The sequence below is a fragment of the Triticum aestivum genome, chromosome 7A (assembly GCF_018294505.1).
Source record: "Triticum aestivum cultivar Chinese Spring chromosome 7A, IWGSC CS RefSeq v2.1, whole genome shotgun sequence".
NCBI lineage: Eukaryota > Viridiplantae > Streptophyta > Magnoliopsida > Poales > Poaceae > Triticum > Triticum aestivum.
In genome coordinates this window covers 368,685,199-368,757,287 of record NC_057812.1, presented here as the reverse complement: position 1 = coordinate 368,757,287, position 72,089 = coordinate 368,685,199, and the positions used below count along the sequence as shown (strand labels likewise).

At 44.6% G+C, this 72,089-nt stretch overlaps 1 protein-coding gene and 1 long non-coding RNA gene across 4 annotated transcripts; one reads left to right on the top strand and one right to left on the bottom strand.

Moving 5' to 3' along the window:
* Positions 1-26,962: 26,962 nt before the first annotated feature.
* LOC123151388 (uncharacterized) lies at positions 26,963-32,455 on the bottom strand. Its single transcript, XR_006475624.1, has 3 exons — positions 32,325-32,455; positions 28,232-32,242; positions 26,963-27,869 (listed from the first exon to the last, which is right to left on the bottom strand). It is a non-coding gene; the product is annotated as an uncharacterized lncRNA (long non-coding RNA).
* Positions 32,456-33,768: 1,313 nt separating this feature from the next.
* LOC123154930 (superoxide dismutase [Cu-Zn], chloroplastic) lies at positions 33,769-49,590 on the top strand. Of its 3 annotated transcripts, XM_044573538.1 has the most exons (9): positions 33,769-34,081; positions 34,573-34,637; positions 34,713-34,752; positions 38,586-38,681; positions 38,790-38,821; positions 38,926-39,001; positions 39,079-39,132; positions 49,289-49,321; positions 49,358-49,590. In XM_044573538.1, exons 1-8 carry the CDS (start codon positions 33,862-33,864, stop codon positions 49,312-49,314), a joined length of 609 nt encoding a protein of 202 aa, XP_044429473.1. In that variant the 5' UTR covers positions 33,769-33,861; the 3' UTR covers positions 49,315-49,321; positions 49,358-49,590. The 3 variants fall into 3 exon arrangements, with proteins under 3 accessions (XP_044429473.1, XP_044429472.1, XP_044429474.1); XM_044573537.1 differs by having other exon boundaries at positions 33,770-34,081; positions 49,289-49,590; XM_044573539.1 differs by having other exon boundaries at positions 33,774-34,081; positions 34,576-34,637; positions 49,289-49,590.
* Positions 49,591-72,089: the final 22,499 nt, after the last annotated feature.

The window sequence follows — 72,089 nt, the reverse complement described above, 5'->3', positions numbered from 1 at the left end:
TGTCATTTGATTAACGGGATCACATCATTAGAGAATGATGTGATTGACTTGACCCATTTCGTTAGCATAGCACTTGATCATTTAGTTTGTTGCTATTGCTTTCTTCATCACTTATACATGTTCCTATGACTATGAGATCATGCAACTCCCGAATACCGGAAGAACACTTTGTGTGCTACCAAACGTCACAACGTAACTGGGTGATTATAAAGGTGCTCTACAAGTGTCTCCGATGGTGTTTGTTGAGTTGGCATAGATCGAGATTAGGATTTGTCACTCCGATTGTCGGAGAGGTATCTCTGGGCCCTCTCGATAATGCACATCAATATAAGCCTTGCAAGCAATGTAGCTAATGAGTTAGTTAAGGGATGTAGCATTAATGTAACGATTAGAGACTTGCCGGTAATGAGATTGAAGTAGGTACTGATATACCGACGATCGAATCTCGGGCAAGTAACATACCGATGACAAAGGGAACAACGTATGTTGTTACGCGGTTTGACCGATAAAGATCTTCGTAGAATATGTGGGAACCAATATGAGCATCGAGGTTCCGCCATTGGTTATTGACCAGAGACGTGTCTCGGTCATGTCTACATAGTTCTCGAACCTGTAGGGTCCGCACGCTTAACGTTCGGTGACGATCGGTATTGTGAGTTTATGTGTTTTGATGAACTGAAGGTTGTTCAGAGTCCCGGGTGTGATCATGGGCATGATGAGGAGTCTTGAAATGGTTGAGACATAAAGATCGATATATTGGATGACTATGTTTGGACATCGGAATGGTACGGGTGAGTTCGGACATTAACTAGAGTACCGGGGGGTTACCGGAACCCCCGGGGGAGTATATGGGCCCTAATGGGCTTTAGGGGAGAGAGGGAGGGGCTGCCTAGGGCAGGCCGCGCGCCCCCAAGGCCTAGTCCGAATTGGACTAGGGGGGAGGGGCGGCGCCCCCTCCTTCCTTCTCTTCTCTCTTCCCTTTCCTACTCTCCTACTCCTACTACATGGAAAGGGGGGAATCCTACTCCCGGTGGGAGTAGGACTCCCCAGGGCGCGCCATAGTAGAGGGTCGGCCCTCCCCCTCCTCCACTCCTTTATATACGAGGAGGGGGGCACCCCATAGACATACAAGTTGGTCATTGATCTTTTAGCCGTGTGCGGTGCCCCCCTTCCACCATAATCGACCTCGGTCATATCGTAGCAGTGCTTAGGTGAAGCCCTGTTCCGGTAGCATCATCATTACCGTCATCACACTGTCGTGCTGACAAAGCTCTCCCTCGACAATCTGCTGGATTGTGAGTTCGTGGGACGTCACCGAGCCGAACGTGTGCAGATCGCGGAGGTGTCGTACCTTCAGTACTAGGATCGGTCGATCGTGAAGACGTACGACTACATCAACCGTGTTGTCATAAGGGAATTTTGACTAAGCCTCTCTCCGTGGAGATGCATCACCACGATCTTGAGTGTGTAGGAATTTTTTTGAAATTACTGCGTTCCCCAACAATTCCGACTCCTAGTAGGAGTAGGTTTCCCCCTTTCCTAGTCCATGTAGGATAAGAAGGAAGGAGAGGAGAGGGAGAAGGAAAGAGGGGGGTGCCGCCCCCTCCCTAGTCCAATTTGGACCAGCCCATGGGGGGCATGTGGCCACCCCTTGAGGCCCTTCTCTCCTTTCCCGTATGGCCCATTAAGGTCCACTACTTCCTCCGGCGAATTCCGGTAACTCTCCGGTACTCCGAAAAATACCTAAATCACTCGGAACCTTTCCGATGTCCGAATATAGCCTTCCAATATATCGATCTTTACTTCTCAACCAATTCAGGACTCCTCATCATGTCCGTGAACTCCTCCGGGACTCCGAACAACCTTCGATACATCAAATCACATAACTCATAATACAAATCGTCATCGAACGTTAAGCGTGCAAACTCTACGGGTTCGAGAACTATGTAGACATGACCGAGACACATCTCCAGTCAATAACCAATAGCGGAACCTGGATGCTCATATTGGCTCCTACATATTCTACGAAGATCTTTATCGGTCAAACCGCATAACAACATACGTTGTTCCCTTTGTCATCGGTATGTTACTTGACCGATATTCGATCGTCGGTATCCTCATACCTAGTTCAATCTCGTTACCGGCAAGTCTCTTTACTCGTTCTATAATGCATTATCCCGCAACTAACTCATTAGTCACATTGCTTGCAAGGCTTATAGTGATGTGCATTCCCAAGAGGGCCCAGAGATACCTCTCCGACAATCGGAGTGACAAATCCTAATCTTGATATATGCCAACTCAACAAATACCATCGGAGACACCTGTAGAGCATCTTTATAATCACCCAATTATGTTGTGACGTTTGATAGCAAACTAAGTGTTCCTCCGATATTCGAGAGTTGCATAATCTCATAGTCATAGGAACATGTATAAGTCATGAAGAAAGCAATAGCAATAAACTAAACAATCATAGTGCTAAGCTAACGGATGGGTCTAGTCCATCACATCATTCTCTAATGATGTGATCCCGTTCATCAAATGACAACACATGTCCATGGCTAGGAAACTTAACCATCTTTGGTTAACAGGCTAGTCAAGTAGAGGCATACTAGGGACACTCTGTTTGTCTATGTTGTCACACATGTACTAAGTTTCCGATTAATACAATTCTAGCATGAATAACAAACATTTATCATGATATAAGGAAATAAGTAATAACTTTATTATTGCCTCTAGGACATATTTCCTTCAGTCTCCCACTTGCACTAGAGTCAATAATCTAGTTCACATCGTCATGTGATTTAACACCAATAGTTCACATCTTTATGTGGTTAGTTCACATCTCCATGTGACTAATACCCAAAGGGTTTACTAGAGTCAATAATTTAGTTCACATCGCTATGTGATTAACACCCAAAGAGTGATCATGTTTTGCTTGTGAGAGAAGTTTAGTCTACGGGTCTGCAACATTCAAATCCGTATGTATTTTGCAAATTTCTATGTCTACAATACTCTGCACGGAGCTACTCTAGCTAATTGCTCCCACTTTCAATATGTATATTCATGCTTAATGCAAACACTAAATAACATTTATTTTATATTCAACACTAATCCCGAAGGTAAAAGGAGTGTGCGATGCTGATCTTATCAACCTTGGAATCATTTCCAACACACATCGTCACCTTGCCCTTAACTAGTCTCTGTTCATTTTGCAACTCCTGTTTCGAGTTACTAATCTTAGTAACCGAACCGATATCAAATATCCTGGGGTTACTATGAACACTAGTAAAGTACACATCAATAACATGTATATCAAATATAATTTTGTTCACTTTGCCATCCTTCTTATCCGCCAAGTATTTGGGGTAGTTCCGCTTCCAGTGACCATTCCCTTTGCAGTAGAAACACTCAGTTTCAGTCTTAGGTCTAGCTTTGGGCTTCTTCACGGGAGTGGCAACTTTCTTGCCATTCTTCTTGAAGTTCCCTTTCTTTCCCTTGCCCTTTTACTTGAAACTAGTGGTCTTGTCAACCATCAACACTTGATGCTTTTTCTTGATTTCTACCTTCGCCAATTTCAGCATCACGAAGAGCTTGGGAATCGTTTCCGTTATCCCTTGCATATTATAGTTCATCACGAAGTTCTAGTAACTTGGTGATAGTGACTAGAGAACTCTATCAATCACTATCTTATCTGGAAGATTAACTCCCACTTGATTCAAGTGATTGTAGTACTCGGGCATTCTGAGCACATGCTCACTAGCTGAGCTATTCTCCTCCATCTTGTAGGCAAAGTACTTGTCAGAGGTCTCATACCTCTCGACTCGAGCATGAGTTTGAAATACCAATTTTAGCTCTTGGAACATCTTATATGTTATGTGGCATTCAAAACGTCTTTGAAGTCCCGGTTCTAAGCCGTAAAGCATGGCACACTAAACTATCAAGTAGTCATCATACCGAGCTTGCCAAACATTCATAACATCTGCATCTGCTCCAGCAATAGGTCCGTCACCTAGCGGTGCATCAAGGACATAATTCTTCTGTGCAGCAATGAGGATAATCCTCAGATCACGGATCTAGTCCGCATCATTGCTACTAACATCTTTCAACATACTTTTCTCTAGGAACATATCATAAATAAAACGGGGAAGCTATACGCGAGCAATTGATCTACAACATAGATATGCAAATACTATCAGGACTAAGTTCATGATAAATTTAAGTTCAATTAATCATATTACTTAAGAACTCCCACTTAGATAGACATCCCTCTAATCATCTAAGTGATCATGTGATCCATAACAACTAAACCATGTCTGATCATCACGTCAAATGGAGTAGTTTTCAATGGTGAACATCACTATGTTGATCATATCTACTATATGATTCATGCTCGACCTTTCGGTCTTAGTGTTCCGAGGCCATATCTGCATATCCTAGGCTCGTCAAGTTTAACCCGAGTATTCTGCGTGTGCGAAATTGGCTTGCACCCGTTGTATGTGAATGTAGAGCTTATCACACCCGATCATCACATGGTGTCTCGGGACGACGAACTGTCGCAATGGTGCATACTCAGGGAGAACACTTGTACCTTGAAATTTAGTGAGAGATCATCTTATAATGCTACCGCCGTACTAAGCAAAATAAGATGCATAAAGGATAAACATCACATGCAATCAATATAAGTGATATGATATGGCCATCATCATCTTGTGCCTTTGATCTCCATCTCCAAAGCACCGTCATGATCACCATCGTCACCGGCTTGACACCTTGATCTCCATCGTAGCATCATTATCATCTCGCTAACTATTGCTTCTATGACTATCGCTACCGCTTAGTGATAAAGTAAAGCAATTACATGGTGATTGCATTTCATACAATAAAGCGACGACCATATGGCTCCTGCCAGTTGCCGATAACTGTGTTACAAAACATGATAATCTCATACAAAAATCTATATAATCATGTTTTGACCATATCACATCACAACATGCCCTGCAAAAACAAGTTAGACGTCCTCTACTTTGTTGTTGCAAGTTTTACGTGGCTGCTACGGGCTTCTAGCAAGAACCGTTCTTACATACGCATCAAAATCACAATGTGGTATAGTGATTGCTTTTTGATCTTCAGAAAGAACCCTGTCCATTGAATACGGTTCAACTAAAGTTGGAGAAACTGACACCCGCCAGCCACCTGTGTGCAAAGCACATTGGTAGAACCAGTCTCATGAACGTGGTCATGTAATGTCGGTCCGGGTCGCTTCATCCAACAATACCGCTGAATCAAGAAACAGCTAGTGACGGCAAGCAATATGTATATATCCACGCCCACAACTCCTTTGTGTTCTACTCGTGCATATAACATCTACGCATAGACCTGGCTCTGATGCCACTGTTGGGGAACGCAGTACTTCAAAAAAAATCTACGATCACACAAGATCTATCTAGGAGATGCATAGCAACGAGAGGGGGAGAGTATGTCTACATACCCTCGTAGACCGAAAGCGGAAGCGTTATGAAACGTGGTTGATGTAGTCGAACGTCTTCGCGATCCAAATGATCAAGTATCGAACGCACGGCGCCTCCATGATCTCCACACATTCAGCTTGGTGACGTCCCTCGAACACTAGATCCAGCTGAGGCCGAGGGAGAGTTTCGTCAGCACGACGGCGTGGTGATAGTGATGATGAAGTTACCGGCCTAAGCACTATGACAATATGACTGAGGTGGAAATCTGTAGAGGGGGGCACCACACACGGCTAAGAGATCAACTTGTCTGTCTATGGGGTGCCCCCTCCCCCGTATATAAAGGAGGGGAGGAGGAGGGCCAGCCTCAAGGGGCGCGCCCAAAGGGGGGATTCTTACTCCTAGCAGGAGTAGGTTTCCCCCTTTCCTAGTCCATGTAGGAGAAGAAGGAAGGAGAGGAGAGGGAGAAGGAAAGAGGGGCCACCGCCCCCTCCCTAGTACAATTCAGACCAGACCATGGGGGGGGGCGGCCACCCCTTGAGGCCCTTCTCTCCTTTCCCGTATGGCCCATTAAGGCCCGCTACTTCCTCCGGTGAATTCCGTAACTCTCCGATACTCCGAAAAATACCCGAGTCACTCGGAACCTTTCCGATGTCCGAATATAGCCTGCCAATATATCGATCTTTACATCTCGACCATTTCGAGACTCCTCGTCATGTCCGTGATCTCATCCGGGACTCTGAACAACCTTCGGTACATCAAATCACATAACTCATAATACAAATCGTCATCGAACGTTGTAGACATGACCGAGACACATCTCCGGTCAATAACCAATAGCGGAACCTCGATGCTCATATTGGCTCCTACATATTCTATGAAGTTCTTTATCGGTCAAACCGCATAACAACATACGTTGTTCCTTTTGTCATCAGTATGTTACTTGCCCGAGATTCGATCATCGGTATCCTCATACCTAGTTCAATCTCGTTACCGGAAAGTCTCTTTACTCGTTCCGTAATGCATTATCCCACAACTAACTCATTAGTTACATTGCTTGCAAGGCTTATAGTGATGTGCATTACCGAGAGGGCCCAGAGATACCTCTCTGACAATCGGAGTGACAAATCCTAATCTCGATCTATGCCAACTCAACAAATACCATCGGAGACACCTGTAGAGCATCTTTATAATCACCCAGTTATGTTGTGACGTTTGATAGCACAATAATTGTTCCTCCGGTATTCGGGAGTTGCATAATCTCATAGTCATAGGAACATGTATAAGTCATGAAGAAAGCAATATCAATAAACTAAACGATCATAGTGCTAAGCTAACGGATGGGTCTAGTCCATCACATCATTCTCTAATGATGTGATCTCGTTCATCAAATGACAACACATGTCCATGGCTAGGAAACTTAACCATCTTTTATTAACGAGCTAGTCAAGTAGAGGCATACTAGGGACACTCTGTTTGTCTATGTATTCACACATGTACTAAGTTTTCGGTTAATACAATTCTAGCATGAATAATAAACATTTATCATGATATAAGGAAATAAATAATAACTTTATTATTGCCTCTAGGGCATATTTCCTTCAATCTGATCATAAACTCAAAGTTCATCGGATCCCAACAAACACACCGCAAAAAGAGTTACATCAAATAGATCTCCAAGAGACCATTGTATTGAGAATCAAAAGAGAGAGAGAGGAAGCCATCTAGCTACTGCCTACGGACCCGTAGGTCTACATGGAACTACTCACGCATCATCTGAGAGGCACCAATGAGGATGACGAACCCCTCTGTGATGGTGTCTAGATTGGACCTCGTGGTTTTGGAACTTGCATCGGCTGGAATTGTGTTTCGACGTCTGCCCTAGGGTTTTTGCAATATTTGGGGATTTATAGGGTGAAGAGGCGGTGCGGGAGGCCACCGAGGTGGGCCCTAGTGGGTTGTGCTCCCCTCAGAGCCCCCTCCGGTACTTCTTTGGCCCATCTTGTGTCTTCTGGTCCAGAAAAGTTCTCCAAAAAGTTTCGATGCGTTTGGACTCCGTTTGGTATTGATTTTCCACGAAGTAAAAAACAAGCAAAAAAACAGCAACTAGCATTGGGCACTATGTCAATAGGTTAGTCCCAAAATATGATATAAAATTGCTATAAAATGATTGTAAAACATCCAAGAATGATAATATAACAGCACGGAACAAGCAAAAAATATAGATATGTTGGAGACGTATCACTATGAGCCAAGCTCGGAATCAAGCTCCTATTCCCCTCGACACACCATCCACAAACCGACGACCAAACGAAGGTCATGAACCGGACGCTATCTACTCTCCTATGCGTGTTGATCAAGAAGAATATCAAGGAGTGGGAAGAGTGCTTACCCATCGCCGAGTACGCCTACAACCGCGCAAGACATTCAACTACCGACAAGTCCCCCTTCGAGGTCGTCTACGGTTTCAACCCATTGTCCCCATTGGACATTCTACCACTACCACTACAAGAGCGCATTAACATGGACGCGAGCGCACGAGCGAGCTATCTCAAGAAGGTCCACGAAGACACAAGGCACACCATCAAGCGCCCAGTACAATGCCTCGCGACCAAGATCAACATCAACAAGCAATTCATGATATTCAACATTGGATATCTCATGTGGATACACCTTCGCAAGGACCGCTTCCCCAACGAACGCAAGTCCAAGCTTCTACCTCGAGCCGGCGGACCCTTCAAGGTGCTAGCACGCTACAACAACAACAACGCCTACAAGATCGACATCCCACGTGACAAGTACTCCGTAGCGACATCTTCAACGTCAAGGATCTCTCTCCCTACCATGGTGATGAGGCTTTCAAGCCGAGGTCGGATCTTTCCCGGGGGGGAGATGATGCGGAGCATCCTATGGTCATCCCCATGGACCTACCTTCGTTTGCCACGACACCACGTGGACCAATGACAAGAGCTGGAGCAAGGGCTATCGAATCCAAGGTGAACTCTTTCCTCTCCAAACTACCACTTTGTACATGTGAGACATGGCTACTACCTTAAGCGGAGACCCTATGTGTGATCAGGTACTTAGAGGGAAGCCAGAGAGAGCATCTACATCAACAGACAAGACGACGAGGACACCAAGTACAAGGACCAAGAAGAAGAGCTGCCAAAAGCCTACAGCCACCGGACGACCGGACTGGACCGGACGTCCGATGCCTGGAGTCTCCACTAGCCTGAAGAGCCATCCCGCGAACGCTACAGCGTCCGGACGACCGACGCGGGCCAAACGTCTGACATCTCCCAGCGCCTGGACGACCGCTGCCACATCATAGAATGGAAAAAATGGAAGTATGAGCCCTCCAAACGCTCGACCGCCTTCGGATGTCCGATGCGGTCTGATCCGAGCCGAAATGCCGGAAGTCCGGACAACTGGACCCTCACGAGCCACCGGACGTCCGGTAGCTGCTGGACGACCGACGCCTGTTTGCACACAGCGTGTTGGGCCGAGGCCCATGTACCCCTTCACCCACTTAGACTATATATACTCCTCCTCCTCCCTCCCTCTTTCTAGGATTAGCATTGGTTTAGCTCATTTTAGAGATAGAGCTTTGCTCATCCACTTGATACATACTCCATTGGAGATCGAGGTCGAGGCCTTCACAAAGAAGATCCCAAGTGGATTCAAGACCTAGAAAGGGAAGATCCCCTAGTGGATCCAAGAGCTCCTTTTAGAGATGAACTAGCTACTTGTATCCTTCCTTTGTTGTCTTTGGATCTTTGTGACCTCTTTCTGTTCATGAATCTAGCGCATGTGTGATCGTGTCCCATTGATTTGAGTGTTTTCTCTCGTTTCCCCTCGTGTTTCCCCTCATGTGTTCGTCGTGTTCTTCGTGGGATCCCCTCCAAATCGTGAAAGATCGGCCCTAGGGTTCCACCCTACATCACTACATTTCGTTACTTAGCATTGCCACATAATGGATCAAATCAATATCTCTTTTCTTATTTTTGGATAGGATTAGGATTTGTGTTCCTTGTATATATACAGATTTACTATTACTACGAGGGTCTGGTTTGATCCTTCCTATATGTGATTGTGTTTGTCGTGACAGATAGAGATACCCTACGGCATTGCATTGCATTTGTTTGTAAGACAAATTTGAACTAGCTTAGTTCCTCTGGTAATTTTTTCTCACCTGATTTTTCTTGTTATTGTTTTGTCCAAGAGAGGAATATAGATTCCATTGTACTACTCCATCCATTAGTGTGTCATACTTGCATTATTGCGATAGAAGAGTTCTGTTGCAGACATATAGAGAAACGGAATGCCTGCAACATTCATGTTGGCAGATAATGCAGAGCATTTCATTTGGTATAGAAACAAGCCAACAACAAATTGATGATTCCTCTTACTCACAAATAAAATAAAAGCAAGTTTGGGAGAGAGGGTCAAGAGGTTTCCTTTCGTTCCCGCCAATCGCTCGGACTAATGGAATTAGGGTTTCCGGGTGTGGGCACCTTGGTGGCGACGACATTCACGTTGTGATCATTTAGGGGCTGTTTGGTTTGTGACTAAGGGACCGTTTGGTTCTAGGACTATCATTGCCACACTTTGCCACACATTTTTGGCAAACTTGCCTAAGATTAGTTCATCAAAATGAGAGCCACAAGTTTGCAAGCCTAAGGGAATCTTGCCACACTTTTTGTGTGTATGCCATGTGGGGCCCAAGTGTGGCTTGAACAAAACACTCATCTAAGTTGGTCAAACTTGCCTAACCTTAGGTGTGGCAATTTTTGTCAAAGTTCCATGTGGGGCCCAATTGTGGTTGCCACACCTAAGGTTAGGCAAGTTTGGCCAACTTGGGTGAGTGTTTGGTTCAAGCCACACCATAGGCAAGCCACACTTGGGCACCTAAGGTTAGGCAAGTTTGGCCAACTTAGGTGAGTGTTTGGTTCAAACCACACCTTAGGCAAGCCACATTTGGGCTCCACATGGCATACACACAAAAAGTATGACAAGATTCTCTTAGGCTTGCCAACTTGTATCTCTCATTTTGATGAACTAACCTTAGGCAAGTTTGGCAAAAATGTGTGACAAAGTGTGACAATGCTAGTCCTAGAACCAAACAACCCCTTAGTCAACTTTTGCTAAAGATAATCTTAGAAAATTAATGTTTTCTAGATTTTTAAATTAGTAAATTATGATGTAAACATGGTTGCAATTCTTGTTGTTTTGATGCCCATTATTCAGGTCACATGCATGAACAGATGAGCTTGGGTTACAGGTACGGACCTACTAAATATGAATGTCAAAAATACCCTTGAAAAATATGTATCCCAAATTTACAATATTGGGAGTTTGAACCCACTCCACTGATGTAGGGTAGGAACCCTATAGCCCGATCTTTCACGAGAGGAGCGGATCCCGCGATGAACACGAAGAACACGAGGAGGGAAACGAGGGAAAACACGGGGGAAACACTAAACCAACAAGAACAAGCTACACATGTGCTAGATCCTCGAATACATAGGGTTCACACGGTACACAATCAACCAAGGACGATACAAAGGTAACGGTCTTCTCCGTGAGGAGGTCTTGATGTTCTTCTCCGTAAGGAGGTCTTGAATCCAAAGGGATCTTCTCCGAAGAGGCCGCGGTCTCTCATGAGGAGTAGATCCGATGTGGATGGGCGAAGCTCTATCTCTCAAAATGAGCTAAACCAACGCTAACCCTAGAAAGTTGGACGAGGTGGAGTATATATAGTCCTAGTGCAAAAGAGGGGGTGAAGGGGTACATGGGCTGCGGCCCAACATGAAACGGTGCACAGGCATCGGACGTCCGGGAGTCACCGGTCGTCCGGAGGCTCGCGAGGGTCCGAACGTCCGGTGCCTGTCGGACGTCCGTATATTCGGCTCGGGTGGTCTTCGGTCGGACGTCCGGTCAGGGTTGGTCGTCTGAGGAGCATCGGTCGTCCGGGTGGCGTCGGGTGTCCGTCTGTTTTGGCTCGGGTGTGGTAGTGCCGGTCGTCCGGAGGAGGCCGGACGTCCGGAGCCTGGAGGTCGTCGGACGTCCGGGGTTCGTCGATCGTCCGGAGCCTAGAGACTTTGAGCAGTTCTTCTTCTTTGTCTCCGTCTTCACGTCCATCTTCCTCCTCTTCTTCTCCATGATACCTGAGAATGCACAAAGTGTCCGTATGAGGTAGTAGCCATGTCTCATGTGCATCAAAGTGGAAATGTGAGACGAGAGATGTCACCTCGGTTTCAAGGGCTCTTGCATGTGCTTGTGTCATGGGTCCAAGAGGGATCGTAGGAGATGTAGTTGGGTCCATGGGGATGGCCTTGGGATGCTCCGCATCATCTCCCCTCCCTCGGGGAAGATCCGTCCTCGGATCAAATTCTTCATCACCATGGAAGGGAGAGAGATCTTTGACGTTGAAGATGTCACTCACGTTGTACTTGTCGCGTGGGAGGTCGATCTTGTAAGCGTTGCCGTTGTATCGTGCGAGCACCTTGAAGGGTCCATCCGCTCGTGGTCGAAGCTTGGACTTGCGTTCTTGTGGAAAGCGATCCTTGCGAAGGTGTAGCCACACGAGATCACCAATGTTGAAGACCATAGGTGTCTTGTTGAAGTTGAGCTTGGTCGCAAGGCGTTGAACTTGGCGCTCGATGGTCTTTCTTGTATCTTCATGCACGTTCTTGAGATGTGTCACACATGCACTTGCGTCCAAATTGATGCGCTCTTGGAGTGGTAGAGGGAGAATGTCCAATGGTGACAAAGGATTGAAGCCATAGACGACCTCGAAGGGGGACTTGCCGGTTGTTGAATGGCTTGCTCGGTTGTAGGCGAACTCGGCGATAGGTAGGCACTCCTCCCACTCCTTGATGTTCTTCTTGATGAGTACCCGAAGTAGAGCGGAGAGTGTGCGGTTCGTAACTTCCGTTTGGCCGTCGGTTTGTGGATGATATGCCATAGAGAAGAGTAGCTTGAGTCCTAGCTTGGCGCATAGGGTATTCCAAAAGTAGCTAAGGAACTTGACGTCGCGGTCCGAGACGATCGTCTTTGGAACTCCATGTAGACACAATATTTCCCTACAAAAGAGATTAGCAACATGTGAAGCATCGTCTATCTTGTTGCAAGGAATAAAATGTGCCATTTTTGAGAAACGGTCCACAACGGCAAATACCGAATCTTTCCCATTTCGAGTCCTAGGCAAACCAAGTACAAAGTCCATGCTAATGTCTTCCCATGGTTGATATGGAATTGGTAGAGGCATATAAAGGCCATGAGATTGAGCTTTGGACTTAGCTTTGCGACATGTAGAGCATCGGTTGGTGAAGCGATTGACGTCCCGAAACATCTTGGGCCAAAAGTAGTTCTTCGAGAGCGTAGCGAACGTCTTGTCGCATCTGAAATGTCCCATTAAGCCTCCTCCATGAGATTCCTGCAAAAGCAACAAACGAAGAGAAGACTCGGGGATGCAAAGTTTGTTAGCTCTCATAAGATATCCATCTTTGATGTAATAGCGTTCCCAAGAAGTATGCATCAAACACTTGGCATAAGGAGTAGCAAAGGTAGGGTCATGCTCATACAAGTATTTGATATGCTCAATGCCAATTACATATAGCTCAAGTTGAGTTACAAGCATGCATATGCGGGAGAGGGCATCCGCCACAATGTTTTCCTTACCCTTAATGTACTTGATGACATAAGGAAAAGACTCAATAAATTCACTCCATTTAGCATGACGCTTGTTCAACTTGGTTTGGCCCTTAAGATACTTGAGCGTTTCATGATCGGTATGAATGATAAACTCATGTGGGCGAAGATAGTGTTCTCATTCATGCAAAACACGGACTAAAGCATATAGCTCTTTGTCATAGATGGGGTAATTGAGTTGCGCGCCGGAGAGTTTCTCACTAAAGTAAGCTATGGGGCGCTTCTCCTGCGTTAACACACCTCCTATGCCATTACCACTAGCATCGCAATGAATCTCAAAAGGTTTGTCAAAGTTGGGTAAAGCAAGCACAGGAGCATGAGTAAGCAAATTCTTAAGTTCATTGAAAGCGGTATCTTGGGATGGTCCCCAAACAAAAGGCGCGTTCTTCTTGCTCAACGCATGCAAAGGTGAAGAAATGGTGCTAAAATCCTTCACAAAGCGACGATAGAAACCCGCAAGACCAAGAAAACTACGCACTTGTTGCAAATTGGTTGGTTGTGGCCAAGTCTTAATAGCATGGATCTTGGACTCATCAACATGAACACCCTTAGAAGAAACAACAAAACCCAAGAAAACGAGCTTGTCAATGCCAAAAAGGCATTTCTCCATATTAGCATAGAGGTGCTATTTTCGAAGAGTTTGTAAAATGGTTCGAACATGGATGACATGATCTTTAAGAGATTTGCTAAAAACAAGGATATCATCAAAGTAGACCACAACAAATATACCAATGTAAGGGCGAAAGACATGATTCATAAGACGCATAAAAGTACCCGGTGCTTCCGAGAGACCCATAGGCATGACTAATCACTCATACAAGCCAAACTTGGTTTTGAAAGCGGTTTTCCATTCATCACCCTCTTGTATGCGGATTTGATAGTAACCACTCTTAAGATCAATTTTCGAAAAGATAGTGGCACCACTAAGTTCATCAAGCATATCGTCAAGGCGTGGAATGGGATACCTATAGCGAACGGTGATAGCATTGATAGGTCTACAATCGGAGCACATGCGAAAGCTACCGTCTCGTTTTGGCACAAGAATGACCGAGACAGCACAAGGGCTCAAACTTTCACGCACATGTCCATGGTCTATGAGATGCTTTACTTGCCTTTGTATTTCTTTGGTTTCTTCGGGGATGACGCAGTAGGGAGCTTTGTTTGGAAGCGGTGCTCCGGGGATGAGGTTGATGCGGTGCTCAATGCCTCGTAGTGGAGGTAGTCCCGGAGGTAGCTCGTCGGGGAAAACATCGTGAAATTCCTGCAAAAGAGAAGACAACACTAGAGGAAGAGTGTGAGAAGTGTTAGTTTGTGGTGCATTGTCCTTGCACACAAGGACGTAGTGTAGGACACTAGATGGGTTCTCACACACTCCTCTTATCTCACTTTTGGTGGCAAATAGGACTAAGTTCTTCTTTTCGCTCATCGTGGAGGTGTTCGATTTGGGCTTGTGGCGATCACTCTCTTTTTGGTGGCTCACTCTCTCACTATGATCTCCATGATGGGTGGCTTGCTTATCGGCGACAACTTGACTTGAAGACATGGGATGAAGTACGTATTCCTTGCCCTTCATCTTGAAGATGTAGTGGTTCGTTCGGCCGTTGTGGATGACTCCTCTATCAAATTGCCATGGGCGTCCAAGGAGAAGATGGCAAACGGTCATTGGAACGACGTCGCACTCTAAGGTGTCTTCGTAGGCGCCAATTTTGAAGGAGACTTGTACTTGATGCTCGACTTGGATAGTGCCGGAGTCGCTAAGACATTGCACTTTGTATGGATGTGGGTGCTTCGTCTTGGGCAATTGGAGCTTGGAGCGAAGTTCTTCACTTGCTAGATTATGACAACTCCCTCCATCGATGATAACCTTGACGGATCGTCCATTGATGCCGGCCTTGGTGTGGAATATGTGGCATCGTTGGTCTTCTTCTTGGTGATGTTGGAGAGTCGAGACCTTGGAGACAACAAGAGCGGGACTTGAATCTTCATCGCAAACGACTTGTTCCTCTTCATCGTTCACTTGCCGGTGCATGGCTACTTGCTTGATGCCGTCCATTTCTTCTTCATTCATTGAGTCGTAAGTGTCGTCGTCGTTGAGGATCATGGTCCGCTTGTTGGTGCACTCATATGACTTGTGGCCTCCGCCTCCGCATGTGAAGCACTTGAAGGAACTTGTCTTGACGGTCTCATCGAATGGAGTGGATGATGATGAAGCTCTCGGCTTGAAGTTGCTTGTAGTAGGAGGATGACTTGGAGTTGACGAAGCTTTCTTGGAACTCGACTTGTCGATGTTGCTAGTAGAAGGCTTTGCAGTCGGAGTTGGAGTCGTTGAAGCTTGGTTGTTGGAGAAGACGTAGGACTTGGATGAGTACTTGGCATACCTGAAATCATCTTGCACTTGGCGTTCCGCTTTGGTAGCTTGATGCACTAGCTCGATGAGGTTCGAGTATGGTTGGAAGTCGGCGATCTTCTTGATAGGATGGTTGAGTCCATTCAAGAAACGTGCCATTGTTTGCTCATAGTCTTCCGTGACATTGGCTCTTATCATGGCAATCTCCATCTCCTTGTAGTACTCTTCAACGCTCTTGGTTTCTTACTTGAGTAGTTGGAGTTTCTTGAAGAGGTCGCGGTTGTAGTAGGTAGGCACGAAGCGTGCTCTCATGACATCCTTCATTTGCGCCCAAGTAGTGATGGGTGGTTCACCTCTTGCCTCTCAGCGCTCTATGACTTGTTCCCACCAAATGAGGACATAGTCTTGGAACTCAAGGGATGCCATCGCGATCTTCTTCTCTTCGTCGTAGTTGTGCAAACGGAAGATTTTGTTGACCTTCAATGCCCATGAAAGGTACTCTTCGGATTCGTTGCTTCCATTGAACTTGGGCATGGTGAACTTGAGCTTTCCGTAGCGTTGCTCTTCATTGTGTTGGGGTCGGGGATGATGACGCCCATGTTGTAGATGATTGTCAAGCTCGTGTCGCTCTTGGTGAGGAGGGTTGTCAACCTCATGATGGAATTATCATGGAGGATGTCCATTATCTTCATGCTCTTGATGAACTTGATGTTCTTGGCGAGCTTGTGGGGGAGCTTGTCGAGCTCGAGGAGGAACCTGAGGGACGTGACGGTGCACGCGAGCTTGATGTCGTCGTTCATGAAGTTCTTCGCGAAATGCTTCTTCTTGTTCTCGAGCTTGTCGGCCTCGGTTGGCTACGGCTCTACTTGAATCTTGGAGGGCTTGTTGTGTCGCAAGTGCTTGAGCTTCACGGAGTTGTTCTTATTGGCATTGTGCCTCGGCGTCTTGTGCAACTTGGTGTAGACGCACTCGCTCTTCCTCTTCATGTTGGCATTGTCATTGCCGTTCTCGTGCTAGCGCAAAGGCCTCTTGAGTTTGACGTTGTCGGCGCTCTTGAGAGTCGGTGTCGTGTAGGGGATTGAGGCTTGTTTGATGATCGTTGCGCGCGGCACGGCGAAGAGTGTTCGATGTCAGTGTACTTGAGCCGGAGAGGGTGAAGTCGGAGTGTCGGCTTGAGCGAGTCCTTCTTGATGAAGACGAAGTGGAAGAAGAGTAGTTGAGCAACAAAGCGCGAATCTCGTCCATCCTTGTGTCATTCTCTTGCTTGTGATCGTCGAGCTTGTGGTCGAAGTAGTCCCTTGTACGTTGCTCGGAGAGTCGCAAGTCGACGGTGAGGTTGTCGATGCGTTCACTCATGGCTTGTTGCTCTTGATGCAAAGCACGTTGTGCACCAAAGAGGCGACTCTTGGTGACGTAGGAGTTCATGTCGTCGTGCTCAATGAAGAGTGGGTTGGTAGAAGTACTTGGCCTATCCATCATTCCAAGATACACAATGTGAGTGGTAGAAAGAGAAGAACGAATACCAAATGTACCTTGATCGAAGTTGAAAGTGGATCGATGATCACTCCAATGTAGGACAAGGAAATAGCACAATTAGTACTAGCTCTTGTCGGTTTCTCACACCTACACAAGTAAAAGCTTATGGTGGAGCTTGGTTAGGATGGTGGCACAAAATTTGATGCAATCGTAAGTGAGCTTCAATAATGTTGGAAAAGATTCGCAAGATGCAATGTAACAAGTAGACCAAGCATATAAGGACACGGAAACACACACGCAAAAAGATAAGTGGGGTCATGCAACCAAGGATGAGCCAAAATGTGGAATCCACAAAAATGCTCGTGTTGCACAACACTAGAGAGACGCTAGCACGATTGCACAATCGGCGGATACAAGAACTTGTGCACAACCTACTTAGCAAAAATGCAACGACTTCTATCCCAAGTATGCTCTATGCAAGGTGTTTCTATGATATGATCTAAGATGATCGAGTATGACAATCTTAATGCTGTATGATGCTATGGTTCTTGCTTAAAAGCTCTTTGCTTATCTGTCCTCTTTGCTTAAAAGCTTGTTTGGCTCTTTGATGTTGGAGCTCTTTTCTTATGCGATGCTTGACGAACCAAGATAGCAAATGTGTATGCGATGACAACTTTGTGACATAAGAGATGATACCAATATATGCAACAATGATGTATGTATGCTATGGGAAGTATGATCACTAATGTGCACAAGTCTTGTTGCCAGCAATACTCAATGGCTAGTCTCGATGGGTAAGCAACACAAAGGAGTAAGGCTATGATGGCTATCAATGTAATTGATGAGGACATGACTACCTTGGATATGACCAAAAATATTGCATATATGCATATTTGTCAGGTGATTTCTAGTGCAAACTATTCAATAATCTATTTATGTTATCCAGAACAAAAATACTTCACACACTTTTGTGTTTTGTCTAATTGCAGGTGTATGGGACATTTGTACAATCCACATATGAAGATAAGGAAGAAAGAGATGTTTATTTGCTGTCCAAAAAGTTCTCTCACGTCATTTTTGGCCCAAGAGAAGATAGAGTCCAAGTCTCTCACGTTCTGGATTCAGTTTCGGACTGCACAGACACACCTGACTCAAAACGCACACAAGTTTTTCATACGGACTCCGAATTGGGTGATTCTTTTTTTGTTGGAAACTAGATTTCGTGCACTTTCCAACCCAATTGAAATCACCTTCAAATTCGTCCGGAGCGTTGAGTTGTGGACGAAACAATCTGATGCTGCAGCAGAATCCGAGTCAAACTACAAGTCCAAAGGTGTTACATCACCTCCACTTGGGCCCATTGGCCTTGTACGACCTAGATTTAGTTTTAGGCTGCCTTGGGACGTCCTCCCACCTCCTTGGCCGCCACCCCTTGCTCCTATATAAGTAGATCCATCTAGTAGCTTTTCCTTGGGTTTTGTTTAGATTAAAAGTTCGCCATAGCTGCAACTTCGCGTACTTCATTTGTGTTCAACAACCAGACAAAGGCGTCACAGAATCCCACCTTGATCAATAAAGCTTTCATCTTATATTCGCAATATCCAGATTGCAATCTCAGTTTCTTGCTTGTTCTTCATTTGCTCGCAGGAAACAGACCCTCGTGGTCAAGTTGATCGTGCTCCGGCGTGGTCAATAACCTCTCGGAGTTGGTTTAGCGATTGCTAAGGCGCGACGTCCTCGCACGTTCGTAGTCGGATCGTCAAAGTCGACTTCCACCAAAGCGAAATCCACCATCTCATCGAAAGACGGGACACCTTTGCCTCTATCAAGTGGTATCAGTTTTCAGGTTGCTCGGTGAGAATTTCCAGTTTTCCTAGATTAGATTTATTTTCTTACCTATTGTCCAAGAAAAAGCCACACAAAAAAAAGTTAGATCTGTTCATCCTTTATCCAAGCCAGTCTGAGCCTTTGCAATTTTCTATTCATTGCTTGCATAGTTGAATTATCGGTTGCATCGTCGTGTCAGTTGCTGGTCTTAGCGTCTAGTTCCTTTAGAGTTTCGAGTTCTGTTCACATTAGTCACGCCGCCGCTGCATCATTATCCCTTCCGCTGTCCACCATCCCATCTATTAATTTCCACCACGTGCTACGCACTGTTCATTGTCATAATCATAGTTGAGGTCATTCACATCTTCGCCTGATCCAATCTGCATCTTATCTAGTTTGTCTTGAAAAGAAAAAAAAAGATAGAGAAAAAAAAAGAGAAAAAAAAGGAAAGAAAAAAAAAGAAAAAGAGAGAGAAGAAAAAGAAAAAAAAGGGTGAGAAAAAAAAAGAGAGAAGAAAAAAAAATTGGATCTATCTAGAATCAATCTCGTACCTGAATTCGGATTGGAATCTGTTTTGCGCACTGTTCAGTAAAATAGGTGTATCTTCCTCATACGAAGTCCGTTTTGGCTCTGTGAGTACTCAAATTGAAGCTAGCAACGGGCCGCATCTAAATAGTTGCAGAAGCTAGTTCAATATTTGACACCTCAAAATCGGCTTCTAAATAGGTCTTTTTGCCCTCCGAAGTTCGTGAACACAGCTTGTTCCAATTTTTCAGGCCAGTTTTAGAATTCTTTGACTCCTCATACCAACTCGGAATTGAGTGATTCTTTTTGCATTGCAAAGCTTGAGTTAGTAGCATTCTTTGAAAGAATTTATCAGAAAATTGTCTCAAACTTTTCAAGAGGAAAGTTGGAGAGAGAGTTGTTGTATATCCTGCTTGGCAGTTGTTTTTCATCATTATCTTCACTGCCGTTGTGATCTTCACTTATATCTTGCTGTCAAGAGCTACTTAGTATCCTTCATTGATGCTAGTTGTGCTACGCCGTGACCTCATTAGTGTTCTAGGCTCGCGTCTCTAGTCCGGTCTAGCCTAGGACCAGCACAGTACCGTCGTTGAGCGTTTATTCAACATTGCATCTTTGAATTGATTATTGCTAATCTTTTGCTACCATATATAGCCAACCTAGCTCCACATATTTCTACACCGTGTATACGTACGCTCCCCTGGCAATCGCTTTACTCAATATTCGGAGTTACTTGACACCGCTGGTTGCCGATCACCGTCTGCTGCATGGTAAGAACTTGTAAGACATTGATATTTGCTTTACTGTGAGAGTTTTACCACCACATCCTAGTAGTTATAGGAACATTATTTTTGTCTTTTGTTTCTTGTTCTACTAATCATGACAGGATCCAGAGTCAATTCATGGGCTTTGTCAATCGCGGGAGACGTGCCACCACTTTTGCAAATACCACAACCGTCACGAGAGGTGCACAAACATCCAAATGCACATGATCAGGTTAATGTATCTATACCACCATTTAATGGCCGTTTTAAACCTGCTTTATATATTGAATGGGAGTTCGACATAAAAAATATATTTGCTTCCCATAATTTCGATAAACATAAAAAGGTTAAGGTTGCGGTTGGTTCTTTCACTGGTTATGCTTTGGTTTGGTGGAGTGAATATTGTCGGTTACACCCTGATTATATACCTACTACTTGGGATGATTTGAAACTTGCCATGCGACATACTTTCGTCCCTGCTTATTATACTCGTGACATGATTAAGAAGTTGCAACACTTAAAACAAGGTAGTGAAACTGTAACAAAATATTATGATGATTTACAAACTACCTTGTTGCATTCCTCTTTAGAAGAAAGTGAAAATGATTTTATGGATAGATTTTGGGGAGGATTAAACCATGATATTCAAGAGATACTAATTCATGAAGAGTGTTATTCTATGGACCATTTGTTTCATCTTGCTTGCAAAGCTGAACAGGAAATAAAACGACGTGTTGGCCACGAGGAGAACAAGCGCACGGTGCACATTCCAAGAGTTGATATGATTGTTCCTTCAACTACTAGGCATACTATGACAACCACATCCGTTGTTGTCAGGACTACATCACCTCCACCATGTGACACATCGCCCCCGAGAGTGGCTACATCATCTGAGTTGATCATAAGAGGTAATGACAAAGGTACTGATCTTCCATCTCTACATGAGAATGATGAATGCCTTGTCAATTTGAATGCACCATCTGATGAGCTACCCACTACTTTGATCACACCACCTATTTTAGAGGACTACGTTGATAATTTGACTTTGCCATGTGATCAAACAACTGAAATACCAACAATTTTGAGTGCACCCATTGAATTAACTATTGATGCAAAAGAACCAATGTTGAATCATTTTGATATGACCTCTAATCTTGGTGATGATTCTGTGTTGAATGACTTATTGCATGTTTGCTTATTTAAGCATGTTGTAGCATGTAAATTTGATGCAAGTAAGGTTTATTCACCAATGTTGGGATGATTTAATGATGAACATTGTCAATCTTTTGAAATGAATAAGAGCTTCACTTATATGTGCAAACTGAGTTGCAATATTTTCATGCCTTCTACTTCTTGTGCTAATTTTTTGGCTTTAGATTTTATGAACTATGCAAGTTACTCATCTATTCATGTGTCATATATGCAAAAATCAAGGGAAGTAAAAATGGATGACATATACATATACAACATGTACACCTTGTCTCTTTTGTTAGCCACATTTCAGATTAAGCAACGCCGAGGACGGCTTTATTTTCAAGAAGGGGAGGATGATGAGGACATGACTACCTTGGATATGACCAAAAATATTGCATATATGCATATTTGTCACGTGATTTCTAGTGCAAACTATTCAATAATCTATTTGTGTTATCCAGAACAAAAATACTTCACACACTTTTGTGTTTTGTCTAATTGCAGGTGTATGGGACATTTGTACAATCCACATATGAAGATAAGGAATAAAGAGATGTTTATTTGCTGGCCAAAAAGTTCTCTCACGTCACTTTTGGCCCAAGAGAAGATAGAGTCCAAGTCTCTCACGTTCTGGATTCAGATTCGGACTGCACAGACATACCAGACTCAAAACGCACACAAGTTTTTCATACGGACTCCGAATGATAGAGGCAGAGGTGTCCCGTCTTTCGATGAGATGATGGATTTCGCTTTGGTGGAAGTCGACTTTGACGATCCGACTACGAACGTGCGAGGACGTCGCGCCTTAGCAATCGCTAAACCAACTCCGAGAGGTTATTGACCACGCCGGAGCATGATCAACCTGACCACGAGGGTCTGTTTCCTGCGAGCAAACGAAGAACAAGCAAGAAACTGAGATTGCAATCTGGATATTGCGAATATAAGATGAAAGCTTTATTGATCAAGGTGGGGTTCTGTGACGCCTTTGTCTGGTCGTTGAACACAAACGAAGTACGCGAAGTTGCAGCTATGGCGAACTTTTAATCTAAACAAAACCCAAAGTCTAAACGATGCCCTAAGGGCTGTATATATGGAGGAAGAGGGGGGAATTTCGTGGCCCTTGGTGGAGGTGATGAGGACATGACTACCTTGGATATGACCAAAAATATTGCATATATGCATATTTGTCAGGTGATTTCTAGTGCAAACTATTCAATAATCTATTTATGTTATCCAGAACAAAAATACTTCACACACTTTTGTGTTTTGTCTAATTGCAGGTGTATGGGACATTTGTACAATCCACATATGAAGATAAGGAAGAAAGAGATGTTTATTTGCTGTCCAAAAAGTTCTCTCACGTCACTTTTGGCCCAAGAGAAGATAGAGTCCAAGTCTCTCACGTTCTGGATTCAGTTTCGGACTGCACAGACACACCTGACTCAAAACGCACACAAGTTTTTCATACGGACTCCGAATTGGGTGATTCTTTTTTTGTTGGAAACTAGATTTCGTGCACTTTCCAACCCAATTGAAATCACCTTCAAATTCGTCCGGAGCGTTGAGTTGTGGACGAAACAATCTGATGCTGCGGCAGAATCCGAGTCAAACTACAAGTCCAAAGGTGTTACATCACCTCCACTTGGGCCCATTGGCCTTGTACGACCTAGATTTAGTTTTAGGCTGCCTTGGGACGTCCTCCCACCTCCTTGGCCGCCACCCCTTGCTCCTATATAAGTAGATCCATCTAGTAGCTTTTCCTTGGGTTTTGTTTAGATTAAAAGTTCGCCATAGCTGCAACTTCGCGTACTTCGTTTGTGTTCAATGACCAGACAAAGGCGTCACAGAACCCCACCTTGATCAATAAAGCTTTCATCTTATATTCGCAATATCCAGATTGCAATCTCAGTTTCTTGCTTGTTCTTCGTTTGCTCGCAGGAAACAGACCCTCGTGGTCAGGTTGATCGTGCTCCGGCGTGGTCAATAACCTCTCGGAGTTGGTTTAGCGATTGCTAAGGCGCGACGTCCTCGCACGTTCGTAGTTGGATCGTCAAAGTCGACTTCCACCAAAGCGAAATCCACCATCTCATCGAAAGACGGGACACCTTTGCCTCTATCAGTAATGGCAAGAGTGGTATGTCCAACACCAAGACGAGGTTACCCTTCTTGCTTCCGGTATGGTGTCAAAATGGTGGCACGAATACTAATGTGTAGTCGAGGTGGTCGTTGTTGATGACGCGTCCGTGGCGAAAATGACCGCCGCTGATGTTGATGTTGAATCGTACCTAGATAGCCGAAACACAAAAGGATACGGAACCGCAACTCAAATTCTCAAAGCTCGAAGTGGCAACACGTGTCGAAGTGCAAAACGATCGAAATGGTGGTGGTATGCGGAAGTGGTGATGGTGTATCGGTGGTAGGAGTGCGTATGCGGAAATGTGGGGCGGTGGTGGTCACTATACTGAAAAAATTCAGTTTCATCAGGGTCGGTCAGACGTCCGGGCTGGGTCGGACGTCCGGTGCCTAGGCGAAAATCGGGCACGGGATGAACAACTAGGGTTCGAGGTGGAGATGGCAAAAATGGTCAAATCCGGAGGATTTTGTGGATGGAAAGGGGTGGGGAAAGGGAGGAAAATCTAGATCTACTCAAAACAAAGCAAAATCCATGGATCCAAACCAAAAAAATCTCAACACACTAACAAATCACAAAAAAAATGGGGGCTATTTTTGTGGGGAAATTTTCGAATTAGGACGAAAAACAACAAAACAAGGCTAGAAACACAACGGGGATGCTCCGAAATCGTGATCAACGTGGCTCATGATACCAAGATGATGTAGGGTAGGAACCCTATAACCCGATCTTTCACGAGAGGAGCGGATCCCGCGATGAACACGAAGAACACGAGGAGGGAAACGAGGGAAAACATGGGGGAAACACTAAACCAACAAGAACAAGTTACACATGTGCTAGATCCTCGAATACATAGGGTTCACACGGTACACAATCAACCAAGGACGATACAAAGGTAACGGTCTTCTCCGTGAGGAGGTCTTGATGTTCTTCTCCGTAAGGAGGTCTTGAATCCAAAGGGATCTTCTTCGAAGAGGCCGCGGTCTCTCACGAGGAGTAGATCCGACGTGGATGAGCGAAGCTCTATCTCTCAAAATGAGCTAAACCAACGCTAACCCTAGAAAGTTGGACGAGGTGGAGTATATATAGTCCTAGTGCAAAAGAGAGGGCGAAGGGGTACATGGGTTGCGGCCCAACACGAAACGGTGCACAGGCATCGGACGTCCGGGAGTCACCGGTCGTCCGGAGGCTCACGAGGGTCCGGATGTCCGGTGCCTGTCGGACGTCCGTAGATTCGGTTCGGGTGGTCTTCGGTCGGACGTCCGGTCGGGGTCGATCGTCCGGGTGGCGTCGGGTGTCCGTCTGTTTTGGCTCGAGTGTGGTAGTGTCGGTCGTCCGGAGGAGGCCGGACGTCCGGAGCCTGGAGGTCGTCGGACGTCCGGGGTTCGTCGGTCGTTCGGAGCCTGGAGACTTTGAGCAGTTCTTCTTCTTCGTCTCCGTCTTCATGTCCATTTTCCTCCTCTTCTTCTCCATGATACCTGAGAATGCACAAAGTGTCCGTATAAGATAGTAGCCATGTCTCATGTGCATCAAAGTGGAAATGTGAGAGGAGAGATGTCATCTCGGTTTCGAGGGCTCTTGCACGTGCTCGTGTCATGGGTCCAAGAGAGGTCGTAGGAGATGTAGTTGGGTCCATGGCGATGGCCTTGGGATGCTCCGCATCATCCACTATATTATAAACATGGCAAGTTTTGATTCCAACTGCAATGCATGGGCACTCGTGAGCGGGGATGAGCCACACGTGGCCTTTGGGTTCGTGAATCGGCAAATTGACAAATTTGATCTTAAACCGAAATTATTTTATACACTAAATTGTTCTTAAAATATTTCACACCGCCAACTTTTTTGTGCATCGTCTGACAGCAAGGCGCTGCACTATATTGTGCAACTTCTTACAGCTAGATGCTGCACAGATATGACGCTTTAGTGTTAGGTGCTACACAGTAGAGTGCAACGTCGTGTTGTCAAGCGATGCATATTAGGAATCAGTTGGGTGATTTTTTACGAAAACACTAACGCCCACACGTGTGGCAACATTGCAATTCGCCCACACGCCTGAATTATCGTCCAGTTAAGTTTGCACGAATCTTGACACACCGAGGCAGTTTTCACGTGCCACGTAGGACAAGGCCGATGTGGGCGTTGGAGAGGTCGCCCACACGCCCCACAACACGCGGTTTCCAGCTGCGTTGTGTGGGCGAACTAGTTTCTGCCCACACAACCATCACCTAGTCCACGCGCGTGTGGGCGAAGTGCTTTTTGCCTACATGACAGTCGTACGTTGTTGGATGGCAACTGCAGTTGCGCGTACATGGCAACTAGGTAAACACACATGGCAACTATGATTCGTTTGCTAGACGGCCACTGCAGTTGCGCGTACGTGGCAATCAGGTAAACATACATGGCAACTGTGATTAACCACACGTGGCAACTAGGTAAACACATATGACAACTATTGTTTGACCATATGTGGCAAGTAGTTAATCACGCACGACAACTATGGTTTGATTACACGCGGCAACTACCTTAAATTAGACATGGCAACTATAGTTAAACAAAACAGAGAAAATTGCCATGCTTTTACAACCATATTTGTCATCCCGGATAATTACATCTGTTATCCCGATGACAACTAAATCGTCATTTCGTGGGTACCTATTATAGCTGCGCCAGGACGTGTGTGCATATTTGCTTGTGCCACACGCGCGGGGTGGTGAGTACTTGTTGGGTGTGTGGCACGAAGTAGCGGCGCCCACACGTGTGGGCTATTCTACTGTTCGCCCCGCACAGTCCATGTGGGCTGCCCCCTGCTCATGCCACACAAGGTGTGTGAGCGAATACCTGCTAGATCGGCAGCGCGCCTTGGCGCGAGGGTGCCGGTCCTAACAATGTGGTCAAGCAAGTGTAATCATGGTTTAGCGTACATATTCAAATAGGACAACAAAATAAAAGAAAGAAGAAACATTCACTTCTAATAAAAGACATCGAGTCACGAGACCATGAAAGGTAACCACTTCCATTAAGTTCAGTACTAAGAGCGCGACATGAGAGAGCAATGTCCTAATCTGAAACAAAGTTTGCAGCACATCCAGGATCCGGCTTGCCTACTCCCTCCCCATGCTCCCATCCGTGCTCCCACTTCATCCTACGGTTGTTTTTTTCCCTCTTTTCTTTCTAATCTAATCATCTTCCCCCTGATTTTAAGGAGGTGGGGCCGGAGCCTTATTTTGTTCCAATCAAATCAAGCCACGTACGCGGGAGCACGGATGGGCACACGCCGGGGGAGCAGGCAAGTCTTGTCCGCACATCCATATATAAGCAAGGTAGCTACCCAACATAGGCTAAAGTTATACCAAAAACAACTTCACTACAAAGGTAACATTTAAAAAAGGAGGTTAGTAAACACTTAGTAATGATTCAGTACTAAACATCAAGGTTCATCACACGATATTGGCAAATTTCATACCAAAGCATACTTGTTGTAACAAATATACAAATATACTCAGAAACACTTCTCGGAGTGTTAGTGCATTTCATAAAACAATGCTATGAAGGGGGACATCCACGATACAACATACATGTTGGTCCTCAACTTTCACTTCTATCTATCTAAGTATATTGGAATTCCAAAGAGCGGTCTTAGGGCGTCGTGCCCTGTCCAGCACCATGGTCCAGTGCTCAGATCCAAACCATAGAGCAGGTTACAATGATACATGGTCCAGGTGGTGTTGAGTAGAAAAAACCACAATATATTACACGTGGAAGAACATGCCATTCTTGTACATAAGTGAACTCCTAACAAAGCAATGCCCTAGATCATCTTCACACACCTATGAGACTCCCGGTTGTAGCCTTAAAGATAAGTGTAGACAAACCCTGTCAATAGTAATACATGGGCTGCAAGAGTAGAGAACATTTATTGTACACGAAGCCATGCCATTCTGTCATAGAAGCAGGGAGGCAGAGCACTAAAACAAAGAAGAGTACAGTTTCCTTTCACCAATGGATGAACTTTGCAATTGACACTCAAAGGGGGATGAATGCAATGGGAAATTTTCTTCTAAGACTGCCGCAAATCATTATGAATCATGGGCATGTGTCCTGCACATACACATGATGCATTTTTTATTATTACCATGCACTACTGCCTACTCCTTTATATATCATTAAGAACAGGTCACTAACTCCTTTGTATGGTTGACACAAAGATAAAGTCACATGTTCAAATTCTATTAACCTAATAAGGCAGTAATTCAAACAGTCTGTCGAAGCCTTTCCAAAGAAGGCCCCTAAAAGATAATCAACCAAACTATATGTACTGAACATAAGAACTTATTCCAGAGATATGTTAACAACACATTATGAAAGATAATACCTCCACAAAGCAAATCAGGGACGGCAAATCCACGAATGTCCATCCCCACTTCCTACAATTACGCAAAATAAAATCTAAGGTGAGAACATCACTGAATTATAATTGAAAACTGAATTTTGCTTTGAACCATAGCATGCACTTGACAAAGTGAAATATAAATAAATGGAGTTATTATATGAACCATAGCATGCACTTGAAAAAGTAAAGAATGTGAACTGGAGTTAAACCTATATAATCATACAGTGGTATTTTCCTGAAAATTTAATCATAAAAAGGGAGAAAAGAAAAATCAGTGGATAAAAAGGCAATCAGCGTGTCGAATCACATCATTATATGAATAGGCACAAAGGTCAAACAGGAAGTCCGAGGAAGCCCGAGATGATGGTACCATATACATATTGTATATGAATATACCTTCATCGCCGGTGTATATTGGATCGCCGCTCCGTGCCCCTTTCATGATGTTATTATTTATCGGATCCTTAGTTGTTACTGCAGCTCTAGCATTATCGAAAGCTCGTTAGTATTCTTATACTCATACGGCATTATATTTTTAACTGAACTAAGCATCCAACAGTGTGCGAACAACTAACCATGGAGTCAATCAAACCAAAGTTACAGAACTAAAACTACACATGTACCCCAAAATCCAACTATCCATGTGAAATCGGAGAGAAGTAACCAACTGTCTTTTGTTATCTTATATTTCTCATGACAGAGCCTGGGTGATTTTGTAATCAGTACAGTAACTGTAACCACGCGCATGTCAATGAGCATGATATGTGTCATGCACCATTTTGACAAACATGACAGAAAAAAATCCTTTACATCTACTGTTAACTTGATTAAGTTTCAAATGTAATGCTGGTTCATACAACCAGAGAAGCCTTGCTTATTAGCCAATTTAAGCCTTGCTTCTTAGCCAATTTGAGAATCAGACTCCTATAAGGCTATAAGTACCAATGAAGCAGGAACAGACTAAAGGAGAAGACACCTAGGCATAGGAAAACCAGATCTGTGTGCTTGATGTTTCCATGTTCAGTTACACAGTGCTGGTGACAGCCTGGAGTAGACACTTTGCATTTAATGTTCCCTGAACATAATCTTCATCTAAGCAAAAGACCAAAGGATGCAACATGTAAATTTTAGTATTTGCTATAACACCTATGATTAAGTTACCCATTTTCTCCAAGGAAATGTTTCTACCGATGTGTTATATGCTCAAAAGCCCCTGTTAATTTATCATTCGAAAATTTCAAGTTACTTCATTTGATGTAACAGGATGTAAGACAATTTTCAGTCATTCTCTAAAGACCTAGATGACTCCAAGAGGAACGTATCACTAACAATATAGAAGCCTAGAAATCATAAGTACATCCAGCAAATCCCATTTCCATCAATTTGTTTTTGTGTGACCATTTCTACTGACATCCAGCAAGTAGAGCCAACAACAAAGGAAGGTTACTAAAAAGTAGTAGATAATAGAGTACTATGTTACTTAACTGTCTGGTAACTACAAACGAGGGCTGTCATGTTGCAAAATTAAATTAAAACATACAAGAATGTTCTAAAACTCCAGTCATTCAGTCAAGTATGCATACTACGTATCCATGTGCCCTTGCCGACTAAGATTACGAAAAAAAAGAGTATGCAACATGATTAACCACAATAAATAGGCGTTACCTTAACCAGGTTACCAGGCTGGCTGCTTATTTGGGCCTAAACTGAAACAAGCCCAAAGGCCCACCCATACTCCACTACAAGGTGGGGGTGACCAAGTGCATTCCAGCCACTGTGTTTTAGAACATTGAAACAAACCTTTATAGCATATTCAAGTAAACAGCAGCAAATGCAGTAAACCAAGAGAAGATCCAGAAATCTGAGAAAATAAAAGGGCTAATCTTTAATAGTCTATCATGTCACGAGTAAGTTTCTTATTTCAGCATGTGTTAAAAGGACAAGAGATGGACTATTATTTTGTTTTTGCACCTTCAGCCAGAACTGTAGGTACATATAGCGAAACATTACCTCCGGAGGTCTTCTAAGTGAATACAACATAGTCCTACAGGAGTGCAGAAATGTGGTCTTGTTGTACTCTATAGAATGTTGTTGTCCAGTTGCGGTATTCGCAGAGCCTGCATATCCCGGCTCATTGAAGTATGGCTTCTCATTCAAAATGAGAGCCTGAATGGACACAAGCACCTGCAGCATTGTTGAACTCCCTCCAAAATCTTAAGATTTTACAGAGATAATAAGCGAAGAGCATAAAGTAGAATGCTTCCTTTCAGAGCAAGCTTTAAACTGACAATTCTATACGTATCATAGTTACAGTGTGGATCACTTTATGGCGTAGATTTTTTATTTGCCTCTGCCTATTATACCTTGCGAGACAGAGAAAAAAATGAGACGCCTAACAAATCAAGCAAGGCAACAAAGACGTATATTGAAACCTAGCACATGTATCCTGAAGGGAACCACTAGCCAAACATATACTCATATATAGTGCTCTGTAAGCTCAAAAGTACTAATATTTCAGAGCGAACCATATACTTACGTCGCCACAAGCAAGCAAAAACAATCTATGTTGTTCAACTGCATCTGAACTACGGAAGCCAAATAATATAGAAAATAAACAATTCAAGGACTAGAATGAGGGTACTCTTCGATTCCTATTTTGCAGAAACTTGTTGCTGTATAGATACCTGCCTTGCTTAGGATTTTCTACAAAAGAAAAAGGCTTAAGAACGTACTTGATTTGCATTCAAAAAAATAGTGAAAGGTATGGTTGGCAGGTGGTTACAGGAGTAGATATGCGGGAAAATATTGTACAGCCGTGCATCCCATCTCAAATATCAATTGGGTTTATTCATGTGATGCTGGAAATATGTGTCATTACACGAACAAAACATTGGTGCAAATGTTGTTTGACCAAATGACGACTAACCTGCATATTGAGCTTTCTTGAAGAAGATTGCACTTGAAAATCTACAAATACAACATCACGTTAATTAAGTATGGACCCTAAAGCTAGCAAGAACTCAGTAACCTAAACAGGGTTTTACATAGACATGGATTTTCTGAATTTGCTGCACCTGTGGTGTTTAAATATGTGCAGTCCAATATCAATTGTGTGAAGCAATGACCAAGCTTTCCTCTAAGCTGACTATCCCAAGAGGAAATAAATTAATTAATCCTTTGCTGTTGTAACCAACTTTTTTTCATAATTTTGTAAGAGACAGGAAAACAAAACTACGGCCTAGGATCTTACTTCAGAGGTCCCTAACCCTGCCAATTAAACACATTTTTTCCTCCTGGTATGATGGCTTAATGAGATCAGGAATTTCAGGATGATTTCATTTAAATAATAGGTCAAAGAGTGCTCACATAACCAAGATTGGTGACTGGGAATATCTGGTGCATAATTTGAGCATAACCAAGATTGGTGGCTGGGAATATCCCGTGGGCAGCGGCTGGATGTATGGTTTTATTACATAGCGACAAGTACGTAGTATTTAGAAATGGTGAAAATCTTCAGATAAAAAGCTACTGGATGCTGCAGAGAGGCCAAATTAAGCCAGTAAAATAACTCAATAGCAGGTTCCTACTGTTAAAACGGCAAACACAACATAGGACAGGTCAGTATCTTTGAACCTAGTCACTGCCAAATGGTATATTTTGAACAGGAAGAAAAAAGGCAAAATCATTGCCAAAAAGTAGATATCTGAACCAAGCAACTTTAGAATGACAACTATCCATGACTAATTACCATCACCAAGGCAGCAACTCGCTGATTCATGGAAAAGAATTTAAACTACTGTTTTGAGGTTTCAAGAAACAAAAATATTTAAAAAGGATGTTCACCAGAACTGTAAAGCAGGAAAGTATGTTATAAATTCATAGGCCAATGATGATATTAATGTTCCTAAAATAAGTTGATTGTTATGCAAGGGGGAAATATGAGTAGGAACCGATCTGCACAAGAAATGCTGGAGATGCATCGTGCAGGAACTCACAAATTCCTTTCAGTAATCAGTATGCCATGGTCCTCTCTGAAAATTCAACAACATTTTCAAATATGTAAACTATACCACACAATCCACCACAATTTTGACATGCTGAACTACAAATCAAGTCGACAAACATTCAACTTTTAGCTCAAGCAATACCTAATTTGATCACATCCAAGTTTTAATTCCATCAACCGCAATTTCTGATCCAACAAAATTTGATTCCATCACTTGCAATTTTTGATCCAACAGATCTGGGAAGCCCGAGACAGTACCTTCCAGCTCCCGGGGAGAGGGAAGGGAGGCGCCGGTGCCACGCTGGCGACGACCCTTTGACTATAGCCACGTCCACACAACCACGACTTCGGCAGAGAGAACGGGAGGCACGAATGAAGGGCCGTACTCTGAAACGGACCAGCTGCAACACGGTTAACGAAATCAGTCACACACGCGTGCGCACACACACAAACAAAGAAAGAGGAGGGAGAGGGAAGCACGACCTCAAGGCGGACGACAGTGAGCTCGCCCACCAAACCTAGGCCATGATAAAAAAATATCAAATGTTTGTGGTGTCATGCAATCTTTTTGAACTCAGATCTTCTGCATAAAGTGATTCATATTAAAAAAGCACATATATACCAATCAATTAGATACCAGAATCACAAATTATCTTGAATCATCAACCCATTGATAGGCACACCAAACTGAACCGAGTAAGAAAAATGCAGACAACTAAATAGTATCTCTTCCATACATGGAAGAACCAGAGGCATCAAATCACATACACTTAGCAGCCAACCTTGCTCCATGAAAAGTAGGGCTCATAAGAGGCTAGGGACCCGATTCATACCTACGGAGCAGTGGCTACCTTGACGTTCGTCCCTCTGGAGCTGCTGCACACACACATACACTGACCTATATGTCGAGCTGCAGAAAAAAGGGATCAAAACAGAGAGAGAGGGAGGAAATGAGGGAAGTGGAGAGGGCACCCACCTCCACCTTCGCACGATGGATCTAAGGCGTCTCACCTCGAGCAGTCTTCTTCCTGGAGGTGCACAAACGCGAGGACGACAGTCCCGCGCTCCTCCAGTCAATGGCGACGCCTGGAACAGCGACCAGGAGGCGACGCAGTGCGCGAGGGTTCGGACGGGGTCGGGGAGGACCAACCGGAGGTGCAGGCGCAGCGCCGGCGTCGATGGCGACGCCGTGGACCGGCGACCGTGGCGCTAGGGTTAGCCGGGGCCACGCGTAAAGGGGCAGCGCGTCTGGTCAACGCGCTGGAGAAGGAGTAGCGTCATGAGATAAGCTCGTGGATGTGCTGTATGGCGACGGACCTCGCCGGAGCTGGCCTGGTGGTGGCGGCAGTGGGGAATCTACAGAGAGAGAGGGCGACCAGGAGGCGATGCAATGCGTGAGGGCGACTAGGAGGCGATGCAATGCGTGAGGACGACCAGAGGAGAGGGGGACGGGAGTGCGGGTGGGCTCGCCGTCGCGCGATGGGGGGCGGCGGCCACGGTGGAAGGGGAGGCGGCGGCAGCTAAACAGGAAGAGGAGAGGAAGCTGATTGGGGAGAAACGGATGGGCGTCGGGCTTATATAGCACGTAGCGAAATTACGAAAATACCCTCGACGGGGGACGAGAATAACGGCGGTGGCACGAGATATTTCCGGTGGTGAGCTAAACTGTTCATTGCTACAGGCGCACGGGGTCGATCCGACGGCCAGAATCCTTCACCGCATCGATCTAACGGTCGGAAACGCATCAAGCAAACAGATCGAACGGCCAGAATGCGCTGAACTGTGAGGAGGTCCGGGAGTGACTGGATCTCTTATTTCATGATTATGCCACAGGTGTGGTGGATATCGCCATCCTATTTTCAAAAATAATTTTTTTTGAGGGGTTCAAAAATAATTTTGTTTGTGAAATAGTTTTGCCCGAAGTCAAATCTGTGCCTTTTGCGCGGCCCGATCCCACCTTATCGTCAGTCACCACCTCCACCACCAACCCCCAAAAGTTCTTCCGCTCCCGACGACCGCCATGGCCGCTCAGAGCCTCCTCTTTGCCGCCGCCGCGCCTCTCTTCCAGGCTCCTGCCTCTGCCCGCCCTTTCCAGTCGCTCCGAATTGTCTGCACCCCAGAAGGCGCCACCGCCGCCGCCAGGGCGCTCGTCGTCGCCGACGCCACCAAGAAGGCAGTCGCGGTGCTCAAGGGCACCTCGCAGGTCGAGGGCGTCGTCACGCTCACCCAGGAAGACGACGGTGCGTGCGCTCCACTTTCTCTTCATTCTCTGTCCGCCTCTGTCTTATACTCTTATCATCTGTTTACCACCTGTTGACTGTCCAGAAGCTTCGCCAGTTGCCTTTGCCTGGACACACGGCGAATTTGCCTCTTCTTACAGCATACTCGTTCTTGCGAACTTAATTCTGAACTCTTCCATAGTATACATTTCAATAAAATATATCTGAACTGTTCTTTCGTTACAAGCATTGCATATGACTAAATCTAGCTGCAATCGAACGGAGTATTTTTGTAGCGAAAGTCCCTTGGTAACTTTTATTTTTCAGTTCAAATACCAAACAAAAAGTGTGCCGAGCTTAGATGATGGATTGCTAAGGCCGTTGCTGTACAAATCCTAACTGAAATATCCGTTAAATCTCAAGCATCAGCGTCACTGCAAATACATTTAAAAGGGTAATACGGTTGTATGTTACTTACTTCTCTATTTACTCTTCGAACTGCTTTCCTATAGCAGGTCCTACGACGGTGAACGTTCGTATCACTGGACTTGCTCCTGGACTTCATGGCTTCCACCTCGTGAGTCTTGTTCCTTGAGTACCTCTGTTTTGTATTTGTTGGTCCGTAAGAATGACATGATCATTCGTTTTGCAGCATGAGTTTGGTGACACGACTAATGGATGCATATCAACAGGTTAATTTTCCATTGGGCTTGGTTTCTGTGTGCAAATGTCACTGGTTTATAGCTGCACACAATTTAGTTTGTTTTACATCATCAGAAAGTCCTATATAAATGTGTTTCTCAACTTGTGCTACCGTTTCCTTTTCACTCTACTAGTAATCGTGTACGTGCAAATGCACGTATTGATGAGTACACATAATTTTTCAGTGAGATAAAATAGTACAATACTATCAAGCTTTTTGTTCCCTGTTTATTGCTTCGAAGGTTTTTTCTCGTTACAAGATCCCATCAAATACAAAAGATACTAACAGATGTTGGAAATATGAGCAAATTACTACGAGATTTAATCCGAATAAACAGAAGATAAATCATGACCACAATAGCAGAGATTAAACTAATCATGCGAACTAGCATAGCAGATGAACATATCACATCTAGGGCACATACTAGAAACATGAATTCTACCACGATCTCGAACAGGAAGGATAGAATCACATACGGTGCAGCGGGTGCAGCACCGCCGGCGTTGACGTTGTCGCCCATGTCGTCGAGGATGAGGTTGCCGAGGTCGGGGAAGAAGTCGTCGTTCGCGAAGTCGTCGCTGCCAGCAGTCGCACGAGTGCGCTCCCCAAAAACCCGATCGCCCCTCTCCCGTACATGATCACGAGAGGCGGGGTTCCGGAGGCCTGCTGTCCCTTCTCGCGGTGCACGCCGGAAGGAGGGATGGAGAAGACTTGCTTGGCGGCGCAATGATCTGGAACGGTGGTGGGAAACCATACGAAGCGACCGCCGCTAGGGTAGACGTCTGCCTGACTATATAGTGCGGGACGGGTAGGTCGTGGGAGTAAACTCCACGTCCGAGTCGTCACGATCCAAAAGAATCGGAAACGGTTCAGTAATTAACTCGTCCGTTAATTATTAATTAATAACTCATTAATTTTCCCATGCAGCAAAAATATAGACAACGTGCATAGCTCTGTCCTCGGCTCAATCCCGCAACCCGCGGCGCGTCGTGACGAGGCGAGGCGTGGCGTGGCGAGGCGAGCGAGGAGGAGGAGCGCGCGTGTAGGTCTCCTCTTCTCATGCTCATACAAGTGGTAGAAGAGCTCACCTTATAAAGAGGTGCAACTCTCTCTCAACTTCCGGGGTGGGACTAAACTTTAGCCTCACTCACTCCACTCACATGTGTGCATGAATGGGCCAAGAGAATTTCAGAATTTTAGTTGGGCTTTGGGCCAAAGGCCTACTAGCAAAATTCCAACAATAGACAAGCCGTCGGCTGTCAGAGGAAATTGCGTAGCTAAAAGTAACAATATATTGATAGAAGACACTGCATCCACAGGAAATGCTAGATTGTGATAATGTTCTGCATAACATTGAATCCACTGCATCTTTTTTTCAGCTTGAATCCTCTGTATCCGAATAATGCACAGAGAAACAAATCACACTTAACATGGATCGGTGATGGTAAAGCTATGCAATGGTAGAAAGAAATATCACTTCACTCTTCAGTTTCATTCATACCGTAAGCATAGTCAGTTTATTTCCCTTATCATAGACTCATTTTGGCTTATATACAACGATATCACAATTCTAAAACCTGAGAGGCCTTATAGATCATAGGAAGCTCAATCGAAACATGGAAATTGCAAAATATCATAGAAAACTGTTTTTGAGCAGAAAAATATTCATACTAATTTAGAAGATAATTCAACATTATTCAGTTATGGTCATATGCCAATATATATAATCAGTAAGTACAGAAACTCTACCTATTATTGAATCTTCCTTGAGTAACATCCCTCTAGTGTTGTCAACACAACAACATAAGCTAGAGTAAGAGAAAATGGTAATTACGGAAACTGCAAAAAATAATCACACCGCTACATGATCTTGGAGAGAACAGATGTAAATATAGGATTTCTCAACCATACAGCCCAGCCTCACTCAATCTATCGTTTTTAGGGATTACTAATTGCAACCATCTTGAAATTACACACAAGTCATCACTTCACTTAAATAATCTCGAAATTATCTGCAAACAAGAAATAGAACCAACTGAATCGAGATCGAGAAAGATAAAGGGGGATGGAACCTATGGACTGGAACATTATGATGTGGACCCTATATATGGAGTCTTACGTGCACCCGACACATGTTGGCCTGTATAGCGAAATAGATCTAGCACACAAATAAGAGGTTTAATATGATAGACCAGGCTACCATGTTGAGAAATCATGCAAAAAAGAAAAGCAGTGAAACCCCCACAAAAAGCATGATGCACAATGAAACTACGACTTGATATCTTTATCCACATCTCTTCAATGGCACTAAACAAAATAAATCATTTTCTCAAAAACTTTGAGACCAAGAGATAGGATGCTTAATAATTAATAGATCAGAAAGGAGTTAAAGAAGACTAACCTCATGTCATATAGATGCATTCTTTGTGCGAGAAATCATATGGATCAAAATTAACACCACGTAGTGAGGAAATTCTCTTGATGAATATAATACTTACTGTTTAATATTAAGATGTCTTCGACAGCGGCAACGGCTCGGGGTTAGTGAGCTATGGCATCGGGTGAATACATGACTCTCCCGGCTATACTTACATGTTCAGCAGCACTCACTGTCAAACATATATATATATATATATATATATATATATATATATATTCAGATTTCATGTCATCAACGCATACATGTAAATTCGAGAAAACAAACTCATGAATTAAATTGATAAAACGATGGTTAATATAAAATGTAGACAATTGCAGTTGTGAGGTAATCAGGAAAAGATGCAAGCAGGTCACATAGCAGGCCAGTGACTGTAGACAACCTCCCAGGCTTCTTGGCCTATCTTTTTTCCTCACAAGATCCACATAATTACTTCACTGAACCAAGAAATGAGATCACTTATTGATAGTTAAACATGATTTCCTGATCATCAGCTCACTTGCTAGGCAACGGAAGAAGCCTGAAAGGTAATCTAATCTTGATTAATTCTAAAATGGGAGCCCATGATGGATGCCGGTGAGCTGCCTAAACGAACGTAAACATTGTTCATCACAAAAATTCAGAAATTTGTCATTCACTAATGGAGCACACACATGCCAGCGATCCAGGCACAGAACCCGCACAAACTGAACACCCACGCAGAGCACGGACACACACAACGGAGGACACATGCGAAGAGGGGGAAGGGATCCATACCAGAAAGAACAAAAGCGACGCTCGTTCAGCTGGTTGGGGAGGCAGAGGTCGAGGCGGAGGTCCGCCGACGCGTCGAGCCGGAGGTCCGTCAGTCCGCCGTCGCGTTGGGAAACAGGTGAGGGCGGGAAACATGTTGGGGCGGAGGTCCGTCGGTGCCTCGAAGCAGAGGTCCGCCGGCGCGTAGAGAAGGTGGTCGCCAGTCAGCCGATGCGTCGGGAAAGAGGTGGTCTGGTGGAGGTCGTCCAGCGCGTGGAGGCGGAGGTCCGCCTGTCCGCCAACGTGTCAAGTCGTCGAGCCATGGGGCTCTGGCGGGCGGCAAACCGCCGAGGCATCGTGCGAGGTGCGTGGGGAGAGGATAACCGGAGGTGGCGTTTTTTTCCTTGTCACAGAGAGAGGTTAGCGGCTAATGGCATGCTGGGTAATTAAAGCGTCAAACATGTTTAGTATGTTGGAATGATGTAAGCCATCCGATCGCAAGATTTGATGGATAGGATGAATTGGTTCTCCGCCCTTTCGTGCTTTTATAGGGGTAGCAGATGATACTTGCAAAAATTAATTAAACCATCTTGTCGTTTAACATACTACATACCTATGTCCCATCACTTAAAATGCAAATTTTTATCTTACAGGTCCACATTTTAACCCAAACGGCCTGACACATGGTGCACCAGAAGATGAAGTCCGTCATGCGGGTGACCTGGGAAACATTGTTGCCAATGCTGAAGGTATAACCTGCAACAATCACGGACATATTTCTCATGTTTCTTTCAGAAGTTGTCTTGTTGGACCTTAACTTATTTTAGGGGTTCTGTCTTTTAATTGTGGTGGTTTAGGTGTGGCGGAGACAACCATTGTCGATAGCCAGGTAAAGATCAGACATCTTATTCTTACTCTTAGCATAAGTTGCAGTGTGGTAGGTTTAAGTTCCAACATTTGGTTTACCAACTTCTGAGAATTACTTCTACACAGATTCCTTTGACTGGCCCTAATGCAGTTGTTGGGAGAGCGTTTGTTGTTCATGAGCTTGAAGATGACTTGGGAAAAGGTATGCGTAGTTCTACTTGTTTTAAATCTTTGTCCCCTTCAGTTTCAGATGCTTCATTCTTTATTCTTTCATTATAGGTGGGCATGAGCTCAGCCTCAGTACTGGAAATGCTGGTGGAAGACTTGCATGTGGTATGTTCTCTGATACATTTCTTACATTTCTTTTCAAATGATTTTATAATAATTTTTCCTGATTATACATTGTAAATCTATAATCGATCTGATTATTTCGTATAGACTCCTCTTGCTGTTAATCAGAAAACATGAAAGTTAGTTGTAGTATCTAAATATTTTCTGTTCTGAATTTGTTGCATCTGTATGAGCCATCTAATTTTCAAATTGCAGCAAGGTGAATGAATATTAAAGTCCTTGTTGGATAAGCATAACTTACAAATTATTTGGTATATGTCGGACCCTGGGATCAAGACTATACTAATCTAGCACAGGAATCATACGGGAAGCCGAGATTAGCGCCTGAACCCAAACTGCACTGGCCAAGGGCCATCTCCTATCGGAAAGCCCGAAATCATTGGTTCAGCAATCCCCTCGGGAGCAATATTCGGACAGGAAACCAAGATTCCCACACAAGCCCTAGAGGAGATGGGTGATGCATTTCCATCTCATAGGCAAGTAGCTTCACCCCGTAATTTAGATAACCCGCTAGTAGAAGTATAGTGATTCCGAGAACCTATCCACAACGTGCACTTTATATCCATACACACCGTGGGATGGAAACAAACGGTACCAGTACCACAACACAACTCTATGACCAAAACACACACGCACACGCACACGCACGCACACGCATATATAGGCACGCTAAACTATGCTTGAGCGCATAGTACCTTATAATGTACTCCGCCCACGCCATGCGAACGAAGTAGTTAATTTAATCCACCGCGTGGAAATGCCTTCCTTGACCTAGTGGGCGGTAATAGAATCTATTAAATTTACTATGGAACACATATTGTATTACCATCAAGAATCAATCCAAAATTTAGTCGTAAGGAAGTCTACCATTTTACTATCAAAGCTTCTCCCTATAGTAGTGGGTGGTAAGACAATCCATTATATTTACCACCAAGCACTAAGCATATTACCATCAGAAGACAACCCAAAATTGAGTTATAACAGAGTGTGGCATCTTTACTACTACAAAACACAGTGGTTTACTATCAAACCTCATGCCTAGTTTGAGTGGTAAAATAGTATTTCTTTTACTAGTTTACAATGATATTACTACAAGTTCTTTTCTTACTATCAAATTAGGTTATGTAAGAGTTTATAACATTACTAGAAGGTGTTGGCCTTTTACGGGCAATCCTAAGGTTTACGAGAAGGTGTTTCTATCAGCGTTCTGGGAACAGGGGTATCCAAACTTGCCTGCCTGCGGCCCACGACGTGGCTTCATCGACGGCCCGGTATGACCCATTTCCAACATCAACAAACTCAAGATCCTTGCGAGGCGGACAACGCCAAGACCTCCAGAAGGAGCGGCCTCCTCAGACTGGTTCCTGAGGAGCGGAGATCTCTATGCAAACCCTCACCTCATGAGGCTTGGATGATGCAAGCCATGACGACCAAGGCCAGGCGGGCGCCAGCGGGCGTAGTACAACAGTTTCCTCTTTGGTGCTAAGGAGGCAAGCGCAGGCGCGGAGTCCCAAGAAATCAGTCAAAAGTTTCCATTTCCATGCAACAAGACCAAGACCGCCAGGATGGCAGGACGAAGGTCATCATCAAGCCCACTACAACGTCATGACTAGAAACTTTGCAGGCGAAGACCACCTTTCGTCAGGATAAGATGTACTAGTTGTATCCCTTCGAATTTGGCCGTTGTGGGATCCCTTCCCGCCTCCATTTTGGGGGAAGAGAACCAAGGCCACTATAAATATAGGCTAGCACCACCATAGGAGGGGAGATCGATTTGAACCCTCACCAGCTCACACCAACACAAGACACGCCTCCTGAGGTGGTTCTTGCACTGTATTAGTTTATCCTTAGCCCACTTCGAGGCTAATCCACCACAAAGCAGGAGTAGGGTTTTACACCGCAAGGTGGCCCAAACCTGGGTAAACTGCCTTGTCCCATTTCCTTCCTGTTCATCGAGCTAGGCCGTGAGATCGACGAGTAGGCAGACTGGGGAGATTGACTTCTTCGTACGCACCCCAAAGTTCGAATCTATCTAGGGTCTGCGGAGCCTGGAATCTGACATTTGGCGCCAGGTAGGGGTGCGTCGAAGATTCGCCTCTCCGTCCGCTGCACTCCACCCGTGCCGCTCGACTCTCATGGCAAGCGCCGCTCCACCGACCAGACCGACGGGTGCATTCGGAGGCGCCGCGGGCCTCCGAGCTTTCACCCTTGCCTTGCGGCGGGTGCAGTGGCTACCCAAGTTCAGGCCGGAGCTGCCGCCTCGATACGACGGCGCGGCGGACCCGGCGGGGTTTCTCCAGGCGTATGCGGAGGTTGTTTGGGCGGCCGCGGCAACGACAAGGCCATGGCAAACTGGCTATCCATGGCCCTCACGGGCGTGCCGCGCACCTGGCTCATGGGCTTGCCGGAGTCTTTAGTGGCCTCCTAGGAGAAGCTGCGCGGCCTCTTCATCGCGCGCTTCGCGGCGCCGGCACCCCACGCCGTCGCGGCCCTCCTCTGCGGCTCGCAGGCACCATCCCCGGACCGCCACGTCAAGCAGTTCTTTCACCGGGTGGGCGCTGCCCACATACAGAGGGGGGCACCATCGGGTTGGGTGGCGCCTAAGGCCGACCTCACCTTCGACTCCATTGACCACCCCGCGACCATGGCCGACGCCGGCGCGCTCCCGATGCTTTGCACCCACACCATCTGCAACGTAGCGGTCACCAGGACCCTCATCGACGGCGGCGCCGGCCTCAATGTCCTCTTCGTTGAAGCATTCGGCCTGCTTCATGTGCCTCACGGCCGGCTCCGCCCCACCAAGCCTTTCTCTGGAGTCGTCGACGGCTCCACCTGCCCCCTAGGGCAGATCCGCCTCTCTGTCACCTTCGGCACCCACGACAACTACCACACCGAGCTCATCGATTTCGACATCGCCCGTATCGGCCTGCCGTACAACACCATTCTCGGGTACTCGGCCTTGGCCAAGTTTATGGCGGCAACCCACCCGATCTACAATCTCATGAAGATGCCGGGGAGCAGCGGCGTCCTCATTGTGGCGGGGGACACCAAGGATGCACTCTTGGCCCTCAAGCATGCTTTTAGAGCCGCGGCGGCCGCGCGGCCAAGCAAGGAGGGGGCCCCGGAGGCCCCGGGGGTTGCACCAGCGAAGAAGAAGCAGTTGTTCTCTCAAGACCGGGCCGAGACAAAGCAGGTGCCAATCTACGAAGACGGGGCCTCGGGCTCCACCTTCACCATAGGCGCCGACCTTCCTCCAGACCAAGAAGCGGCACTGGTCAGCTTCCTACGTGCAAACAAGGATGTGTTTGCATGGGAGGCAGCGGATCTGGTCAGGGTTCCACGTGGAGTAATCGAGCACCACTTGATGGTGTGCCCCAACGCGCGACCAGTGAAGCAGAAGGCGCGACGACAAGTTGTGGAGAAGCAGTCGTTCATCACCCAGGAGACCCACAAGCTGTTGGAAGCTGGTGTCATTCAGGAAGTGTGGCACCTGGACTGGCTCGCGAACCCAGTCATCGTCCCCAAGAAGGGCGGAAATGAGCGCATGTGTGTTGATTTCACCAACCTCAACAAGGCCTGTCCTCAAGACCCATTCCCTCTCCTGCGCATCGACCAGATCGTTGACTCCATCGCCGAGTGCGATCTATTGTGCTTCCTGGACGTCTTCTCGGGCTATCACCAAATCAAGATGGCGGTGCAAGATGTCGAGAAGACCACCTTTCTAACCCCGTACGGGGTATACTGCTACACTTGCATGCCATTTGGGCTGCGCAACGCGGGGGCAACCTTCCAACAGTTGATGCATATCGCCCTAGGACGGCAGCTCGGGTGGAACGCCAAGGCGTACGTCGACGACATAGTGGTGAAATCTCTCGAGAAGCAAGAACTCTTATCAAGGACCTGGAGGAGTCATTCGCCAGCCCGCGCCAAGTGAAACTGTGGCTGAACCCGGAAAAATGTGTGTTTGGCGTCTCGTCTGGCAAGTTGCTTGGTTTCCTATTGTTGCACAGAGGGATCGAGGCTAACCCGAAGAAGGTCAAGGCCATAGAAAGGATGAGCCCACTGCAGACCCTCAAGGAGATGCAGAAGCTGGCGGGCTGCGTAACCTCGCTTGGGCGTTTATCTCCAAGCTGGGGGAGCGCGCCCTCCCATTCTTCAAGCTGATGAAGAAGAAAGGCCCGTTCGAGTGGACTCCGAAGGCTGACGTTGCCTTTCAAGACCTCAAGAGGTACCTCACCAGCCCATCGATGATGGTAGCACCACGCCCCCTCGAACCTTTGGTGCTGTACCTGTCCGCCACACCTCACTCTGCCAGCGCGGCGCTGGTGGCGGTTCGGGAGGAGCACCCGATCAAGGACTCGCGAGGAAGCACCTCGCGCCCAGCTTAGGCGTCGCGGCCTCAGGACGGCGCGCCTAAGGCTTCGACCGCCCCGCCAGTCAATGGCGCTCCTGAGGCTCCGACCAACCCTCCGAACAACGAGACTCCTGATGACAGGGTTCCTGAGGCCACAGCTGCCCTGACAGACGACAAGGCTCCTGAGGATCCTCAGCACCAGGAGGCGCAAGACTCCGCCAACGCCTTCACCCTCGTCGAGCACCTGGTATACTTCGTCAGCACGGTGCTACGTGATGCGCGGGCATGTTATCCCATGTTGCAAAAGCTCTTGCTCACACTTCTCGTCGCCTCCCAAAAGCCGCACCACTACTTCCAAGGCCGCCCCATCAAGGTCATCTTAGCTTACCCTTTGGAGAGAGTGCTTCGGAGCCCTAACGCCTCGCCGAATGGAACATCGAACTGCAGCGTTCCAGTTGGAGTTCAGCACCACCAGAATCATCAAGGGTGCGGCCCTTGCCGACTTTGTGGCGGAATGGACCGACGTTCCCGACCCAGAAGTGGGTGAGGACTGTTCCCTCTCGCCGAGAAGCGAAGCAGCAGATGGTTGGATCATGTACTTCGACGGGGCGTTCGCACGCCAGGGCGCGGGGGCTGGAGCCGTGCTCATCTCGCCCACCCAGGACAAGCTCTACTACGCCGTGCAGCTCTGCTTCCAGCAGGGCGAGAAGGTCTCCAACAACATCGCGGAATACGAAGGCCTGATCGTCGGCCTCAAGGCTGCGGCGGCTTTGGGAGTAAGGCGCCTCACCATCAGGGGCGACTCCCAGCTCCTCGTCAACTTCTCCAACAAAGCGTACAAGCCGAAGGACGAGCACATGGAGGCATACTTCGAGGAGGTATGCAAAATCAAGAAATGATTCTTGGGCCTGGAATTGCAGCATGTGCCGCGCGACACGAACAAGGAGGCGGACGACATCGTCAAGAGGGCGTCACGGCGACTGCCTCAGGAGCCTGGCGTCTTTGAGGAGCGGCTCTTCAAGCCATCGGCAGTTCCCCCCGCCGCGGGTCTAGCACCGCCTCAGGAGGTCCCCCAACACCCCTCTCGGGCGCCCCAGCCTGCGGCCCGACCTTGGGAGCCTGCTCCTCGCGCTTGAGCCTCAGGAGGGGTACTAGACCGAGGAGTTCAAGGCGTACCTGCTCCAAGGCACCTTGCTGGAGGAGGAAGACGCAGAACGTGTGGCCCGCCAGGCCATCGCGTACTGCATTAGGGACGGTAAGCTCTATCAAAAACGGCCAAACGATGTTTCTCTACAATGCATTTCCAGGAAGCAGGGATGCGAACTGTTGGCTGACATACATGGCGGGGACTGCGGGCATCACTCTTCATCGCGCACCCTCGTGGGCAAGGCGTTTCGCAGCGGATTCTACTGGCCCACGACGCTCAATGATGCCACCGAGCTGGTAAGATCCTGCGAGGCCTGCCAGTTCCATGCCAAGCAGATCCACCAGCCCGCCCAGGGCCTCAAGACCATCCCGCTCTTATGGCTGTTCGCGGTCTGGGGGCTGGACATCCCGGACCTGTTCCCTCGAGCTCCTGGGGGCTACTGCTACCTCTACGTCGCCATCGACAAGTTCACCAAGTGGGCCGAGGTAGAGGTCGTCCGCGCCATCCTGGCCGGCTCGACCGTCAAGTTCATCAAGGGCCTCGTGAGCCGTTTCAGGGTCCCTAATCGCATCATCACCGACAATGGCTCGCAGTTCACCAGCAACCTCTTCAAAACATATTGTGCTAACCTTGGGACGCAGATATGCTACGCTTCGGTGGCGCACCCTCGGAGCAATGGCCAGGCTGAGCGCGTCAACGCCGAGGTCCTGAGAGGCCTCAAGGCAAGAACCTTCAAGCGCAGGCGCGGAGTCCCGAGAAATTAGCCAAAGGTTTTCATTTCCATGCAACAAGATCAAGACTGCCAGGACGGCAGGACGGAGGTCATCATTGAGCCCACCACGGTGTCACAAGCAGAAGCTTTGCAGGCAAAGACCACCTTTCATCAGGATCCCTTCCCGCCTCCATTTTGGGGGAAAAGGACCAAGGCCATTATAAATATAGGTTAGCCACCACCATAGGAGGGGAGATCGATCCGAACCCTCACTAGCTCACACCAACACAAAAACACGCCTCCTGAGGTGGTTCTTGCACTGTACTAGTTCATCCTCAGCCCATCTCGAGGCTAATCCAGCACAAAGCAGGAGTAGGGTTTTACACCGCAAGGTGACCCGAACCTGGGTAAACTGCCTTGTCCCATTTCCGTCCTGTTCATCGAGATAGGCTGTGAGATCGACGAGTAGGCAGACTGGGAAGGTTGAGTTCTTCGCACGCACCCCAGAGTTCGAATCTATCTAGGGTCCGCGGAGCCTGGAATCCGACAATTTCACGTGCTGGTAACCGAATTAATTCAATTACGATGTTTAGCAGGAATTTTACTACAAGTCATTAGGAGAGTAGGTAGTACAGGGCGGGACGGAGGGTACGACATGTACATAGTAACGATTTAATTTCGTTACTTTTTTTTGCTAGGGATTTTACTATAGAATGGGAAAGATGATTAGTTGGTATGGCCGAGCGGCGCGTTTAGCCTGGCCGGAGCGCAGGGTTAGCGTTTTACACTCACACTCACTTAGCGCCACCGTATATATATATATATATATATGGCAAAGGCTCATAAGCGCAAGCAGGATAGCGAAATATTACATCCAGAGGTCATGACCCAACATAACGTCAGTACATTACGAAAGCGAAGTAGGTCTGAGTACAGACACGTTTAACAACATTCGCCTAATGAGGCCAGAAAGTAAAGCAAACAATCCCATCCCACGAGGACTCAGGCTGCCACCTAGGACCTCACTCGGCGTAGAGCTCAATGGTGCATCCTGTCTCGGAGTCATAGTAATCCTCTGCAGCGTTGTTTGTAAAAGCAAGTGAGAGTAAATGACATACTCTGCAAGACTTACATTAGATCTATACTACACTACATATGCAACATTCTCAAAGGGAAGGGGTAGGGGGTTGAGCGGCTAAGCCCTAGAGAGACACGCTACAACTTGCGTCTATCAGAGATAAGGAAAGAGAGCGTTGAAAAGTAAAGGAACATTGTAGAACAACTACTCTATTCACCTACCTAACCGCAATCATAGCACAGCTTTGCATTCCCCTAGTACCATACAATTATCATACACAAGGTTTTTGTGTGCCTACAGAGAGGGATCGACTCGGCACTTCTGCGGAAAAGTGCAGGGAGCCACCCAACTGAGTTTTACCAGAATCAAGAGTCCGATCATAGCTCCGAGTCGGACCTAACTGTTGTGCACAGGGCGCAAGATGTCTAGAGCCATATAGGATAACCACTTGGAGGCGTTCCTATATGTATGCAAAACATCAGGGGGTAGAGCCATATAGGATAACCTCCCCAAATGGTAAAATTAACAACATCATATGCTTACCGTTGAAGACCATGAAATATACAACTACGCGTATTCCAAATGGAAAGCCCGAACTAAAGTGGCACGCGAACTGGTCTGTGGGCAGGTAGTAGGTCAAGGGGGCCCCCATTAAACCTCCCAAGAGTGATTAGCACGCTCAGTCTTGGACCAAGACAACAAGAACTTGGGTCCTAGGGCAGCTCGAGTGGAACAAAACACCAATGTACTAGGCATGACCTCCCATCGTTGCCTTTATTACATGTTACATATAAATTATCTCCAGAATACTGTAACATAAATATATCAGAGCCAGGTTAATACGTGTGATATCCTGGAAGTTACATCAAGTAGACATGGCATAACTTAAGCATAACCCTGAGCATGGCATACTACAGCAAGATAAGCAGGGCTATAACATGGCATCAACACAAGCAAGTAACATGGTGACAAGAATCATGCTACGCATCGAATAGCCATCAAAAGACTCACTACATCATCGAATATGCAAGCAACAGGGGGAAAGCATGGGATCAGAAATGACCAAGGAGGTTTTGCTTGCCTGTCGGCACAGCCGCTTGGTACTGTGCAAGATCCTCAGGAGCGTAGTCGTAAGTAGCCTCGTAACCAACGTCAGTACTACGATTTATCGGGAAGAAGCAAATATCGACAAAGAAGAAAAGTAACAACCATAAGCTTCAAGGCAATGCCCAATCAACATTATGCATGACATTCGAAAGTGATTGTATTAACCTACAACTTCACTACTCACCAAAGACATAATGCAGTTGGTTTTCCAAAAGAACTTCATATGCAATTTGAAGTTAAAATTGAATTACTAAACAGGATGTTAAAGTTATTTAACTTGCATAAAATGGCATAAATGGATTCTGCATTTTTCTGGTCATTTTAGATATAAAGACTATATCTTTCTGCGCTATATTTATTTGTTGTGATTTTAACAAATTGAACAATGCATTATTGAAATTTAATTAAAGGAAGCAAAAAAGAATGCAAATGACATGAACAGAGAGGTTACAATTTTAGGAACATTTTGATATGCAATATGCGTTTTACAGATTTAAATTGAATTTTATTTGAATTTAGGAAAAACCGCAGTTTGCAAAAAGATTAAACAACAAACGAACGGGCAATGATATTGGGCCGAAGTGGTGCGAGGAATAGCTAAGCGCCGCACGCCCGCCACAGCGTAGCACGCTACTGGGCTGAGGCCCATCTGCGGCTTAATGATCTGACTTGCGGGACCTACCTGTCAGCCACACAAAGAAAATCAAAACGGATAAGGGGAGGCTTGCTTCGATGGAGATTCGAACCGCAATTGCACTAACGAATTCAAGTGGGGCTAGCCATTTGGATCAATTCGTGTTCGTGCTGAAAGTGGGGCCCAATCTATTTTGATCTAATCCTAGAAAGAAGTGGTGTTCTGTCATGGCCATGCGGTGCCGCTCACCAGTGCCGGCAACCATTCTTGCGGCGGCAGCACCCCTGCTCGATGCTACGGTGCCCAAGAACGATTGGCGTGTGCATCAAAACGATGCCCGCACAAAGGCAAGTTGAACTATATCATCCAGGCAAGCTAACGGAGGCTATCCTTGAGTTTGACCGGAGCCGAACGTCGTCGGGCAGTGGTGCTACGAAGGGCCTTGAAATCGAGCGAGATCTGCAAGGAAAAGTAGGCCCAGAGGCTCACCTTGAGAGTGCCGGCGGGCCAGAGGATCACAAAGTCGAGCTGTGGAGGCATTGCTGGCGAGGAAGAAGACGTAGCCAAGTCGCGGTTCCTGGGCGCCATGGTCTTGGGCTTGGAGGCGATGTTTGAGGTGGACTAGACTAGTTCCAGATGGTGCAGAAGGGCTTGGCATGCTGGTTATCCCGCTGCCATCGAGCTCGACCTCTACTCGGCCATGGCGCTGGTGGATTGCTTGGAGTGGAAGAAAAGAAGAGTGGCACAACCTACCTAGCAGTGGCGGACATGGTATAGGAGCTAGGCTAGGGTTTCCGCGCGGAAGGGTGACTTTATAGGGGCTGATGTCGGGACATTCAGTGATATGATGACATTATGTCATGACGATGCCAAAATAAAATTACCCCGGGCTGTTGCAGTATAGAATTGTTGTTCAGTTTCTTTCTATGATCATAAGTAAATCACTGCAGCTGTTTTACATAAACTGTTCATGTGAGCTGTCAAGTGTTTACATAAATCACTGAAGCTGTTTTTACAGAAACTGTTTGCTGTTTTTAATGTTCTATAAGTGCCAATTGTTGGGAGTCAGAAAGTGCACCTGTTTCATGATTATGCTTGTTTTGCAGGTGTTGTTGGCCTGACCCCGTTGTAGGTCGCTGGTTTCCATCTCTGGTTTTGCATCTCCAGTCATACTGGTTTCCATCTCTGGTTTTGCATCTCCAGTCATACTTGTAACGACGCCATTCTCGTTTTACCTGGATTTCAAATATCGGATGCTTAATAGTTTCTGTTGATCGTTTGTATCAGTGTAAAGTTGGGTTTATCAAATAAATGTTTGCACACTTTCGTCTTGTTGAGCTATGAAGCGTGAACTCGGGAATTTTGGTGTGCGTAAGCTATAAAATGCTCAAAGAATTATATTTGTGGATGTCCTTATTTCCAAACTCGGTGTCAATAATATCATTGTTACTCCGCAAAATAAAAATAAAATCATTGTTGTTTCTGATTTAGTTCAAAGAGAATATTCCAGGTCAGCGTTAAAACAAAAGCGACAGGGCTTTACAAAAACCAATTCTCAGTTTTTTTTTTGCAAAATACAGTAGGTGATTGCTTTGGCCGTTTTGATGACGATTATGACTGTTGGGGTCTGGGTTTCGTTCTTGCCAACGTGGCTAACCGGTTTGCAGGCGACAGATAGGGCTAGGTATTCTTTCGTTTACCCTTCCTGCCTCTCCTGTGACTTGATTTGTTCCCTCTTGTTCTCTCATCTCTCTTTGATATGTTGACGGCGAAGTGTGGTGGCGGAGACGACGACGCAATAGGCCTTGGTGGTGGTGGAGACCCTATGCCATCGGAGGATGCTCGCGGGGGCTCCAACCCGACCTAGTTGGTGCACACCATGATGCCACAACCATCGCTCGAGTACGTGGAGGCGACAACTTGGGCCATGGTGTCAAGGTGACTTCGATGGGAAGCGACCGGTGGAACTCGGCATTCGGCAACATTGAGTAAGCACCTCCTCTTTCGAAACCTAGCCTTCTTTGTGTGTGCTTTAGATTCTAGGGTTAAGGCGACTTCAACGGGAAGCGACCGGTGGGCCTAGCCATTCGGCAGCATCGAGTAAGCACCTCTTTCGAAACCTAGCCTTTGTGTGTGCTTTAGATTCTAGGGCTAGGGTTCAAGCAAATTAGGGGCAAATGAACAATTTGTTGATCTGTATTTGTTCATTACACTAGGTTGTTCATAAATAAATAGGAATTGAATTTGTTAATTTACAAAAAATATCTTGCTTTTATGTGCATTGTTATGTGTTTATTTAACTTGATGTATTAAACTGTAAGTTATGGTTATCTTGTAGGTTGTTTTTCAAAGGTAATGTATATTGTACACTATAGGTTGTTCATAGGAATTTAATTTGTTAATTTACAGAAAATACACTATTTCTAAGGTAGTGTTTTGTCTATTTAACTTGATTTGTTAAGCAGTAATGTTTATTGCTATTAAACACTAAAGTATGTTGTTATTGATTTTATAAACAACAATGTATATTGTACTTGTACACTCTAGGTTGTTCATAAATAAATAAGAATTGAATTTGTTAATTTACTGAAAATCCCTTGGTTTTGACAGGATGTCTCTGTCTATTTAACTTGAATTATTATGCAGTCATGTATATTGTAGGTATTTTTGTAACTAAATTAGCAATATAGGTTGGTGTAAAGGCATTGTTTTGTTTATTAAACTGTTTGTTTTTCCGTCTTTGTCTTAGGTTTGGATAATGATGTTTGGGAAGTTAAAAGTACATTTTCATGACAGAGATAACCTTGAGAGGACCATGTGCATTTCAGACGTAACAAATCATAATCTGATAGAACTCATAGAGATAGAAGGATATGGTTCTAGGGATTATATGTGTTTTGTTAGAAATGTTGGTGTGGGGATAACAGGATTGGAAGAGACTAGTGATGATGATAAGGTGGATGAAATGCTTAACCATATTGCTAATGAAGATAAGAAGATAGTTAACCTCACAGTCACTAGGGTCCCCGATCCAAGACCCGTTGATCGAACAGGCCATTCTACAGGGTGATTCGGAAATTGCGGAAGCTTGGTTTGATCAAGCTGCTGAATATTGGAAACAAGCTATAGCGCTTACTCCGGGAAATTATATTGAAGCACAGAACTGGTTGAAGATTACGAAGCGCTTTGAATTTGAATAAGACCATGCTCCTTCTTTTTCATAAAATGGGTGGTTTGGTTGTTGATCCATTAATCAAAAATAAATGCCATGTTTGTGAGCAGCAACTTCCATTTAGTGATTTTGGAGAGACCACCATGTATGAAATAATTAATGATGGAGTTCTTTTCATATCACCATCCAAAAATTTAGACGGAGCAACACAAGTTCAGCACGCAAATGCACTCTAGTTATACTCCACACAACAGAGCTCAAATCATGGTATGGAGGCTGGGAATGCTATGGAGCAAGATCATCTTGAGAAAGACCATGTGGTTATGGAGGAAGGCAATGCAATAGAGCATGATCTGGATCAAGAGGAATTGGAAGAAATGCTGGAGCAAAACATGAGAACAAAAATTTAGAGGTTTAGGAATCACAAGAAGCCAACAGAGAAGGTGGAGTTAGTCAGAAGAAAGCTTCTAGCCCTTTTGACTTAATATGATTTGATTTGGAAGAGTATGAGGAAATAATTACTAGGCTAGATGACATGAGGAGGCAGAGAGAGGACCCGCTCTTTCATTTTGAAGGAGACACTGATGTGGATGAACTGTATGAGCCAGATGAGGAAGAGGAGAAGGATGAGGAGGAAGTGGGTGCAGAGGAGGATCTTGATGATGGTTAATATGATCATATGATGCTTGTTGATGGTTTATATGCTTAGGGTGCGTTGACGTCGACGAAACCACTAAACCCTAGAATCACTGACTCAATGCGCATTACTGCAGGTTGGTCCAAACGCGATAGTCCAATCAGAGACCCTTAGACGAAACTGTGTGCGATGCATTAATCACAAACGGTGATATAATAAAACTGTCAAAAAAGATGCAAAACGTTTGCGATGGCGGTGACATGAAACACAATTCAGATTAGAGTTGCGGGTGCGGTGCGTGGTAAATGGTTGATCCAGAAGAACTATTTGCGATGAGGCAGAACAACAGAAACAGGTAGCCAGATGAGGGTGTGTGCGATATACGACATACAATTCACTAGGATAAACTGTATGTGATCAGACAACACAATAGAAACGATCAGCCAGATCAAGGTGTGTGCGATGGAGGGCATATAGTTCACTCGAATGAACTGTTTGCGATGAGTCAACACAACAGAAACAGTTCAATTGAACAAGATGTGTGTGATACGCGGCAAACAGGCCCGTAATCAGAAATATGTGCAAAGACCAATAATAACACAGATGATTGCTTCTAATAAGTCGTGTGATTTGCTCTGTTTACATAGGAATAACATATCTCTACCCCTAATGGAGCAGTTGGTAGCCTGGTACAGTTTATTTCGTTCGTTTTTTCTTCGTCCCACCTCGCACCACCTCCTCCCACTGGTTTTTCTCCCTCCCATTAAAAAACCAAATCCCATTAGGGGGATCTTGTTTCATGCTTCCTTTGGTAGGTGCTGATTCAATTCAACTATGTAAACAATAAGTAATTAAGAATTCAGAAATTGCACCATATATGTGAGATCACCTTCCTAAAAGACAGACATAAGATTTTTCTCGATAACCTTCTGTAATAAAATTAGATATTTCTTCATAAAAATCACTAATCCCACACGCTATGTATTTATTATCATTATCCCTACTATTAATTGAGAATCACAGGTTTCATATGGGCGCACGCATCCGCGCGCCCCTGCGAAGGGACGTCGTGCACGACACCATGGAAGATGTCGTGGCCGGGCCTATCGCTGGCACGGTGCTTGAGAATGCCAAGGAGTGGATCACGACGAGGATGGCTGTGAGGGGAGGCGGGTCATTAGACCGCCACGTGGACGTGATCATATTATATTTCTTGTAGAGCCAGACATGCTACATTCTCAAATCAAGTGTCCATTTAAATGTCAAGAAATTCGTTAAGGGAATGTGTCCTACATTACTCGGTAGTCGTCATCATTGTCGTTTGTAGCAGCCATTCATGCGAAAATATTTTAAAAATCGAGCACTAAATCAATTTCGAAATGAAACCATTGATGCAATTAATTAGCTAGACACTTAATTATGTATGCAATTAATTAGGTCCATTTCAATAATCAATTTGGAAATTGAGTGATTAATGCAATTAATTAATTTGTTAGACAATTATTTATGCCTACAGATAATTAGAAGTAGGGATATTTTCCAATTAGTCAGATAATTGATTGATCTGGCTGTCAGTTAATTAGGCATGCAGAGAATTAAGTAGGTCGTTAATTATTTGTGTACTTAATTAATTAAGCAAGCAATTAATCACGGCGAATCATTTTGAAAGCACTCGTGGGCAAGGACGATCAATGGGCTCTAAGCTACATGGCCAAGCATCAAGCACCGATTGCCAACATGGACAATGGCCACCATGCGCTTGCGACATGAGCGACCTAGCGTTCACCAAGATCAATGAAGACTATGCTCTGCAGTATGTCCACAGGCTGATGGTTGCCGAAATATTCGCGGGTGAGGACAACACAGACAACACTAGCTAGGTGGTTCATGCAATAATAAGAAGAAAGAATGTTCCAAGAACAAGAAGGAAAAAGAACTAAAGCCACCAAATGGTCCATGGTGTTGGAGAAAGAAAAGAGTGTTCCAAATAATAAGAGAGAGAAAAAACAAAAGTATTCTTGAAAATTAGTAGGAACGAGAATTAAAGCTAACGAGAAATGAGAAAGAAGAAGATGGGGCGTCGATGACGATAACACTAATGTTGACGTGGTGCTGATTGGCGTCAATGAAATGGGTTAACGAAGACGCGAGGAGTAGAAGGTGTAGGAAAGACGAGGAAGAGAAGAATGACAATTATCCCTTCTAGCATATGTGGGATGGAGGTGGAGCTTATTTGCGACTAGGAATACGTTCACGTTGCCACTCTCCTCCAATGTCAATGTGCATTTGCAAAGTGTCAATAGTATGTTGTTAGTTTAACCCACTCTATTATATTGTAAACATGAAAATTTTCATCCTTATTGCAATGCCATGTTCGTTATATGGGTCGCGCTATTCGTTACCCTGGGTGAGGAATAGTTATTCTTCACCCCTCTCTATTTTACCATCAATACTTCGTAATTTTACGTTTCGTAAGTTTTGTCTTATTTCCGATGTAAAAAGACAGTAAGAACATATATAATCGCCGTAAAAAATATTTTGTGTTACGTAAAATTACAAATGTAAAAACATAGTGTAAAATATATATAAACTGCAAATTTTCTTGTCTTATGACCTATATTTTTATTTTCTTATGCCAAATTTTACGTAGTGAATCAATAGGAATGTAACTATTTGAATTCCAAATGTACTTTAATTATGAAGTGATCGTAAGATTACCCCGGATGTATCAATATAATAGTGATACTATTTATCAACCGGGGTCAGAATAAGTTATTCTTCATTCGAGGTAATCTTACGATCGCTTTATAAATAAATTACATTTGAAATACAAATAGTCACATTTATATTCACTATGTCAAATTTGGTATAAGAAAACAAAAAAGGTTATAAAACCAAAAATATCGTATTTTATGTATGTTTTACACTATATTTTTACGTTCATAATTTTACGTAAAATAAAATATTTTTACAATGAGTATATATTTTCTTACGTTCTCTTTTTACGTATGAAATAAGATAAAATTTATGGAACCTAGAAATACGGTGCATTGGCGTCAAAATAAAGAGGGGGTGAAGAATAACTATTCCTCACCCAGGATGAAGAATAGCGCGACCCTATATAACTGAAATAATCATCCAATTACACAAGTGACTATACAGATCATTCGCACACACCTCAATAAACATTTGTATGCATTCTAAACTAGAAGAAACGATCGACTAGTCATCTATTTCTTGTGACGCTCCCGCCATTGCTCTGTGGCTCGATCCCTCGTCTTGGGCAGGAAGAATACACTCCCTCATGTCAACGATCCGCATGTACATCTCGTAGCTTGTGTACGCGTCCTTGGTCGCGTACTTGACGTGTTGTTCTTCCAGTCTGTCATGCCAGACACTATGCCAGGCGTTCTTTTCCTTCTTGCTCTCATCCTTCATCTTCATGTAGTAGGGATTGATGATGGCCGACGCGAGGTCAACCAGGGAGTTCTGTTTGTTGTTATCGCTGCCCCAGACCTTGTAGTGGTCCTGGATGTTGACAAGATTCTGGCATTTCAAGCCCGAAACCTTGAGCGCTTTTAGATCGTTGGTGGTGTCCACCGTAGCGAAACTGTAGTCAGAGCTGTTGATAAACATGGAGGAACACTCGCAAGGCCTTGTGGCCAGGTGGTAGTGGTAGACGAGGACGTCATGTCGCACACACAACTGGGCGGCCAACCTTCTGATCATGCCCGGCATGACCGATGGTGTACTCGAGGTCGAAGCTGACCACTTGTACTTGTCCTTAGCAGGCAACTACTCCATAGTTTGGATGGAGCTCTTCACCGAGACTGGCTCATTCATGTACACCACCGAGAGGGCCTTCCCCCTCACGTGGGTGTCCACTACATGTTGCGTGGTGAACTGCCCGCCATTGTCGTCGTCGGCCGCTGGGAGTGCCATTGGAGCCACGGGGAGCGCCATTGGAACCGCTGGATGTCCTTTCTGTATGTGTTGTCGTGGGTGTGCTTATTGTGTCGTGTGGCATGAGAGATGAAGGTAAATGACCGCAGGAATAAATGGGGGCCGGGCGGCCTGGATTCTCGACGCATCCGCATGGCAGTTTTTGCAACGGGTAATTGCATCGTGGCGCCGCGCCCGGTGTAACCGCATGCACACGAACGTAGGTGATCGTGCGCCGGCCCCAAACACTAGCAGCGCGCGTGGAGGGATGAGGGCAGAGCGCCCGGAGGGACGCGAGAGCAGAGCACGTGTGGCGGGACGTGAGCAGAGCGCGCCACGGCCGTCTCAACCACGAGCAACCACACACATAGAGTAGTTGAACACGCAAAAAATGGTCATCTACAAGCCGGCCGACAGTTGCGCGGCTGCATAGAGAGCGGCTGTGTGCTACTACCTCCGCCTTGGTCTATTAGCCCCCTTTATATTCTATGCCATATTTTGACCTTAAATTTAACTAATAAAATATTAATACATGTTATAAAAATTATATAATTGGAAATTATGTTCAAATACGAATCCAACAATATAATCTTTGATGACATGCATTCGTATTTTCTTAATTAAATCTCTAGTCAAAATCCATAAACGACTTATAAACTAGGACAGGGGTAGTAGGTAATTTAATCGTAAACATTTTTTATTAACCATATGTGTACGTGTCCTTTTGTCCTCCTCTCGCACGTCTTGTCACCCCGCTGCCACAGACGGTTTAGAGCACAAGCCTGAGCAGCGCAGGGGGCATTTTTTTGGCAAAACGGTGGTGAGCCCGTTCGCGCGCAACCGCGCAGGGTCCCACACAAGCTTCTCGCCTGATTCGGTGAAATTTCCCAAAATCCCAATGCTTACCGGCCTGCTATATAAATCCTCACGACCGGCGAGTCCTGCGTGGCATTTTCCCCTCGCTCCCTGTAGCTTATCTCGTTCGCTTCTCCCACAATCGCCAATGGCACCGGTCCGTCGTCTTCGCTCAGCCACTCCACCGTCATCAGAGGACAGCTCCAGCCGGGAGGCTACACCGCGGCGGCGACGCTGTCCCCGGTGTAGTGTAGTGCGTGTGGCATCCCTATTGGGTGTGCACGGAACACCCACCACATGATCCGCCGCTGCTGCCCGTCGACAACTATTGCCGGCTGCCGTTGCCGCCACCCCCTCGTCTGCCACCGTGACTGCCACACCACCCTCGAAAGCCAGGGCCATCGTCTGCTCCGCCGCCGCGGCCCGAAGGCGGGAGGTGGCCGTCGTGGCTGCCACTCCACTGCCGACCATCGTGGCCATCACCCGCTCTGCCACCGCAGCCCAAAGGTGGGAGGTGGTGGTCGTGGCCGCCACCCCATCGTCGACCATCGTAGCCGCCAGCCCACCGTCGACTGCCGGGGTCATCGCCCGCTCCGCCACCGCTGCCCGAAGGCGGGAGGCAGAGGTGAAGGCCCGCACGTGCATCAGCGACCTTGCGCGCTACATCGAGTTCCTACGGGAGGAGCAGGAGTGCCTCGTCGAGCACGCAAAGAGCCTTACCGCCACCGTGTCCACAACACACGCCACCACAGAGGTGAGGAATCAGGAGATCTACGAGGAGAACCACCGCTTCGAGAGGGGTCGTATGGAGCGGTAGAGGGTGTTTGAGGTGAGCTTCGCTGAAGGTGTAGCAGCAGCAGACACTGTATTGCAGATGTCTAGCTCATCGGTAGTCTCCTCCTCCTCCGCCTCTTACTGAGCACGCTCGACAGAGGAGAGGCTGCTGAAAGCAGTACAAAGCCCCTTCATAGTAGTAGTATTTAGGGGCTATTTTGTTTAGTTCATCTGACCATAGATGTGGTGGAACTGTACAACGTACTTAAAATTAGCTAGTATATATAGTTGAACTAGCTATTTCAGTACGTGGTTGGCAAAAATTGGGGAAAAGTTTGGTCGGTTCAGCTATCGAGTTTTGTATAAAGAACGACTGCTTAATCTATGAATGAAATCTATGCTTAATTACTAAATTTTAGTTGCAAAAATTATATAGTTGATAACCCACAAATATAGGGGATCGCACCAGTTTTCGAGGGTAGAGTATTCAACCCAAATTTGTTTATTCGACACAAGGAGAGCCAAAGAATATTATCAAGTATTAGCAGCTAAGTTGTCAATTCAACCACACCTGAAAGACTTAATATCTGCAGCAAAGTATTTAGTAGCAAAGTAGTATGGCAGTAACGGTAACGGTGGCAAAAGTAACAGTAGCAGTTTTGTAGTAATTGTAACACTGTTAGCGGAAAAGTATCTAAGCAAATATCAATATGTGAAAAGCTCATAGGCAACGGATCAGTGATGGATAATTATGTCGGATGCGATTCCTCATGCAACAGTTATAACATAGGGTGACACAGAACTAGCTCCAGTTCATCAATGTAATGTAGGCATGTATTCTGAATATAATCATATGTGCTTATGGAAAAGAACTTGCATGGCATCTTTTGTCCTACCCTCCCGTGGCAGCGGCCTCCTTTTAATAGAGTACCGGAACAAAGCATTAACACTTAGTGAATACATGAACTCCTTAAACTATAGTCATCATCGGTAGTGGTCCCGATTATTGTCATTTCGGGGTTACCGGATCATAACACATAGTAGGTGACTATTGACTTGCAAAATAGGATCAAGAACTCACATATATTCATGAAAACATAATAGGTCCATATCTGAAATCATGGCACTCGGGCCCTAGTGACAAGCATTAAGCATAGCAAAGTCATAGCAACATCAATCTCAGAACATAATGGATACTAGGGATCAAACCCTAACAAAACTAACTCGATTACATGATAAATCTCATCCAACCCATCACCGTCTAGCAAGCCTACAATGGAATTACTCACACACGGCGGTGAGCATCATGAAATTGGTGATGGAGGATGGTTGATGATGACGACGGCGATGGATTCCCCTCTCCGGAGCCCCGAACGGACTCCAGATCAGCCCTCCCGAGAGAGATTAGGGCTTGGCGGCGGCTCCGTATCATAAAACGCGATGAATCCTTCTCTCTTATTTTTTTCTCCCCGAACGTGAATATATAAAGTTGGAGTTGAGGTCGGTGGAGTCTCAGGGGGCCCACGAGGCAGGGGGCGTGCCCCAGGGGGGTGGGCATGTCCTCCACCCTCGTGGACAGGGTGTGGCCCCCCTAGTGTTGATTCTTTTGCCAGTATTTTTTATTAATTCCAAAAATATTCTCCGTGAAGTTTCAGGTCATTCCGAGAACTTTTATTTCTGCACAAAAATAACACCATGGCAATTCTACTGAAAACAACGTTAGTCCAGGTTAGTTCCATTCAAATCATGGAAGTTAGAGTCCAAAACAAGGGCAAAAGTGTTTGGAAAAGTAGATACGTTGGAGACGTATCAACTCCCCAAGCTTAAACCTTTGCTTGTCCTCAAGCAATTCAGTTGATAAACTGAAAGTGATAAAAGAAAAACTTTTACAAACTTTGTTTGCTCTTGTTGTTGTAAATATGTAAAGCCAACATTCAGGTTTTTAGCAAAGATTATGAACTAACCATATTCATAATAACACTTAGGTCTCATATTTACTCATATCAATGGCATAAGCAACTAGCAAGCAATAATAATAAATCTCGGATGACAACACTTTCTCAAAATAATCATAATATAATATAACAAGATGGTATCTCGCTAGCCCTTTCTGAGACCGCAAAACATAAATGCAGAGCACCTCTGAAGATCAAGGACTGACTAAACATTGTAATTCATGGTAAAAGAGATCTAGTCACAGTCATACTCAATGTAAACTAATAGTAATGCATGCAAATGACAGCGGTGCTCTCCAACGAGTGCTTTTTAATAAGGGGATGATGACTCAACATAAAAGTAAATAGATAGGCCCTTCTCAGAGGGAAGCAAGGATTTGTAGAGGTGCCAGAGCTCAAGTTTTGAAATAGGGATGCATAATATTTTGAGTGGTATACTTTCATTGTCAACATAACAACCGAGAGATCTCGATATCTTCCATGCTACACACATTATAGGCAGTTCCCAAACAGAATGGTAAAGTTTATACTTCCCCACCACCAACAAATATCAATCCATGGCTTGTCCAAAACAACGGGTGCCTCCAACTAACAACAATCCTGGGGGAGTTTTGTTTGCAATTATTTTAATTAAGCATGGGACTGGGCATCTCGGTTACCAGCCATTTTCTCATGAATGAGGAGCGGAGTCCACTCCTCGTGAGAATAACCCACATAGCATGGAAGATATAGACAACCCTAGTTGATACATGAGCTATTCGAGCATACAAAACAGAATTTCATTTGAAGGTTTAGAGTTTGGCACATACAAATTTACTTGGAACGGCAGGTAGATACCGCTTATAGGAAGGTATGGTGGACTTATATGGAATAACTTTGGGGTTTATGGGAGTGGATGCACAAGCAGTATTCCCGCTTAGTACAAGTGAAGGCTAGAAAGAGACTGGGAAGCGACCAACTAGAGAGCGACAACAGTCATGAACATGCATTAAAATTAATCAACACCAAGCGTAAGCATGAGTAGGATATAATTCACCATGAACATAAATATCGTGGAGGCTATGTTGATTTTGTTTCAACTACATGCGTGAACATGTGCCATCAAGCCACTTGAATCGTTCAAAGGAGGATACCACCCTATCATACCACATCATAACCATTTTAATAGCATGTTGGCACGCAAGGTAAACCATTATAAACTCCTAGCTAATTAAGCATGGCATGAGCAACTATAATCTCTAATTGTCATTGCAAGCATTTTTCATTCATAATAGGCTGAATCAGGAACGATGAACTAATCATATTTACAAAAACAAGATAGGTCGAGTTCATACCAGCTTCTCTCATCTCAATCAGTCCATCATATATCATCATTATTGCCTTTCACTTGCACGATCGAACGGTGCGGATAATAATAATAGTGCACATGCATTGGACTAAGCTGGAATCTGCAGGCATTTAATACAAAGGAGAATACAAGGTAATATGGGCTCTTGGTTAGGTCAACAATAATGCATATGAGAGCCACTCAACATTTTCATCATGGTCTTCTCCTCTCGACCCCAAAGAAAAGAAATAAAACTATTTACACGGGAAAGCTCCCAACAAGCAAAAGAAGAACGAGAAATCTTTTTGGGTTTTCTTTTAATTACTACTACTACAAGCATGGAAAGTAAACTAGCTAAAAGCTACAACTAATTTTTTGGTTTTTCTTAAGGTTTTTTTCAAACACACAAGATAAAGGCTTAGAAAAGAAAATAAACTAGCATGGATAGTACAATGAAAAAGTATGAGCACTGACAACTGGAATGCTTGTGTGAACATGAATGTAATGTCAGTGAGAAATACGTACTCCCCCAAGCTTAGGCTTTTGGCCTAAGTTGGTCTATGGCCACGGCTCAAAGCCGCCCTCTCTGGTGTGCGGAGGAGTGTCCTCTGGGTGCTACTGGTTGGCTGATAACCCACAAGTATAGGCGATCAATTGTAGCCTCTTTAGATAAGTAAGAGTGTCGAACCCAACGAGGAGCTAAAGGTAGAACAAATATTCCCTCAAGTTCTATCAACCACCGATACAACTCTACGCACGCTTAACGTTCGTTTTACCTAGAACAAGTATGAAACTAGAAGTATTTTGTAGGTGTTGTTGGATAGGTTTGCAAGATAATAAAGAGCGCGTAAATAAAAAGTAGGGGCTGTTTAGATGAAGACACAGCTAAGTTAGTTTTAGTAAAGAGCTTGTTGTCACAGAAGAAAGTTATTTGTCCCTAGGCAATCGATAACTAGACCGGTAATCATTACTGCAATTTTATTTGAGGGAGAGGCATAAGCTAACATAATTTCTCTTCTCGGATCATATGCACTTATGATTTGAACTCTAGCAAGCATGCGTAACTACTAAAGATCATTAAGGTAAAACCCAACCATAGCATTATAGGGCATCAAGTCCTCTTTATTCCCATACGTAAACAACCTACTTACTCGGTTCTGTGTTTCTATCACTCACGCCACCCACCATAAGCAAATCATGAACATATTGCAAACCCTACAACGGGGATCCCTCACGCTTGCGACACACGGAGAGCACCATAAGACAACACCAATAATAAAACATGCAACTCAAACCAATCGCGATCATCAATTAACCCATAGGACAAAACGGATCTACTCAAACATCATAGGATAGCCATACATCATTGGGAAATAACACATAGCGTTGAGCACCATGTTTAAGTAGAGATTACAATGGGTAAAAGAGGGGTTACACTGCTTCATAGAGGGGGGAAGAGTTGGTGATGATGGCGGTGAAGTTGTTGGTGTAGATCGCGGTGATGATGATGGCCCCGGCGGCGTTCCGGCGCCACCGGAAGAGAGGGGGAGAGAGCCCCCTTCTTCTTCTTCTTCCTTGACCTTCTCCCCAGATGGGAGAAGGGTTTCCCCTCTAGTCCATGGCCTCCATGACATGGGAGGGGCGAGAGCCCCTCCGAGATTGGATCTGTCTCTCTGTCTCTCTCTGCATTCCAGATTCTGCCCTTTCACCGTTTCTTAAATTCCCGGAGATCCGTAACTCCAATTGGGCTGAATTTTGGACACGATTTTTATCCGGATATTAGCTTTCTTGTAGCGAAAGAAGGGCATCAACCGCCTTACGGGGTGTCCACGAGGGTCAGGGGCGCACCCCCTTGCCTCGTGGGCCCCTCGAGCATCGTCTCACGTTGATTTCACTTCCCAAAGTTCACATATATTCCAAAAAAAATCTCCGTCAGTTTTTATCCCGTTTGGACTCCGTTTGATATGGATTTTCTGCGAAACAAAAACATGCAACAAACAGGAACTGGCACTGGGCACTGGATCAATATGTTAGTTCCAAAAATAGTATAAAAAGTTGCCAAAAGTATATGAAAGTTGTAGAATATTTGCATGGAACAATAAAAATTATAGATACAACATAGACGTATCAGCATCCCCAAGCTTAATTCCTGCTCGTCCTCGAGTAGGTAAATGATAAAAAGATAATTTTTGATGTAGAATGCTACCTAGCATAATCTTGATCATGTAATCTAATCATGGCATGAATATTAAGACATGAGTGATTCAAGCAATAGTCTATCATTTGACATTAAGACAATAATACTTCAAGCATACTAATAAAGCAATCATGTCTTTTCAAAATAATGGCCAAAGAAAGTTATCCCTACAAAATCATATAGTCTGGATATGCTCCATCTTCACCACACAAAATATTCAAATCATGCACAACCCCAATGACAAGCCAAGCAATTGTTTCATACTTTTGACGTTCTCAAACCTTTTCAACTTTCACGCAATACATGAGCGTGAGCCATGGACATAGCACTATAGGTGGACTAGAATATGATGGTGGAGGTTGTGTGGAGAAGACAAAAAAGGAGAAAGTCTCACATTGACGCGGCTAATCAACGGGCTATGGAGATGCCCATCAATTGATGTCAATGCGAGGAGTAGGGATTGCCATGCAACGGATGCACTAAGAGCTATAAGTGTATGAAAGCTCAAACTGAAACTAAGTGGGTGTGCATCCAACTTGCTTGCTCATGAAGACCTAGGGAATTTGAGGAAGCTCATCGTTGGAATATACAAGCCAAGTTCTATAATGAAAATTCCCACTAGTATATGAAAGTGATAACTCAAGAGACTCTCTATATGAAGAACATGGTGCTACTTTGAAGCACAAGTGTGGTAAAAGGATAGTAACATTGCCCCCCTTTTTTTGGTGGGCTTCTTTGGCCCCCCCTTTTTTATTTAGTCTTCTTTGGCCTCTCCTTTTTTTCTTGGGGCAATGCTCTAATAATGATGATCATCACACTTTTATTTACTTACAACTCAATATTACAACTCGATACTAGAACAAAGATATGACTCTATATGAATGCCTCCGGCAGTGTATCGGGATGTGCAACGATCTAGCGTAGCAATGACATCAAAAAACGGACAAGCCATGAAAACATCATGCTAGCTATCTTACGATCATGCAAAGCAATATGCCAATAAATGCTCAAGTCATGTATATGATGATGATGGAAGTTGCATGGCAATATATCTCGGAATGGCTATGGAAATGCCATAATAGGTAGGTATGGTGGCTGTTTTGAGGAAGATATAAGGAGGCTTATGTGTGATAGAGCGTATCGTATCACGGGGTTTGGATGCACCGGCGAAGTTTGCACCAACTCTCAAGGTGAGAAAGGGCAATGCACGGTACCGAAGAGGCTAGCAATGATGGAAGGGTGAGAGTGCGTATAATCCATGGACTCAACATAGTCATAAGAACTCACATACTTATTGCAAAAATCTATTAGTCATTGAAACAAAGTACTACGCGCATGCTCCTAGGGGGATAGATTGGTAGGAAAAGACCATCGCTCGTCCCCGACCGCCACTCATAAGGAAGACAATCAATAAATACCTCATGCTCCAACTTCGTTACATAACGGTTCACCATACGTGCATGCTACGGGAATCACAAACTTCAACACAAGTATTTCTACAATCCACAACTACCCACTAGCATGACTCTAATATCACCATCTTTATATCGCAAAACTATTGCAAGGAATCAAACATATCATATTCAGTGATCTACAAGTTTTATGTAGGATTTTATGACTAACCATGTGAATGACCAATTCCTGTCAACTCTCTAAATAGATATAAGTGAAGCAAGAGAGTTTAATTCTTTCTACAAACGATATGCCCACGCTCTAACAAATATAAGTGAAGCAAATGAGCATTCTACAAATGGCGGTTTTCTATGTGAAGAGAAACAGGCAATCCAAACTTCAAAAGATATAAGTGAAGCACATGAAGCATTCTATAAAGCCATACTCAAAAGATATAAGTGAAGTGCAATGAGCATTCTATAAATCAACCAAGGACTATCTCATACCAGCATGGTGCATAAAAGAAAAGTGAAAACTAAATGCAAAAGACGCTCCAAGATTTACACATATCATGTGACGAATAAAAATATAGCTCCAAGTAAAATTACCGATGATTGTTAGAAGAAAGAGGGGATGCCTTCCGGGGCATCCCCAAGCTTGGTTGCTTGGGAGTCCTTGAATATTTCCTTTGGGTGCCTCGGGCATCCCCAAGCTTAGGCTCTTGCCACTCCTTATTCCTTCATCCATCGTGATCTCTCCCAAAACTTGAAAACTTCAATCACACAAAACTTAACAGAAAGTTCGGTAAGATCCGTTAGTATAATAAAGCAAATCACTACTCTAAGTACTGTTGCAAACCAATTCATATTTTGTTTTTGCATTGTAGCTACTGTAATATAACTTTTCCATGGCTTAATCCACTGATAGAAATTGATAGTTTCATCAAAACAAGCAAACTATGCATCAAAAACAGAATCTGTCTTAAACAGGACAGTCTGTAGTAATCTGAACATTCACCATACTTCTGGTACTCCAAAAATTCTGAAACAATTAGGAAAATAAACAATTTGTATAGAAAGACAGTGCAAAAAAGTTTCTGAACCATTTGACGTTCCAGTAAAAAAATTTTAAAATCGCGCACTACAACCAAACTTTCTGTTGTGCACCGCACAAACCAACAAGCAATGTAAACATCCTAAAGGCAAATCTTGGCACATTATTTTTATAATACAATGGAATTGTACAAGGGGATAATTATTTTTCTTGAAAAGTTTTTGTAATCAAGATTAACAAAGTTTCTGTGAGCATGAACAAAGTTTAAGGAGCTCCCCCACTTCAACAATGCTTGTCTCTCTCACTTTCACTTTCCTTTTTTGAAATGTTTTGTGTTCCCCTCTTTACTTTTTTTGTTTTTAAACTATATAAAAGCACTCAAAATAAATAAATGACTCTCTAAAACTTTCGGGTTGTCTCCCTGGCAGCGCTTTCTTTAAAGCCATTAAGCTAGGCATATAGTGCTCAAGTAATGAATCCACCCGGATCCCAAGGTATATCAAAGCCAATTTTAATTAACAATGATTTGTGATTTAGTAGTGAGCACAAAGTAACATATATCATGTAATGACGAAATCTAACTCTCTTCCTATGCATCAACATATCATAAAAGAACAATTCATGCACACATAGTAAAGGCCAATGCATAGTATAAGAAGTTTCTTGCAATTTTATCATATTGGAAACATGGAGAGGCGGAGATGTAGTTCCTCTCTCATAATAATTGCAAGTAGGAGCAGCAAGCACATGCATATTATATCTATCAAATTCATCATGTGTAGTAGTAAAACGCAACCCATCAATATAATCCTTAATAAGGGCAAACTTCTCCGATATAGTGTAGTCGGGAGAATTCAAATAGATAATCGGACTATCATGCGTGGGTGCAATAGCAACAATTTCATGTTTAACATAAGGAACTGTAGCAAGTTCATCTCCATAAGCATAATTCATATTGGCATCTTGGCCACAAGCATAACAAGCATCATCAAAAAGGGATATTTCAAAAGAATCAACAAGATCATAACAATCATCCTTCGGTAAGCACGAAGGGAAATTAAACAATGTATGAGTTGAAGAGTTACTCTCATTAGAAGGTGGGCACGGGTAGCTAATCCGCTCTTCCTCCTTTTGTTCTTCGCTCTCCTCATCATCTTTTTCATCCAATGAGCTCACAATTTCATCTATTTCTTCTTCCATAGACTCCTGCAAAATATTAGTCTCTTCTTGGACAGCGGAGACTCTCTCAATAAAATCATCAATATCGGAGTTGAATTCATAATTTTCATACCAATATTTAAGTATAGCAAAATTTTCAGGTGTGTAAACAACATCATCAAGATTTTCACACTCTTTAAACAAAGATTCAATTTCATAAGCACCCATAAAAGCAACAAATTCTTCTATTCATTCCACATCATAGTAATCATATATACCATTAGCATATGAAGCTAAGGTTTCATTATCATTAACTTCGCATGAAAAGGGAAGGTGTGGAGCCTTCATCCTAGAGCAACAAGTATAATCATATCTCAAGCATAGTTGTCGAGCATACCAATGCAACATATAAATTTGATCCCATAATAGTTTCCCTTTTTGAGTCAAGTGATAATCCCTAAAGTATTCACGTTGATCCAATGTGTCTCCCATAACATAATTGAATGGGGTTTTCTCAGGATTATCAAAGTAGTACATAATCTCTTTCACATAATGAGCATCGAGGGTTTTAGGAGGTTCCCCATCTCCATGAGTAGCAAGTAAACCTACTTTTTTTTGGTATTTCGTGTTCCATATCCATAACTAAAGATAGAGAACAACTTAGAACAACAAATAAAAATTACTTAGTGATAAAGCAAACAAGCACACACGAGAATATTCACCCCACGCTATAACTCCCCGACAACGGTGCCAGAAAAAGGTCTTGATAACCCACAAGTATAGGGGATCAATTGTAGCCTCTTTCGATAAGTAAGAGTGTCGAACCCAACAAGTAGCTAAAGGTAGAACAAATATCCCCTCAAGTTCAATCGACCACCGATACAACTCTACGCACGCTTAACGTTTGTTTTACCTAGAACAAGTATGAAACTAGAAGTATTTTGTAGGTGTTGTTGGATAGGTTTGCAAGATAATAAAGATCGCGTAAATAAAAAGTAGGGGTTGTTTAGATGAAGACACAACTAAGTTAGTTTTAGTAAAGAGCTTGTTGTCACACAAGAAAGTTATTTGTCCCTAGGCAATCGATAACTAGACCGGTAATCATTATTGCAATTTTATTTGAGGGAGAGGCATAAGCTAACATAATTTCTCTTCTCGGATCATATGCACTTATGATTGGAACTCTAGCAAGCATCCGCAACTACTAAAGATCATTAAGGTAAAACCCAACCATAGCATTATAGGGCATCAAGTCCTCTTTATTCCCATACGTAAACAACCTACTTACTCGGGTCTGTGTTTCTATCACTGACGCCACCCACCATAAGCAAATCATGAACATATTGCAAACCCTACAACGGGGATCCCTCACACTTGCGCGACACGGAGAGCACCATAGGACAACACCAATAATAAAACATGCAACTCAAACCAATCACGATCATCAATTAACCCATAGGACAAAACAGATCTACTCAAACATCATAGGATAGCCATACATCATTGGGAAATAACATATAGCATTGAGCACCATGTTTAAGTAGAGATTACAGACGGTAAAAGAGGGGTTACACCACATCATAGAGAGGGGAAGAGTTGGTGATGATGGCGGTGAAGTTGTTGGTGTAGATTGTGGTGATGATGATGGCCCCGGCGGCGTTCCGGCGCCACTGGAAGAGAGGGGAGAGAGCCCCCCTTCTTATTCTTCTTCTTCTTCTTCCTTGACCTTCTCCCTAGATGGGAGAAGGGTTTCTCCTCTGGTCCATGGCCTCCATGGCATGGGAGGGGCGAGAGCCCCTCCGAGATTGGATCTGTCTCTCTGTCTCTCTCTGTTTCTGCATTCCAGATTCTGCCCTTTCACCGTTTCTTAAATTATCGGAGATCCGTAACTCCGATTGGGTTGAATTTTGGACACAATTTTTATCTGGATATTATCTTTCTTGCGGCGAAAGAAGGGCATCAACCGCCTTACTGGGTGTCCACGAGGGTTAGGGGCGCACCCCCTTGCCTTGCGCCCCCTCGAGCATCGTCTCACGTTGATTTCACTTCCCAAAATTCACATATATTCCAAAAAAAAATCTCCGTTAGTTTTTATCCCATTTGGACTCCATTTGATATGGATTTTCTGTGAAACAAAAAACATGCAACAAATAAGAACTGGCACTGGGCACTGGATCAATATGTTAGTTCCAAAAGTAGTATAAAAAGTTGCCAAAAGTATATGAAAGTTATAGAATATTGGCGTGGAACAATCAAAAATTATAGATACGACGGAGATGTATCATTGGCGATCTCCTCCGGATCTCACTGATAAACAGACTGTCGATAAGGGTCAAGTGGTGGCTCCGGCTCAGGCTCTAGAACTTGTGTCAGGCTCCAGTACGCATAATGGCTTCGGGTAAGATGATGTACGTGCCTGAAAGTATGTTAAACAGAGAGGGTGCATGCAAGGTAATAATCTCACAATAATTTTTATCAAATATCAATTTGTACTTAAGCATCTTCTTCTTATCTTTAACAATAAAGTCATGTGCTACCATACTCTTATAATCTATAGAAATAGGGGGCAACAACTTTTCCTCTTTATCATAATGCCTAATAGGTATCCCAAAGTGTGCAGCAAGGCGCGAAGCAAAGATGCCTCCGAAGATGGGACCCTTTGTTTGGTTCAGATTTAATTGTTTAGCAATAATAGCGCCTAGACTAAAAGTTGTATCACGAAACGAAGCATGGCGCAAAATAACATATCAGGGGTACTAAGATTTCCACTATTCCCGCGACCAATTAGGCATCTACTAGCAAATATTGCAAAGTAACGTAGAACAAGAAAATGTATGCTAGTAATTCTTGCATCAGAAACTTTCCTCGTTTCCCCTACATCATTTGTATCAATAAACCCCTCCACATCATTACGATGTGGTTCCTCGATGCTACCCACAAAGGGTATCTTACAGACCCGACTAAAATCATATACCGACATCTCCTTAACCTCATCATATAAGTGAAATTCCACTAAAGGTGGTGATTTCTTAGCATGTAAGTAAAAATTTTGCACGAAAATATTAGTGAGGAGGAGATACTATTCACGCTGGTCGCGGAGGAAGTCGGTGAGGCCTGCATTCTCAGCCAAATAATAGAATGTTGGGTAACGTAGTAATTTCAAAAAATTTCCTACGCACACACAAGATCATGGTGATGCATAGCAACGAGAGGGGAGAGTGTAGTCTACTTACCCTCGTAGACCGGCAACGGAAGCATTGACACAACATAGAGGAAGTAGTCATACATCTTCCCGATCCAACCGATCCAAGTACCGAACGTACGGCACCTCCGAGTTCTGCACACGTTCAACTCGGTGATGTCCATCGAGCTCCGATCCAGCAAAACATTGAGGGAGAGTTTCGTCAGCACGACGGTGTGATGACGGTGATGATGTTCTACCGACGCAGGGCTTCGCCTAAGCACCGCTACGATATGACCGAGGTGGAATATGGTGGAAGGGGGCACCACACACGGCTAAGGAACGATTACGAAGATCAACTTGTGTGTCTATGTGGTGCCCCCACCCCCGTATATAAAGGAGTGGAGGAGGGGGAGAGGGCCGGCCCCTATGGCACGCCCTGGAGGAGTCCTACTCCCACCGGGAGTAGGATCCTCCCTTCCCTAGTTGGAGTAGGAGAGGAAGGGAAGGAGGACTAGGAGAGAAGGAAAGGGGGGGCCGCACCCCCCAAACCTTCTCCAATTCGGCCTCCTACCCAAAGGGGGCGCACCAGCCCCTTGTGGGCTGGTGTGCTTCCTTCTTATGGCCCATAAGGCCCATAACTTTTCCCGGGGGGTTCCGGTAACCTCCCGGTACTCCGGAAAAATGCCTGAACCACTCGGAACCCTTCTGATGTCCAAACATAGTCATCCAATATATCAATCTTTACGTCTCGACCATTTCAAGACTCCTCGTCATGTCCCCGATCTCATCCGGGACTCCGAACAACCTTTGGTACATCAAAACACAAAAACTCTTATTACGATCATCAACAAACTTTAAGCGTGCGGACCCTACGGGTTCGAGAACTGTGTAGACATGACCGAGACACGTCTTCGGTCAATAACCAATAGCGGAACCTGGATGCTCATATTGGCTCCCACATATTCTACGAAGATCTTTATCGGTCAAACCGCATAACAACATACGTTGTTCCCTTTGTCATCGGTATCTTACTTGCCTGAGATTCGATCGTCGGTATCTCAATACCTAGTTCAATCTCGTTACCGGCAAGTCTCTTTACTCGTTCCGTAACACATCATCCCAAAACTAACTCATTAGTTGCAATGCTTGCAAGGCTTATAGTGATGTGCATTACCGAGTGGGCCCAGAGATACCTCTCCGACAATCGGAGTGACAAATCCTAATCTCGAAATACGCCAACCCAACAAGTACCTTCGGAGACACCTGTAGAGCACCTTTATAATCACCCAGTTATGTTGTGACATTTGGTAGCACACAAAGTGTTCCTCCGGTAAACGGGAGTTGCATAATCTCATAGTCGTAGGAACATGTATAAGTCATGAAGAAAGCAATAGCAACAAACTAAACGATCAAGTGCTATGCTAACGGAATGGGTCAAGTCAATCACATCATTCTCCTAATGATGTGATCCCATTAATCAAATGACAACTCATGTCTATGGTTAGGAAACATAACCATCTTTGATCAACGAGCTAGTCAAGTAGAGGCATACTAGTGACACTATGTTTGTCTATGTATTCACACATGTATTATGTTTCCGGTTAATACAATTCTAGCATGAATAATAAACATTTATCATGATATAAGGAAATAAATAATAACTTTATTATTGCCTCTAGGGCATATTTCCTTCAGTCTCCCACTTGCACTAGAGTCAATAATCTAGTTCACATCTCCATGTGATTTAACACCAATAGTTCACATCACCATGTGATTAATACCTATAGTTCACATCGACATGTGACCAACACCCAAAGGGTTTACTAGAGTCAATAATCTAGTTCACATCGCTATGTGATTAACACCCAAAGAGTACTAAGGTGTGATCATGTTTTGCTTGTGAGAGAAGTTTAGTCAACGGGTCTGCCACATTCAGATCCGTAAGTATTTTGCAAATTTCTATGTCAACAATGCTCTACACGAAGCTACTCTAGCTAATTTCTCCCACTTTAAATATGTATCCAGATTGAGATTTTGAGTCATCTGGATCAGTGTCAAAACTTGCATCGACGTAACCCTTTACAACGAACCTTTTGTCACCTCCATAATCGAGAAACATATCCTTATTCCACTAAGGATAATTTTGACCAATGTCCAGTGATCTACTCCTAGATCACTATTGTACTCCCTTGCCAAACTCAGGGCAGGGTATACAATAGGTCTGGTACACAACATGGCATACTTTATAGAATCTATGGCCA

Bases quoted from the DNA above. Each gene is read 5' to 3' on its own strand.
- LOC123154930 (XM_044573538.1), top strand. From the start codon at position 33,862: ATGGCCGCTCAGAGCCTCCTCTTTGCCGCCGCCGCGCCTCTCTTCCAG. The intron at 39,002-39,078 runs GTATGCGTAGTT...CTTTCATTATAG, and splicing joins TGAAGATGACTTGGGAAAAG to GTGGGCATGAGCTCAGCCTC. The intron at 39,133-49,288 runs GTATGTTCTCTG...CTTGTTTTGCAG, and splicing joins TGGTGGAAGACTTGCATGTG to GTGTTGTTGGCCTGACCCCG.